Source organism: Helianthus annuus, chromosome 16 (genome assembly GCF_002127325.2).
Source record: "Helianthus annuus cultivar XRQ/B chromosome 16, HanXRQr2.0-SUNRISE, whole genome shotgun sequence".
In the NCBI taxonomy this organism is placed as follows: Eukaryota; Viridiplantae; Streptophyta; class Magnoliopsida; order Asterales; family Asteraceae; genus Helianthus; species Helianthus annuus.
Genome location: NC_035448.2, coordinates 189,479,843 through 189,551,931, shown reverse-complemented (window position 1 = coordinate 189,551,931; position 72,089 = coordinate 189,479,843). Strand labels below are relative to the sequence as shown.

The 72,089-nt window shown below is 39.0% G+C and overlaps 4 protein-coding genes, 3 non-coding genes and 1 pseudogene across 7 annotated transcripts; 3 read left to right on the top strand and 5 right to left on the bottom strand.

The window, feature by feature from the left end:
- Nucleotides 1-43,906: 43,906 nt before the first annotated feature.
- LOC110920236 (uncharacterized mitochondrial protein AtMg00810-like) lies at nt 43,907-44,794 on the bottom strand. The gene has a single exon (XM_022164460.1). The coding sequence runs from the start codon at nt 44,792-44,794 to the stop codon at nt 43,907-43,909; it is 888 nt and encodes a 295-aa protein (XP_022020152.1).
- Nucleotides 44,795-48,805: 4,011 nt separating this feature from the next.
- Nucleotides 48,806-48,878, top strand: TRNAR-ACG. The gene has a single exon. It is a non-coding gene; the product is annotated as a tRNA-Arg (tRNA).
- Nucleotides 48,879-49,905: 1,027 nt separating this feature from the next.
- On the top strand, nt 49,906-51,740 carry LOC110917404 (lignin-forming anionic peroxidase). Its single transcript, XM_022161968.2, has 4 exons — nt 49,906-50,159; nt 50,296-50,478; nt 50,577-50,739; nt 51,222-51,740. The coding sequence occupies exons 1-4, from the start codon at nt 49,935-49,937 to the stop codon at nt 51,614-51,616; spliced, it is 966 nt and encodes a 321-aa protein (XP_022017660.1). The 5' UTR covers nt 49,906-49,934; the 3' UTR covers nt 51,617-51,740.
- A 486-nt stretch (nt 51,741-52,226) lies between these two features.
- TRNAR-ACG lies at nt 52,227-52,299 on the top strand. The gene has a single exon. It is a non-coding gene; the product is annotated as a tRNA-Arg (tRNA).
- Nucleotides 52,300-52,664: 365 nt separating this feature from the next.
- On the bottom strand, nt 52,665-57,192 carry LOC110914933 (protein argonaute 2). The gene is made up of 3 exons (XM_022159538.2): nt 56,800-57,192; nt 54,979-56,182; nt 52,665-54,430 (listed from the first exon to the last, which is right to left on the bottom strand). The coding sequence occupies exons 1-3, from the start codon at nt 57,137-57,139 to the stop codon at nt 53,014-53,016; spliced, it is 2,961 nt and encodes a 986-aa protein (XP_022015230.1). The 5' UTR covers nt 57,140-57,192; the 3' UTR covers nt 52,665-53,013.
- A 1,034-nt stretch (nt 57,193-58,226) lies between these two features.
- Nucleotides 58,227-68,124, bottom strand: LOC110920237 (basic peroxidase-like). Its single transcript, XM_035985692.1, has 4 exons — nt 67,950-68,124; nt 58,815-58,873; nt 58,486-58,668; nt 58,227-58,386 (listed from the first exon to the last, which is right to left on the bottom strand). The coding sequence occupies exons 1-4, from the start codon at nt 68,122-68,124 to the stop codon at nt 58,228-58,230; spliced, it is 576 nt and encodes a 191-aa protein (XP_035841585.1). The 3' UTR covers nt 58,227.
- TRNAR-ACG lies at nt 59,538-59,610 on the bottom strand. The gene has a single exon. It is a non-coding gene; the product is annotated as a tRNA-Arg (tRNA).
- Nucleotides 68,125-70,764: 2,640 nt separating the features above from the next.
- Nucleotides 70,765-72,089, bottom strand: part of LOC110917406 — a 1,806-nt pseudogene continuing 481 nt past the window's right edge.

The following is a 72,089-nucleotide window of genomic DNA, read 5'->3' as shown; positions in this document are numbered from 1 at the left end:
AGCTACCAACGGTGTTGACTGTGACTATGGTTCTGGGAGTGCTGGTCGAAAGTAGTGCACACAATACTCTCTCTCACACACACAGTCATATAAGGAAACATAACACATTTTTTATGTGAATTGGTCTAATCTGACCAATATCTATAGATGCAACTAGCAAATATTTCTATTATCCGGTGCTCCAATGGAATTAGAGAGGCCCTACCCTGTTTATTTATAATCACTAGATTAGGGTTACAAAACTTTGAAAATAAACATTAAATTAGGCAATCATAATTTAGGAATGAATAAATAAGGTAGTTTGTCTAATTCTTCATTTTCTTCTAAAACAAGGAATTGGCTATATGGTAACCAGCCATACATAGCCCACACGATTTAAGCTAGGGCCGATCACCCTAGCTTGGTCAAAAAGCCTCCACATTCCAAACAATCTTCTACTTTGAGGCATTGATAATCTTCAAACTATGCTCGATCTTGTAGTATAACTAGGACTACGGGGCTGTTTGGCAACATCTGAATGGTTAAGTGCTGAACCAGTAAGAGGTCTGAACCATTAAGTGTTGAACCAGTAAGAGGTCTGAACCATTAAGTGCTGAACCAGTAAGAGGTCTGTGTGACAACTCGTATTTCAGAACCTATTTTTGTGCTAAGTGTAACATGTTTGAACACTATATGATTATGTGAACTTTGTGTGATTATCTGATATGTTGGTTTAATGAACGTTTATGAGACATTAGGTTTGCATTATGTGATATGTGCTATGAGATTGTAGTGTGTTAGGTATATGTGTGTAACTTATGGGGATCGCACAAGAGGAATTCGATCGCACAAATACCCCTTGGACCACATAGATTCTTACGCTGATAATCTCGGCCCAAACCCCTCTATTCTTTGGGCTCAGCCCTATCATCCTCGTATAACACCAAGTGTGGTGGTGTATAAATCCCACAATTATCTTAACACTCAAGGTTTAGCAAACCCTATTCTTTCCCTCTCCTCCTCGAAGAACCGGCGGCAGCCCCCTCTTCCGAAGACCTCCTTGTTCGAAACCCTCCTTCCAATCGGTGAGTATAATATTTACGTCTAATGGCACTTTTGTTAATTGTTGTATGTTGATTATGTTTTGCATGATGCCTCGTGTCATAATAATCTGGAACCAATGCATGTTGTATACTCTTGCATGATGATCTAGGGTTCTGGCTAATAAAATAACTGATGATATGAATTCATGGGATTGAATATGATGATAGAATGTGGTGTTTTTATAAATCGGTTCACATGTTACTTTGTTCGATTTACATGAGGGGTTGGTTGATGTTCATGACTAAGGTTGTATGTTAGTATGTGAAATCAATGATTTAGATTATTCGAATTAGTGTATTTAGATGTTAAACGATGAGTTTTGGATTATGGTTCATACAAATAATCTTAGTGGTTGACTTGGTTTGATCTATGTTGGATGTTGTTAATTCCCGTTAATGATTTGATAATTATTAGGGTCCATGCAAAGATGAACTGTTTGATCCGTTTTGAATGAATTACTAGATGTTGATTCCTGTTATGAGTTACCAAGAATAGGATATGGAATGATTGTGGAAGTTACCGATTTTAAAAGATTATTTGCATGATTGGAAACTATTCAATTTTCTTGACCAATGAATGTAAGTTATGAAACTGTTGGAATTGATTTGTAAATTAATGATGTAACTGATTACCATGATTTATGGATGATAAAACTGACCGCACAAACTAGTCTTGATCGCACAAGACTGTGGACCACACAAGATCAGGTCAACGGAACCTGGTCGCACAAGGGCAGTCGCACAAGCCCTGGTCGCACAAGACAGTCACACAAGATTAGTGCAACTGTTTAGGCACAGAGTCCGGTTTAGTTATGCATGATCGCACAACATAATGTGGATCGCACAAGCGGGTGCCGATCGCACAAGATGTTGGGCCACACACGACCTACTTGAACTGTTTCGCTGTTGGGCCTCACAGCCCAATCCCAATCGCACAATTCATCCGGATCGCACAAGTCTTCTGGATTGCACAAGACTCATGTTTGTTGTTTGGGTCGTTTACATGCTGGACTGCTTATATTTTATTGGGCCGGGTATTATTGGGCTTCAACGGGTGAATCGCACGAGATTGTTAGACTTGTGCTAGCCCATTCTTTTGAATCGCACAAGTCGGACATGTTATGTACTTGACTGTTACGTGTTTGACATGATCCATACGTGCTCGAAACCTGTTAGTTATGTGTAAACATACGTGCATTACTTGAACCTAGTCCTGACTTGTATGGTAACCATGCTAGGACGTGGTTGACCACTTATAACTCAAGTACCCTTTTTGTGTATCTGCCGAGCAAACCAAGGTGAGTTCACACTCTTACCAAGGCATGGGATTCCCGGGGTAGGGAATGGGATTGGTTGATTTCTTGTACTTACATGGTTATGGGAATTACGTACTACTGACCTCATTTGGGGAAGGTCACTTATAGATACCGCTAGACTAGTGATACTAATACTGATCTTCGCACACATGCCTGGAATGGCTGCGATACTAATACTGATCTTCGCACACATGCCTGGAATGGCCGCGATACTGATACTAAACTTCGCACACATGCCTGGAGGGTCGCGATACAAACATAACTAGTCTACAATACATGGGAAAATCCCACTAATCTTCGCAAACATGTGTCACACCCCCAAAATCCACATGCGGAACACCACCGCTTGGAGGCGTGACTGACCAGGATCCAGCCACTAATCATACTGAGCATTGATTTAATATTAGAAATATTTACTATCCAAAGTAGTTAGCAACATTGCAGGTTAAGTTCGATGATTAGTTTAACAAAACAGCGGAAGCATAAACCAAATAGTTTTAAATATAGTTCTTAGTTCAAGATAGTTAAACCCAACACACGGGTTTTGACGAACACTACACATCCCCAAGCAGCAGCTCCTCAGTCACGGGTTACCTGCAAAGCATGCAGTAAGGGGGGTCAACAATAATGCTGAGTGAGTTCACTAGTAGTCCAGTTTTAATTCACCAAAAACTTAAGTTGTTTAGATAAAGCATTTATAATCACGTTGTGGGGAGCTACCCCATCTGTAAGCTCACTAAACTGTAGATACCGAAACTGTTGACGGAATAATATCGTGCCCCGAGTCAATGTCTATCGTCATTGACCATGTTGCAAGGTCTACTAGTTCACGCCCGATCCCCCCGGTCACGGTGTGAGGTTGTCAAACCTAATAGCGCTATCAACTAATAACCCGTTCGCCCCCGGCGATTAATCGGTATTGTAAGCAGGGACTTAAAGTGATAGAGTTTCGTTTAGCATGGCTAGTTGTGATTTATAAATAATATCCAAACGTATCTCCCCCGGAGATAGTAATTACCCATTCTGTTTTCCCCCGGAGTAGTGGGTCAAAAGTGTTTTTCCCAAAGTTGGTAGTTTGTTCGTGTCCCTCCGCGGGACGCATGCTTTTAGTGTGTGAACTCACCTTGGGTTGCTCGGCAGATTAGGTTACTTGGTCAAACACGCTGGTCACCACGTCCTAACATGGTTACCGGTATGGGTCAGGTTCGGTGTACAAGCATTCACGTAAAAACTTACACATTACTACCACGTATCATGCATACAAGTAAACAGTGGGTTATTGGGCCGGCCCTAACATTTACACAGTCAAACAGCAACACACAGTCCAGTCAACAGGTAGCCCATGTTACACACATTATGGCCCAATAACCGAAGTGGACAGCCCAGTCGCAACCAGGTGGTCTCGAGTCGCAACCAGGAGGTCTCGGCTTGTCATGCTGTGGTTGCGAGTCGCAACCATCGTAGTCTCGAGTTGTCACGCTGTGATTACGAGTCGCAACCGTCGTAGTCCCGAGTCGCAATCGTGTGGTTTCGAGTTGTCACGCTATGGTTGCGAGTCGCAACCGTGTGATCTCGAGTTATCACGCTGTGGTTGCGAGTCGCAACTGTGTGGTTGCGAGTCGTAATGCTGTCCCTTTCATGTTCACGTGTTGATTCAGGTACATCAGTCCAAGTTGTACTATGTAATCAGGCCCAAATCAGGAAACAACCAATAAGGTTCAACTAACAACTTTTCCTAATCAGTCTATTAGTAAAAATAGATCAAACCTTGCCCTTTTTGAAATCTTTAAACCATATTCAACAAGTTCATCATAAGTTCATAGTTTTCTAGGGTTTTTATACCAAACATAACCATACATTTTTGAACCAAAAATCACATATTTTAACAAGATTATCATGCAAGAACAAAGAAACATACACTTTGTAGCCGAAATCTTATGTTCAACAACATCATTTTGCAAGAAATAATGAAGCATAGTATGGTTAGCCATGAATACTCTTAAACTACCATTATCTAGCCATCTTTAAGCATGTTCGCAAGTATTCATACATAAGGTTTTACACATATAGTCAAACTTCACAAATCACCCAAAAATCATGCATAACACTACTAACCAAGCAATTTCTAGTTCATTCAACACACATAAGTCCTATGCACATAATAATAACACTAACCGGTTGAGAAGAAGGAGCCGAAACAAAAGAAGGGAACCGAGAAAGTAAAGTGTCCGAATGATGATGATCTTGTCCGAGATTCCTTGACCGAGATCCTTGCTTGATCCGAAAGTTGGAAGAGAATGGGATGTTGTTTGGGGTTTTCTAGTCGAGAGAGAATAGAAGGAGTGTGTTTGTGTGTTGTGTAACAAATGAAGGAAAGTGGGGAAATGTTGGGGATTTATATGCAAGGTTTCGAAGTAGGCTAAGGGGTTTCGGCCCAAACCGGTTACGGCCCAAGAGGCCCACTCGAGACCGAGTGGCCCACTCGCAACCGAGTGGTTGCGAGTCATGGTCTCGACTCACATACATATATATATAATACATACATATCACACATATCACGTAAAAAGTCACGTTTCCATTTAATAACATATATATACACAAAGATAATACAAGATGTTTGTTCGGAAAAACCTAGAGTGTCACATTATCCCCAAGTTTTAAGAACTTTCGTCCCGAAAGTTAAGGCAGCCACTGCCAAGCTAGCGTGTTTCAACGGGGTGTCACATCATCCCCCCGTTAGTTTGGAATTTCGTCCCGAAATTCGGTTGTAGCTTCAGTGCTGGGGTTTTCGTTTGGGAACAACTGGGGATACTTGGACTTCATCTGGTCTTCCCGCTCCCAGGTAAACTCTGGGCCACGTCGTGAGTTCCAACGAACTCGCACGAGAGGTATCTGGCTACGTTTGAGGGTTTTGATCTCTCGATCTGTGATCTCAATCGGTTCCTCAGTGAAGTGTAGCTGTTCATCAATAGTGAGTTCCTTGAAGGGAATTATGAGTGTTTCATCTGACAGACACTTCTTCAGATTAGACACGTGAAAGACATTGTGCACTGCACTCAGCTCTGCAGGCAGGTTCAATCTATAAGCAACCTTACCGATTTTCTCGGTAATTTCGAATGGTCCAACATATCGTGGATTCAGCTTGCCTCGTTTACCGAAACGAACCACACCCTTCCAGGTTGAGACTTTAAGTAGAACCCGGTCCCCGACCTGGAATTCTAGCAGTTTCCTACGCTTATCAGCGTAGCTTTTCTGACGGTCACGAGCTGCCGCCATGCGTTGTCTGATCTGGGAAATCTTTTCCGTTGTATCTACCACCAGTTCTGGGCCTGTGAGTTGACTATCACCGACTTCCGCCCAGCAAAGAGGTGATCGGCATTTACGACCGTACAATGCCTCAAAAGGTGCCGCCTGAATACTAGTGTGGTAGCTGTTGTTGTAGGAGAATTCCACCAGTGGTAAATGCTTCTCCCAGTTCTTGCCAAAATCGATCACACATGCCCTAAGCATGTCTTCCAGGGTTTGGATGGTGCGTTCGGACTGTCCATCCGTTTGTGGGTGATAGGCGGTGCTCATGTCCAAACGTGAGCCAAAGGATTTGTGCATAGCTTGCCACAATTCCGAAGTAAAACGAGCGTCTCGGTCGGAAATAATTGAGGTTGGCACCCCGTGCCTCGAAACTACTTCCTTTAAGTAAATCTCCGCCAAGGTAGAAAACTTGTCTGTTTCCTTAATAGCCAGAAAGTGTGCAGACTTTGTCAATCGATCTACTATCACCCAAATAGTGTCATTCCCGCGTTGGGATCTAGGTAGCCCCGTAACAAAATCCATGGAAATTTGTTCCCATTTCCACTTCGGGATTTCGGGTTGCTGGAGTAGGCCTGCTGGTTTCTGATACTCAGTCTTGACTCTTGCGCAGGTCAAACATTTGCTAACGTAAGCTGCTATGTGGGCTTTCATGCCAGGCCACCAGTAAGTGGTCCTTAAGTCGTGGTACATCTTATCTGAACCAGGATGTACTGAATAACGGGACTTATGGGCTTCGTCCATTACAAGCTCTCGTAGATCTCCGTAAAGTGGGACCCAAATGCGCCCTGCCACATAGTAGGCGCCGTCTTCTTTTTGCTCTAGTCGTTGTCTCGATCCTCGCAGGGACTCAGCCCTGATGTTTTCCGGTTTCAGAGCTTCAATCTGAGCATTGCGAATCTGGGTAGGGAGATTAGACTGGATAGTAAGTTGTAACGCTCGCACGCGCTTGGGCGTAGTGTCTTTTCGGCTGAGGGCGTCTGCCACGACATTGGCCTTGCCCGGATGGTATTTGATGGCGCATTCATAATCATTCAGGAGTTTGACCCATCGACGTTGTCGCATGTTTAATTCCTTTTGCTTGAAGATATGCTCGAGACTCCTGTGATCGGTGTAAATGGTGCACTTGGTACCGTACAGGTAATGTCTCCATATCTTAAGCGCAAAGATCACTGCTCCCAGTTCCAAGTCGTGCGTAGTATAGTTCCTTTCGTGCGTCTTAAGTTGTCGAGAGTGTAAGCAATAACTTTGTCGCGTTGCATTAACACACAACCGAGCCCATGGATGGATGCATCACAGTAAACCACAAAGTCGTCCGTTCCTTCAGGTAACGAGAGAATAGGAGCACTACAGAGGTTATCCTTTAGTTTCTGAAACGCGGTTTCCTGAGCTTCACCCCATTTATAAACCATACCCTTCTGAGTAAGAGCCGTGAGAGGCTGAGCGATCTTTGAGAATCCCATGATAAATCTTCGATAGTACCCTGCTAGTCCCAAGAATTGGCGGACTTCGGTCGGGGTCTTAGGGGTAGGCCAATTCTTTATAGAGTCGATCTTTGCAGGGTCGACGTGGATTCCATCCTTGTTAACCACGTGCCCAAGGAAGTGGACTTCTCGAAGCCAGAAGTCGCATTTCGAGAACTTGGCATACAGTTGCTCATTGCGAAGGAGTTCGAGGATAAGGCGTAGGTGCAGTTCATGCTCTTCTTGACTTTTCGAGTAGATCAGGATGTCGTCTATAAACACGATCACAAATTTGTCGAGGTAAGGTTTGCACACTCTGTTCATGAGATCCATGAATACCGCAGGCGCGTTGGTCATTCCAAAGGGCATAACAAGGAATTCATAATGACCATAACGAGTTCTGAATGCAGTTTTGGAGATGTCTTCATTACGGACCCTTAGCTGATGATAGCCTGATCGCAGGTCAATCTTAGAGTAGTAGCTCGATCCTTGCAACTGATCGAATAGGTCGTCGATTCGCGGGAGAGGGTAACGATTCTTGATGGTAACTTTGTTCAGCTCACGATAGTCAATGCACATTCGGAACGTGCCATCCTTCTTCTTAACAAAGAGTACCGGTGCTCCCCAGGGTGATGAACTAGGGCGGATAAACCCTTTATCCAATAGTTCCTGTAGTTGAGTAGAGAGTTCCTTCAATTCTGCGGGGGCTAGTCGATAAGGTGCGCGAGCTATTGGCGCTGCTCCGGGAGCTAGCTCGATTTGGAATTCGACCTGACGGTGGGGAGGGAGTCCAGGTAATTCTTCAGGAAATACCTCGGGGTAGTCACGCACTACTGGAAAATCTTCAATCCTCTTTTCCTTTTCCTGCGTGTTGGTGACAAGTGCTAGGATAGCGGTGTGCCCTTTTCGTAAACACTTCTGGGCTTTCAAGAACGAGATAACGCCGGAGGTTTCTCCACCTTTGCCACCTTGTACAATAAGGGGTTTGCCAGAACGGTGGGGAATACGAACTGCTTTCTCTTGACAGAGGATCTCCGCGCGATGCTTGGATAACCAATCCATGCCGATAACGACGTCGAAGCTTCCAAGTGTAACAGGGAAAAGATCGATACTAAATGTCTGACCAGACAATTCTAGTTTGCAGCCTTTGACAACATGTGAGGCCTCGATGTTTCTACCATTAGCTAACTCGACGATATGAAGAGAACTTAGCAACGAAAGCGGACGCTTAAGCTTCTTACTAATACGTAGGGACACATAACTAGCATCGGCCCCAGAATCAAATAATACAGAAACATAACGATCATCGAGTAGGAACTTACCCGCCACGACATTGGGGTCATTCCTTGCTTCTCCAGCTCCAATCACAAAAGCCCTTCCTCTAGCACCATTCCCAGCATTGTTGTTCTGATCGTTGTTTCCAGCTCCCTGATTGTTGTTGCGGTTCTGGTTCAGTTCAGGGCAATTCTTCTTATAGTGCCCCTCAGCTCCACACTGGAAACAACCCTTAGCGTTTCCGTGATGTTGTTGCTGCTGGTTCTGCCCCATGGGACGTGGGCTCCTACAGTCCTTGGCCTCGTGTCCCATTTTGTTACATCGCTGACACTGACTTTTCCCACAAGGCCCACTGTGATGTCGATTGCACTTGTTGCACTTGGGGTGGTTACCGCGATAGCCACCCTGTTGTTGAGTGCCCTTGTTGTTTTCCGTTTTCCTCTGCTGTGCTGGGGCCTGAGTGGGGTTAACATCCTTGCTTTGATTTCCTTCCCACTTACGCTTGTTGTCACTAGAAGTTCCGACAGTAGCACTGATCCTTTTGGGCAACCTGCCCTCTTCCACGGCCTGATCAGTGAGTTTGTGAGCAAGTCGAACGATCGGCTGAATGGTAGTGAGGTTGGCTGAAGTTACATGGCTTCGAATTTCTGGAGCCAAACCCTTAACGTACAACTCGATTCTTCGATACATAGGTCGAGACATGTTTGGGCAAAGAGCAGCATAGTCATTGGACAGCTTGGTGTAGGTTTCAATCTCTGACCCAACCATCTTAAGCGCATAGTACTCGTTCTCAAGTTTGTGGATGTCATCCCGGTGACAGTACTCCTCCTTAATCATGTCCTTGAAATCCTCCCACGCAGTAGCATTAGCAGTTTCCAATCCAAACATCTGAATTTGCGCCTTCCACCAGGAAAGCGCGTTTCCTTCAAGCGTAGCAGTAGCAAACTTCACCCAATTCGCAGGGGGACACTCGCAGACAGCAAAGACAGCTTCAACTTTCTCAATCCAATGCAGAAGACCTATGGCCCCCTCAGTGCCGTTGAAAGGGAGAGGCTTGCAATCCATGAAAGTTTTGAAAGTACACACGGGTGGTTGCGCAGGTGCATGCTGACCTGTTCGTGAGAAGCGAAGCGTACAGATTTAGGGATAAAAGGCGATGTGTCGGTAGGACCTAAACATCCTAGGATATCGAGTTTACCTCCAGGGTGAGCTGCGAAAGCTGCAGCCACCGTGTTAAGCAGGTTAGTGAATTGAGCCTGAGTCATGTTGATGTTTCCTCTTCCACGTCCACTCATTGTCTTCATAACCAGAAAACACAGTATGAGTGTGATGTTGTAGCGTAGCGAGAATGAGATAGAAGAGAGAGGTGTATCTATCTAATTTCGGCACACTAGTACGTATAGCAAAACAGGAAACATAAGGCAAGCAAACAAGTAAACACTGGTCCGAGCTATGAGGTCAAAAGTGTTGAGCCTTGCACTTGGAGTGTAGTGTCTTCGCGAGTCACAGGTTATAGTCTGGTTTTTCCCAAAAAGATTTTCCCCTTTTTTAAAACCAAATTCACTATAACCAATGGCTCTGATACCAATCTGTCACACCCCCAAAATCCACATGCGGAACACCACCGCTTGGAGGCGTGACTGACCAGGATCCAGCCACTAATCATACTGAGCATTGATTTAATATTAGAAATATTTACTATCCAAAGTAGTTAGCAACATTGCAGGTTAAGTTCGATGATTAGTTTAACAAAACAGCGGAAGCATAAACCAAATAGTTTTAAAGATAGTTCTTAGTTCAAGATAGTTAAACCCAACACACGGGTTTTGACGAACACTACACATCCCCAAGCAGCAGCTCCTCAGTCACGGGTTACCTGCAAAGCATGCAGTAAGGGGGGTCAACAATAATGCTGAGTGAGTTCACTAGTAGTCCAGTTTTAATTCACCAAAAACTTAAGTTGTTTAGATAAAGCATTTATAATCACGTTGTGGGGAGCTACCCCATCTATAAGCTCACTAAACTGTAGATACCGAAACTGTTGACGGAATAATATCGTGCCCCGAGTCAATGTCTATCGTCATTGACCATGTTGCAAGGTCTACTAGTTCACGCCCGATCCCCCCGGTCACGGTGTGAGGTTGTCAAACCTAATAGCGCTATCAACTAATAACCCGTTCGCCCCCGGCGATTAATCGGTATTGTAAGCAAGGACTTAAAGTGATAGAGTTTCGTTTAGCATGGCTAGTTGTGATTTATAAATAATATCCAAACGTATCTCCCCCGGAGATAGTAATTACCCATTCTGTTTTCCCCCGGAGTAGTGGGTCAAAAGTGTTTTTCCCAAAGTTGGTAGTTTGTTCGTGTCCCTCCGCGGGACGCATGCTTTTAGTGTGTGAACTCACCTTGGGTTGCTCGGCAGATTAGGTTACTTGGTCAAACACGCTGGTCACCACGTCCTAACATGGTTACCGGTATGGGTCAGGTTCGGTGTACAAGCATTCACGTAAAAACTTACACATTACTACCACGTATCATGCATACAAGTAAACAGTGGGTTATTGGGCCGGCCCTAACATTTACACAGTCAAACAGCAACACACAGTCCAGTCAACAGGTAGCCCATGTTACACACATTATGGCCCAATAACCGAAGTGGACAGCCCAGTCGCAACCAGGTGGTCTCGAGTCGCAACCAGGAGGTCTCGGCTTGTCATGCTGTGGTTGCGAGTCGCAACCATCGTAGTCTCGAGTTGTCACGCTGTGATTACGAGTCGCAACCATCGTAGTCCCGAGTCGCAATCGTGTGGTTTCGAGTTGTCACGCTATGGTTGCGAGTCGCAACCGTGTGATCTCGAGTTATCACGCTGTGGTTGCGAGTCGCAACTGTGTGGTTGCGAGTCGTAATGCTGTCCCTTTCATGTTCACGTGTTGATTCAGGTACATCAGTCCAAGTTGTACTATGTAATCAGGCCCAAATCAGGAAACAACCAATAAGGTTCAACTAACAACTTTTCCTAATCAGTCTATTAGTAAAAATAGATCAAACCTTGCCCTTTTTGAAATCTTTAAACCATATTCAACAAGTTCATCATAAGTTCATAGTTTTCTAGGGTTTTTATACCAAACATAACCATACATTTTTGAACCAAAAATCACATATTTTAACAAGATTATCATGCAAGAACAAAGAAACATACACTTTGTAGCCGAAATCTTATGTTCAACAACATCATTTTGCAAGAAATAATGAAGCATAGTATGGTTAGCCATGAATACTCTTAAACTACCATTATCTAGCCATCTTTAAGCATGTTCGCAAGTATTCATACATAAGGTTTTACACATATAGTCAAACTTCACAAATCACCCAAAAATCATGCATAACACTACTAACCAAGCATTTTCTAGTTCATTCAACACACATAAGTCCTATGCACATAATAATAACACTAACCGGTTGAGAAGAAGGAGCCGAAACAAAAGAAGGGAACCGAGAAAGTAAAGTGTCCGAATGATGATGATCTTGTCCGAGATTCCTTGACCGAGATCCTTGCTTGATCCGAAAGTTGGAAGAGAATGGGATGTTGTTTGGGGTTTTCTAGTTGAGAGAGAATAGAAGGAGTGTGTTTGTGTGTTGTGTAACAAATGAAGGAAAGTGGGGAAATGTTGGGGATTTATATGCAAGGTTTCGAAGTAGGCTAAGGGGTTCGGCCCAAACCGGTTACGGCCCAAGAGGCCCACTCGAGACCGAGTGGCCCACTCGCAACCGAGTGGTTGCGAGTCATGGTCTCGACTCACATACATATATATATAATACATACATATCACACATATCACGTAAAAAGTCACGTTTCCATTTAATAACATATATATACACAAAGATAATACAAGATGTTTGTTCGGAAAAACCTAGAGTGTCACAACATGCCTGGAGGGCCGCGATGTAATTATAAACGACACATGGGTTACTACACAAACAAACATTTTACGAAATGAACATTATTACTAAACAACCCACTGTGAACTCGCTCAACTAGTTGTTGACTCTTTGTTACATGCCTTGCAGGTCGTTATGTACATAGAGCTTGCACAGGGAGGCGCGGTCGTTGTGGACAAGGATCGTGAATGTTTTGTTAAACATTATGACATTTCATACTTATACTTATGTTGGGTTTACTTTTATGCTTCCGCTAAACATTGATAATATACTTATGTTTTGAACACCTTTCATATTGGTTTGGTTGAATTACTTTTATTATTACTTATTACTTACATGTTCAATATGATTGGTGGCTTGATCCTGGTCATGTCACGCCCCCATGCGGTGGTACTCCGCGTGTGGATTTTGGGGGTGTGACAGATTGGTATCAGAGCCATTGGTTATAGAGAACTTGGTTTTAATAAGGGGAAAACGTTTTTATTAAAACCACATGATAACCTGTACAGTGCTCAACGATCCACAACGACGCCTTGCTCCACGTGCAAGACTCAACATTCTAGGTAATATGGTATATGTTTTATTGCCTACTTGCTAGATTACATAGAACTTTGCTCATGATATGCTTAGATACACATAATGACTATTGCTTGAGAACACTTATGTGCTTACTCTCTTCTATCATCGCATTTTTCGCGAACCTCTCTCACTTATGTTGCCTGTTATCCCTACTGCGTCCCATGTGACACACAATCATTTAACTACTTGACAAGAGGTGGTCAAACCCCTTTCTAAATGCTCGTCACCCTGCTACGACTGTTTATGCATTCTACCTATTTGTACGCTTATCTCGACATGACGTCGCCACTCGACCCTTCGTACATACGGCTTGTACGCCAACAGCCACATAGACCAGGACCGACTCAAATGAACTTGGGATTAGGAGAACTACACCCACGCATCCCTGTTGACGAACCTTATCATCTCCACTGGTTGTCCATACCAGAAACGAAGCAGCCACAATTACACGCCCATGTACCACTACGGGAAAATGCCTCTAGACAGCAGGTTAACTGGTTGAAATTTTCGATTATCGATGGACCCTGTTTACACTCAATTCTTCGTTTGAACCTCAGTAACTCCCTATTTTTTCGATTGGCAACCAATTTAATGAGACGCCAGCAACCATACCACGACTTTCACGAGACTACCTTACCACCCTGTTGGATGGTTCATTTTTTTTTTCTTATTCTGTTTGACTAACTTTATCGTATACCCAACTTAGCGAATGGATGCCATTATTGGTGAAATAGTCTTCAAGACATTTAGGGGCAGAGCTATGGATCAGTCAACCTACCAGCAAGCATGATGAATTATACGTTTGCATGACCCACCTTACACTACAAGAGACGTACCCTATTTTATGATAGTTTTCTTACCTATACAAAATCTCTGCACTAACTCTTGCACCGACTCATGATTATGGATGGCTAGTATGCCCGCTTCCTACCATTGGCTTAGAGCAAGCTATCACACCCGTACCACAGCAACGTTACGTTCTCGCTCCTCCATGACGAGCCACTGAAACGAACCACTCTCTAGCTTAGAGAATTTAGAAAGCTAGACTCCTGATCATTGGTGATCACTCCACGGAACCTTGAGAATAGTGGCGTAATGTTGATACGATGATACTCTCTTGAATGCATCTACACGTCTTTCCTTGGAGCCTCATGAACACGTAGACGTACTTTGGACTCAATTGCACAACTTAAGGAAAACCCCGGACTTGGTTGCTTACTTGATGAAACACACCTAAGTTCATGAATTTACGTAAATGGTCCCTCCTTCGCATGAGGGTGATTCCAACGGCTCCTGGTGGGAGTCACAGTGAAACTTAACACTACACGCTGGTACGACAACCACACTGCTATTCTTGTTCTGATTGATTTAACCCATGACAACTATATATGATCAACGACACACTTTATCTTAACTACACCCAACATGCATACAACCAGCGGTACTTTCGATATCGGGTGAACCCCTGCGGTGGATTTCTAAACGCTTACTCATCGATTGAGACTACTCTTTATTATGTTGCCACACCTATGCATGATATACTTTTGGGATTCAGTGATCCTAACAACAACCCCGCGGACACTTGCATGGACAAGTTACACTCTACGAATACTACTCGATGAGCATTGGGCTATACATGTGATGATACCACAGGTACTGATTTTTTGAACTTGATACAACCGATATGGATTCTCAGACTCGACGTTCGAACCTAGTCTAACCAAATGAATGTGTCACCTGCACTCATCAACCTACTCCAAGAGTCAGGAGGAACACGAGCAGCATTTACGACTCATTTTGGAACTTCTTCGAACAGAACAGCTGTACACCAAGTTTTCGAAATGCGACTTCTGGCTTCGTGAAGTCCACTTTCTAGGCCACGTGGTAAACAAGGATGGGATTCATGTTGATCCATCCAAGGTAGACTCGATTAAGAACTGGCCTGCATTGCGTACACCAACGGAAATTCGCCAATTCTTGGGTTTGGCAGGTTACTATAGAAGGTTCATAAAAGACTTCTCAAAAAAATTGCACAGCCGCTTACGCTACTGACACAGAAGGGTGTCACCTACCGTTGGGGTAGTACACAGGAAACTGCTTTTCAGCACCTAAAAGATAGGCTCTGCAGCGCACCTATTCTTTCATTGCCAGAGGGCACGGACGATTTTGTGGTTTATTGCGACGCATCCATTCAGGGTCTTGGATGTGTGTTAATGCAGCTTGACAAGGTCATTGCTTATGCTTCGCGTCAACTCAAGGTTCACGAACGGAACTATACTATGCACGATTTAGAGCTGGGAGCTGTTGTTTTCGCGCTTAAGATATGGCAACACTACCTGTACGGTACCAAGTGCGCCATCTACACCGATCACAGGAATCTCGAGCATATCTTCAAGCAGAAGGAATTGAACATGCGACAACGACGATGGGTCGAACTTTTGAACGATTACGAATGTGCCATCAAGTACCATCCAGGCAAAGCCAATGTTGTAGCTAACGCCCTAAGTTGAAAAGACACTACGCCTAGACGCGTACGAGCATTGCAACTTACCATCCAGTCTAGTCTTCCTTCACAGATACGAGATGCTCAGGTAGAAGCATTGAAACCAGAAAACGTTAGGGCTGAAGCCCTACGCGGCTCAAGGCAACCGTTAGAACAAAGGGAAGACGGCGCCTACTATGTAACAGGACACATTTGGGTCCCACATTATGGAAACTTATGCGAGCTGGTAATGGATGAAGCACATACGTCTCGCTACTCAGTTCATCCTGGTTCAGATAAGATGTACCACGATCTTAGAACTACATGAAGGCCCACATAGCAACTTACGTTGGCAAGTGTTTGACTTGTGCGAGAGTCAAGATGGAATATTAGAAACCATCAGGCCTACTTCAGCAACCAAGGATACCACAATGGAAATGAGAAGAAATTTCCATGGATTTTGTTACTGGCCTGCCTAGATCCCAGCGTTGAGACGATACTATTTGGGTGATCGTGGATCGACTCACAAAGTCTGCTCACTTCTTGGCTATCAAAGAAACAGACAAGTTCTCTACTTTAGCAGACATTTACCTGAAAGAAGTGGTTTCAAGGCACGGAGTGCCAACCTCCATTATTTCCGATCGTGATGCACGATTCACTTCAGAACTGTGGCAAGCAATGCACAAATCTTTTGGCTCACGATTTGACATGAGCACAGCTTATCACCCTCAGACCGATGGGCAGTCTGAGCGCACTATTCAAACTCTAGAAGACATGCTTCGGGCATGTGTTATCGATTTCGGCAGCAGCGGGGAAAAATATCTCCCTTTGGTGGAGTTTTCATATAACAACAGTAACCACACTAGCATTCAAGCCGCTCCATTTGAGGCATTGTATGGGCGTAAATGCCGATCACCTCTTTGTTGGGCTGAGGTGGGTGATAGTCAGATCACGGGTCCAGAAATGGTAGTAGACGCAACGGAAAGAATTGCTCAGATACGGCAACGAATGGCGGCGGCTCGTGACCGTCAGAAAAGCTACTCAAAGTCTCACCTTGGAAAGGTATAGTTCGTTTTGGAAAACGAGGCAAGCTCAATCCGCGGTATGTCGGACCGTTCGAAATCATAGAAAGAATAAGCAAAGTGGCCTACAAACTGAACCTACCAGCAGAACTCGGTGGGGTTCACAACGTTTTTTTTCACGTGTCGAATCTAAAGAAGTGTCTGTCACTCATAGTTCCTTTGAAGGAGCTCATTATCGATGAACAGTTGCGATTCGTCGAGGAACTTGTTGAAATCACGGACCAGGATGTTAAGGTCCTCAAGCACACCAGAATACCTCTCGTTCGAGTTCATTGGATCTCCCGTCGTGGCCCAGAGTTCACCTGGGAACGCGAAGACCAAATGAAACAAAAGTATCCCCAATTGTTTGCTAACAATACAACTACTACTGAGGCTGAAGCTACTACAGAATTTCGGGACGAAATTCCAAACCAACGGGGGAAGGATGTGACACCCCAGGAAAAATCAGGAAACCATACAACCTAACTAGCATCCTCAGTGAGTACGTGCCAAATTTCGGGACGAAATTTCTTTCAACTTGGGGATAATGTGACAACTCGTATTTCATAACCTATTTTTGTGCTAAGTGTAACATGTTTGAACACTGTATGATTATGTGAACTTTGTGTGATTATCTGATATGTTGGTTTAATGAACGTTTATGAGACATTAGGTTTGCATTATGTGATATGTGTTATGAGATTGTAGTGTGTTAGGTATATGTGTGTAACTTATGGGGATCGCACAAGAGGAATTCGATCGCACAAATACCCCTTGGACCACATAGATTCTTACGCTGATAATCTCGGCCCAAACCCCTCTATTCTTTGGGCTCGGCCCTATCATCCTCGTATAACACCAAGTGTGGTGGTGTATAAATCCCACAATTATTTTAACACTCAAGGTTTAGCAAACCCTATTCTTTCCCTCTCCTCCTCGAAGAACCGGCGGCAGCCCCCTCTTCCGAAGACCTCCTTGTTCGAAACCCTCCTTCCAATCGGTGAGTATAATATTTACGTCTAATGGCACTTTAGTTAATTGTTGTATGTTGATTATGTTTTGCATGATGCCCCGTGTCATAATAATCTGGAACCAATGCATGTTGTATACTCTTGCATGATGAGCTAGGGTTCTGGTTAATATAATAACTGATGATATGAATTCGTGGGATTGAATATGATGATAGAATGTGGTGTTTTTAGAAACCGGTTCACATGTTACTTTGTTCGATTTACATGAGGGGTTGGTTGATGTTCATGACTAAGGTTGTATGTTAGTATGTGAAATCAATGATTTAGATTATTCGACTTAGTGTATTTAGATGTTAAACGATGAGTTTTGGATTATGGTTCATACAAATAATCTTAGTGGTTGACTTGGTTTGATCTATGTTGGATGTTGTTAATTCCCGTTAATGATTTGATAATTATTAGGTTCCATGCAAAGATGAACTGTTTGATCCGTTTTGAATGAATTACTAGATGTTGATTCCTGTTATGAGTTACCAGGAATAGGATATGGAATGATTGTGGAAGTTACCGATTTTAAAAGATTATTTGCATGATTGGAAACTATTCAATTTTCTTGACCAATGAATGTAAGTTATGAAATTGTTGGAATTGATTTGTAAATTAATGATGTAACTGATTACCATGATTTATGGATGATAAAACTGACCGCACAAACTAGTCTTGATCGCACAAGACTGTGGACCGCACAAGATCAGGTCAACGGAACCTGGTCGCACAAGGGCAGTCGCACAAGCCCCGGTCGCACAAGACAGTCACACAAGATTAGTGCAACTGTTTAGGCACAGAGTACGGTTGACCACTTATAACTCAAGTACCCTTTTTGTGTATCTGCCGAGCAAACCAAGGTGAGTTCACACTCTTACCAAGGCATGGGATTCCCGGCGTAGGGAATGGGATTGGTTGATTTCTTGTACTTACATGGTTATGGGAATTACGTACTACTGATCTCATTTGGGGAAGGTCACTTATAGATACCGCTAGACTAGTGATACTAATACTGATCTTCGCACACATGCCTGGAATGGCCGCGATACTAATACTGATCTTCGCACACATGCCTGGAATGGCCGCGATACTGATACTAAACTTCGCACACATGCCTGGAGGGCCGCGATATAAACATAACTAGTCTACAATACATGGGAAAATCCCACTAATCTTCGCAAACATGCCTGGAGGGCCGCGATGTAATTATAAACGACACATGGGTTACTACACAAACAAACAGTTTACGAAATGAACATTATTACTAAACAACCCACTGTGAACTCGCTCAACTAGTTGTTGACTCTCTGTTACATGCCTTGCAGGTCGTTAGGTACATAGAGCTTGCACAGGGAGGCGCGGTCGTTGTGGACAAGGATCGTGAATGTTTGGTTAAACATTATGACATGTCATGCTTATACTTATGTTGGGTTTACGTTTGTGCTTCCGATAAACATTGATAATATACTTATGTTTTGAACACCTTTCATATTGGTTTGGTTGAATTACTTTTATTATTACTTATTACTTACATGTTCAATATGATTGGTGGCTTGATCTTGGTCATGTCACGCCCCCATGCGGTGGTACTCCGCGTGTGGATTTTGGGGGTGTGACAGTCTGAACCATTAAGAGCCAGTATAATGCTTAACCGTTCAGACGCAAATGTCTGACCAATTCAGATTAGAGGTCTTAACCATTCAGACTCTGTATAAATCTTAACCATTCAGAGGCAAATGTCTGAACCATTCAGACATCTGCTCGTGAAACAAACAGTCTGAACCATTAAGTGCTAAACCAGTAAGAGGTCTGAACCATTAAGAGCCTCACTAAGAGGTAAACAAACAACCACTACCTCTATCTTTTTCTCTTAGTCGTTTCATGTAGTCTTCTAAAGATGAGTCGCACTATCACTTCTTGATTTCTTCATCAAGTTATTTGTATTTTTTCTTTTTTGTATCATTATCGATACATAACCTATATCATCTTCCATAAAATTTGATAAACCCTGAGTAATGTTCATAAATAATTATTCAATAAGTTAATACATGTCAGACCAATTCAATATATTAATTTACATTAAACAAACAAATATAAATATAGATATCTTATAATGTTGTGTATTATTTAACATGTCTCATCTAGAGCATTAAAATACAAGTTGAGAGGGTAAACACTTGGTGAAAGTTGATTTTTTGGGTCTTCAAGAAACGTTACTTTCCGATCCTGAGATATTTGATCTGTCTTCGGTTTGGGGTAATGGGGGTTTTGATGCTGATTTAATGGGGTCTAGGGGGAGATCTGGTGGTATGATTAGTATTTGGAACCCGAGAAAATTTAAAAAGTTAAATACTACTTCGGATAATTGTTTTATTACGACTGGGAATTTGGTTGAAGATGGGTCGGTGGTTCATGTGGTGAATGTGTACGCTCCTCAGAAAGTGGGGGAGAAAAGAGTTCTGTAGGAGCGTCTTTTGGGTTTAATGCAGGGTTTGTCGGGGATATGGATTTTTATAGGAGACTTTAATTCTGTTAGATGGGATTGCGAGAGAAAAAATTCTAAGTTTAACAGCAGGGCTGCCCGGGATTTTAATCACTTTATTGAAGAAGCATGTTTACAAGAATTTAAGATGCAGGGTAGTAGATTCACATATCTGACAGGTTTTGGCAAGTCAGCAAAGATGAGCAAGATTGATCGTATGCTGGTTTGTCAAGATTTTTTTAGTAGGTGGCATGGTGCTTGTCTCCGGGCTTTACCGAGGGAATTGTCAGATCACTCTCCTTTACTATTAACGATTAAAGATTCGAATTTTGGTGCTAGACCTTTTAGATGGTTCAACTCGTGGTTAGATAGGGAAGGCTGTGAAGTGGTGGTTCGGGAAGCATTGTCTAGTGTTCCTTTTGTAGGCTCCGCTGAATCAGTGATTATGAAGAAATTCTCGGTTGTTAAGGCAGCTCTTAAGGGTTGGTGGAAGTCGATTTCTAACAAGGAAGAGTCAGAGTTAATCAGCCTTAAAAATGATATAGCACGGTTAGAATCGGTTATGGAAACTCGGGATCTCGAAGAAGAAGAGGTGTGGGTTTGGGTGGAAAGCAAAAAAGAGGTTGATAGAATTTTGTTCTTGAAAAATAAGGATCTTAAACAAAAATCGCGGGTTAACTGGGCCTCGTTGGGGGATGAAAACTCGGCTTATTTTCATCGTTGTATGAATGGTAGGAAAGCGGCCAATGATATTCCGGGGGTTATGGTTAATAGGGAGTGGATTTGTAGACCGTCTCTTGTCAAAAGAGAAGTTCTTCGTTTTTACAGAGAGCTTTTTAGTGAGACTACATCTAGAAGACCGGTTTTTTTGTGCGGCGATTTTAACAAGGTTCCTGCTGATAAGATAGAAGGTTTGATTGCCCCGTTTTCCAAGGAAGAAATCAAGATAGCCGTGTTTGATTGTGGGTCCGACAAGGCGCCTGGTCCAGATGGGTTTAATTTCCATTTTATTAAACATTTCTGGTCTTTGTTGGAAGAGGATTTTATTCGTCTGTTTGAAGACTTTTATGATACGAGTACCATTGGTAAAGATTGTAGCCTTTCTCATATTACCCTTATCGCTAAAAATAAAACTCCTTTGGGCTTGAAGGATTACCGGCCAATCAATCTTGTGGGTGTTATTAATAAAGTGATTTCTAAGGTGATTGCCTCGAGAATCAAGTTGATGATGGGGGATGTTATTTCTGAATCTCAGTCTGCTTTTCTTAAGGAAAGGTATATTCTGGACGGGCCTCTAGTTCTTACTAAATTAATCGGGTGGTTAAAGAAGTGTGATAAAAAGGCGTTTTTGTTGAAGATCGACTTCGAAAAGGCGCACGACAATGTAAATTGGGATTTTCTTATATCTATTATGGAACAGATGGGTTTCCCGGATAAATGGTGTAGTGGATTAGAGGTATTGTCCAATGTGCTAGGTCGGCGGTGTTGGTTAATGGGTCGCCTACGTTTGGGTTCAACTGTCAAAAAGGGCTCAGACAAGGTGACCCGCTATCCCCGTTTCTTTTCTTGATTGTTATGGAGGCCTTGGCTAAGATGATTTCGCGAGCTTGCCTTTTGGGGGATATTGAGGGGATTAAAGTGCCTGGGGAGGGCCCGAGCATTTCACACATGTTGTATGCTGATGACGCCTTGTTGTTGGGTACGTGGTCTTCTAGAAACGTTATTATGACTAATCGGCTTTTGCGCATTTTTCATTGGTTATCGGGCCTGAGAATTAACTTGCAAAAATCCCACATTTTTGGTTTGGTGGTCTCTTCTGTGGAGGTTAATGAGTTGGCAGAGGTGATGGGATGCAAGGTTGGAGAGCTTCCTTTTCAGTATCTTGGTATTAAGATTGGGGCGAACATAAACCGATTGTCTCATTGGGATTCAGTCATAGACACGGTGCAAAACAGATTGTGCCTTTGCTTATGAAGTTTGGGTCAGAATTTGGAATTGGTGTAAATTGGATTTCGCTGGTTTTGTTTCCTTCGAAGATGTGCTGCAATGGCCGAATCAAACGGTTGGTTCTAAGAAGGGTAACAAGATAGTGCGCAGCATTTTCATGATCACGATGTGGGCATTTTCAAGATAGTGTGCTGCAATGGCCAAATCAAACGGTTGGTTCTAAGAACGGTTGGTTCGAAGATGTGCTGCAATGGCCGAATCAAACGGTTGGTTCTAAGAACGAAACAACATGGTTTTTCAAAATAAGGATCCGAAGGTTGTGGAAGTGGTGGCGTTGGTTAAGTCTATGGCTTTTACTTCGCTCAAATATAGATCAAATTGTAATAGGATTGATTGGAACGATTGGGGCAAATACCCTATGTATATGTTGTAATTGGTGTTTGTGAGGGGTCATTTTATTTTTTTTGAGGTTCCTCTCGTTTTTTTATTGAAGTTTATTTTCAAAAAAAAAAAACACTTGGTGAAAGTGTGAGTAGTGATCTCGTGTAGTCCGCTAACATCTTTTTCTCTAACCAAATATAAAGTAATCTCAACATGTTTCGTATGATCGTGTTATAGTGATTGGGTGTTCCTTAATTGATTAGTAGGGGCCAATCCTGACCCGGGAGCTTTAGAATGAGTCATTTTAGACCTTCTATAAACTTTTATGGGTGGTTTTGGGTGAAGTGATACAAGTCCAAGGGTCAGACTGGGTTAGTTTAAAAATAGTGGGAATTAACTACAGGTCAAGTTGGGTTGATAATATAAAAAGAACGGGTTGGAATGGGTCGTCTAGGTTTTCTAAGAACAGGTCAATCTGCTCTTTCTTCATCAAGATTGATGTAGAAATTGACCGACTTTACTTCCCTTCTTTGCTATTCTCACCCGAGACGAGCCGAGATCTAGAGTTTAACCATCTTCTTCACGTTGTACAACTGGCATGACTCCCCTTCTCGTTCATAGGTCATAAAAATTCCAACCAGTTTTATTAAACAATCAGCAACTGTTGAATTATTGTCCAATCTCCATCAACCCCTTTGAATCCGAGTTTGATTTTTTGAACAATCTCTACTTAACGTTAAGCCGAACCAATGCAAATTAAAAGCATTGTTTTTGTTCTTTTTTATCACCAAGTGTTTGGATAAAAGTTCTTAATGAAAGCAATCTCAATTTCATCTCTAGTAGTAAGTTATGGAGCTCTTGTCAAATTTTAGTTATGAAACTATGGGATAATTGCGACTTATCTTCTTTACAATGTATTAGTTATATAAAATATCATATCTGCTAAAGTGCAAGAAGTATTTGCCATAAACTTGACAAATTTTGTAAAAATCCTAGATTGAAGTTTCTATAACTAGTGTTAACATTTTAATGCTAATGGTTTGCGTTTTAAGGCATTTTTATAATACACTAGGTGATACATAAGTGTTAATCCAATATAGGTCTTCTAATAATCTTAAACAAGTTTCAACCTTAAAGAAGCTTGGAGGTTTTTCTCACTCTTTCATTTGTTTTTTTCTTAGAATAGATCTTTATAGGGTTATTGGATTTTAATAATTCTGAGTTTCACTTGTTGGCTGATAATAATCCTAACTTTAAAAATTCCCTCCAATAATCCCAACTTGTAAAAGTTTGGCCGCCATTGATCCTTCTCAAACATATAAAAATTTGGTCTCCTCAATAGATTCAATTACACCTAGAGACTCCTTAATTGATTTAAGTGCACCTATGTTAGAAAGGGGTCAATGGCGGCCAAACTTTTACAAGTTGATTGGAAGGAATTTTTAAAGTTGGGATTCTTATCGGCCAACAAGTAAAACTTAGGACCATTAAAATCCAATATCCCATCTTTATACTTTAAGTTTCTTTGAAAGTCAATTAATCTATTCTAAATGTTTTATAATTTAGTAAGAATTTTAAGTTTGAAAAGTTTTTTATTACTATTTTAAAGTTTGAAATCATTATTTTGTTCTTCTGAATTTAATATATGTTTGAAATGTAAGTTTCCCATTTTTAGGGTAAGGGGATTGGGAATTGGAAGTAGAACAATTTCAATTTAAAGTTTTTGAAGTCATGATTTTGACCTCAAAAGTCAAAATCTTGATTTGCTTTTCAATTGAAGCTTATGTATGAAATGTATTGGTTTCATAATTGAAACAAGACTTGTTAATATGTGAGAAATTTAAAACTATAATGCCAAAGTTCATAAGTTTTTTTTTTTTTAAAGGAAAAAAAATGGAAATTGTTAATTTTGACCTTTAAAAGTCAAAGTATGCGAAATTGAGTTGATATGCAGTATAACTGATTTGTCCTTCTGAATTGGGATATTAGATCTTAATAATCCTAAGTTTCACCTGTTGGTCGATGATAATCCCAACTTTAAAAATTCCATTCAATAATCCCAACTTGTAAAAGTTTGGCCGCCATTGATCCTTTTCTAACATAGGTGCACTTAAATCAATTAATGAGTCTCTAGGTGTAATTGAATCTATTGAGGAGATCAAATTCTTATATGTCTGAAAAAGATCAATGGCGGCCAAACTTTTACAAGTTGGGATTATTGAAGGGAATTTTTTAAATTGGGATTATTATCGGCCAACAGGTAAAACTTAGGATTATTAAAATCCAATAACCCTTATAAATTTAATATATGTAAGTTTCCCCTTTTAGCTGCATTTAACTTGACATACAACAACTTATTTTGGCTAATGTGTTTTTTTGGATCAATGTGATATGTTTCTTTTTCAATGAAAAAACATTTTATTTTTAAACCGACCTGACCCGAAACCCATTCATACCCGAAACCTGTTCTGACACGGACCTGTTTTGACCCGAACCCGTCCTAACCCGAACCCATTCAGACCCGAATCTATTCTGACCTGAACCAAAACAACCTTTTTTAATTGAGCCATCTTGACCCGAACCTGTTTTGACCCACCACCCGACCCGGCCCAACCCGCATGTTTTGCCAGGTGTGATTAGTTAGTGGTAAGAAGGATGTCGAACCACAAATAATTTGTGCCTGGTGATTAGACTTGGTTGATTACGATTAATTATGAAGTAAAAGTAATTATGAAGCTTGCAATTTTATCTTTAAAGGTTGAATTGTTTGGAATCAAAAGATGATCCCGTTTTGAGTTATAAGAACACGAACAAAGACTTTGATGTGATTAGTAATTTGAACACTTGGTTAAATGGTTTAGCAACAATAATGAGAAAACATATCAAACCCGGCTTTTAGATATGCAAACAATTAGGATTAATCATAACCAATGGATTTGAATTTTTATTTGAAAACACAATGATTTCTAGGATTTGTTGATGTAAAAACTAGTTGTAGACATCAACAATCATCTATCGCATGTAAATGGTGCAAGAATAACCTTGGCTACACAAATAACTGATAATTGTATTTTTGTAAACCAAGAACAATGAACAAGCCCTAGTTTGAATTGAAACTTAGAAACCATTGTTATCTCATAACGTCAATGGTGTAAAGAAAACTTAACAATCATAAGATTACTACAATACTCAGAATCAAATACACATTCTTAATCAAAAAGTAAACTAGAACAATATTTCAAACCCAATTGTGTTAAAATAAACCCTAACACTTATAATCCTACACCTAGGAATGATCTTGATGGAATTAGCCACTGATAACTATGGAATTCATCTTCCAATCTTCAATTTTCAGGTTTCAATCTTCAGTCTTGCTGAAAGAATTGCTTCAAGACTCTCTCTAAAGCTCCCAAAAAGTCCCCAAAACTGAATATTTTCAAAATAGGTTGAAACCACCTTCTTTGTTTGTGTTAAATTCAAGTTTAACACAATAACGAGAAACCACTTATTGGTGTTTCGAGACCACAATACAAGATTATCAAGAGAAGTTCACAAAATGTGGGTGGGTTGGGGGGGGGGGGATCTAACGTGACATGCATTACTTATGCAACTAGTAGATCAACACATGAAGTAAAAAATTTGGCGATGTTAACAAAAAGCTAGTTACCGACGGATTACCGATGGCCAATCCAATAGGTTTCAAACTTTTGCCGGAGAAAGGCCCATCAGTAATTGGTCGATAATGAGTCAAACTTTGGCTGATGAAGTTAAAAATTGGTCGGAGGATGGGCGTCAATAATGCGTCAGTAAATTCTCTATCGGGAACCCGTCAGTAAAATTTGTCGGAGAAAGATTATCGCCCATGATCATTATACTATTGAAGCATCACCAACATATTCTCGTCGGTAATGACTATGACCAACGGATGTGTCCGTCGGTGCATAATGTTGGAAGTTTGGTGTGAATGGAAAGTCTCAAGTGGTAAAACCACCTTGTCCCACATTGGTGTGGGAACAAAAGAAAAGGCAATTTATAAGGCAAAAGCTTCTCCAAGCAATTGTAGTCTTATGACATGTTTTACCACAAGTCCTACCCGCGCGTGCGCAGGGGGGGTGCAAAAATTTGAGTTTCGGAGCTGGAATTTGGTTGAACTCGTGCGTGCCCGCACGTCCTGCGGACACGAATGCAGCTCCGAAAACCCGGGCCCGCGTGAGGCCAGTTTTTGCACAGACTCGTAACTGTTATTCTCGTTTTTAATTATGATCATTCTTTTCAGTTTCTAGACTGTTATGATTTCTTTTTAATGATCATTATGTTTCAGTTTTAAAACTGATACAATAATTGCAATAATGACCATTAGTCTGGTCTTTTAATATGCTGCAATGATGTTGAGAACACAGTTACAATTTTATGGCTATAAAACCGAACCTTTTCGTTCAGTTTAGACACACCGAAATCAACAGTCTCTTCTCTTTCTCTCTACAGCATTCTCCAGTTTTCTTTCAGGCAAGTGTTCAAGTCTGGCAGCGCTCGGTGCTGTTTCGAACCGGCGTACCCTGGGAACAGACGGCGAATCTGTTTAAGGGAATTGTGTCAAACACAAGCCCGGTTAAATCGTTTACTGTTTCTTTTATACTTCTAATTTTGCAACCTTTCTAACCACTGTTCTGATCAGTGGTTCTGTTTCATCTTGCCACTGCTTCAACCGACAGTGGTTGATCAGCGGTTAGACTGATCAGTACTTAAACTGATCAGTAGTTAAGTTCATCATTAGTTAGACAAACTGATCAGTAGTTTATCAAACTGATCAGTGGTTTCCAATCAGTGGTTTTCAAGCAGTGGTTATTTTCTAACAAACTTAAACAGATTTTATTTACTGATTACCAGTTTTCTTTCAGAATGGAATCTCAGCCGATGACTACTGCTGTTTCTGCTGTCATAACCAGTGTTGTTTCTGCGGTCATGACTTCCGCTGTTTCTGTCACTACCGGTCTGGTTGCACCACTGCCTAATGCAGTTTCGCATGCTGAAAAACCAGAGAAATTCAATGGTGTGAATTTCAAACAGTGGCAGCAAAAGATGTTCTTTTATCTGACCACGCTGAATCTGGCAAGGTTCTTGACTGAACCGAAACCCCATGTTGAGGAAGGGGAGATGGATGCTCAAACTGTGAGCGCGATGCATGCTTGGAATCATTCGGATTTCCTGTGCCTCAACTTTATCTTGAATGGTTTGGTGGACACATTGTATAATGTGTATTGCAAAGCCAAAACTGCCAAAGAATTGTGGGAGTCTTTGGATCGCAAATACAAAACAGAAGATGCGGGCACTAAGAAATTCGTGGTGTCAAAGTTCTTGGACTTTAAAATGATAGACTCAAAAACTGTCATGAGCCAAGTCCAAGAATTGCAGGTTATCCTTCATGATATTCATGCGGAAGGAATGATGCTCAGCGAGACATTCCAAGTTGCTGCAATGATCGAAAAACTGCCACCAAGTTGGGTTGATTTCAAGAACTATCTCAAGCATAAGCGAAAGGAGATGACCATTGAAGATCTTGTTGTTCGTCTTCGGATTGAAGAAGATAACAAAGTGGCCCTAAAAAAGGTTGATGGTCCTGAAACTGTGAAGGCCAATCTTGTTGAACATGGGCAATCTTCAAAGGGAAAAAACAGTGGAAAGGGCGGAAAGAAAAGTCATGGGAAACGCTCCAACCTTGGTCCTAAGGGGGGAGTTGGGAAAAAGAAGTTCCTTGGAACTTGTTACAATTGTCAAAAGCAAGGCCACAAGGCTAGCGAATGCAAGCTTCCCAAGAAGAAGGAAAATGCTCAACAAGTGAACATGGTAGATGAAGTCGATAAGCTTGTTGCCATGGTCACGGACCTCTCGATTTTGGTCACGGAAGTGAACATGGTTGGGCAAAATAACAAGGATTGGTGGGTCGATACGGGGGCTACTCGACATGTGTGCTTTGACAAAAACCTTTTCAACACCTTCAAGGAGGTGACTAATGGAGAAAAGGTTTTCATGGGAAATTCTGCCACGGCAGAAATAAAAGGCGAGGGTAACGTGGTTTTGAAGATGACTTCGGGAAAGGAACTCACTTTGTCCAATGTGTTGTATGTTCCCGAAATTCGTAAGAACCTTGTGTCGGGATGGCAGTTGAACAAGTTTGGTTTCAAAATGGTAATTGAGTCGGATAAGGTCGTGTTGACCAAAAATGGTGTTTATGTTGGTAAGGGCTATGCCCTCAATGGAATGTTTAAACTGAATGTAATTGTCGTGAATGCAATGAAAGAAAACACTACTAGTTCTACTTATTTGATTGAGTCTTCGAATTTATGGCATGGTAGACTAGGTCACGTAAATTATAATTCCATTCGTCGTTTAATCAAACTTGATTGCATACCAACATTCGATATCGACTCAATTAATAAATGTGAAACTTGCGTAGAAGCAAAACAAACGAAATCGTCATTCAAAAGGTGGAACGATTCACCGAACCCCTCGAGATGATCCACACTGATGTGTGTGATCTAAAAGCAATTCCTACTCGTGGTGGGAACAAGTACTTCATCACGTTCATTGATGATAGTACAAGGTATTGCTATGTGTACTTACTTAAGAGTAAGGACGAGGCTATTGACAAGTTTATCTTGTTTAAAGCCGAAGTTGAGAATCAACTAAATCGGAAAATCAAAATTGTAAGGAGCGACCGAGGAGGTGAATATGTTTCACCTTTTATTGACGTATGTGCAAAAAGTGGAATCATCCACGAACTCACAGCTCCTTACTCCCCTCAATCAAATGGCATAGCGGAACGAAAAAATCGTACCTTGAAAGAAATGATGAATGCCATGATGATAAGCTCCGGTGTAAACCAAAACATGTGGGGGGAAGCAATCTTATCGGCAAATTATGTGTTGAACATGATACCCAATAAGAAAAAGGATGTAACGCCATACGAATTATGGACGGGAAAGAAAGCACCATATAAATCCTTGAAAGTGTGGGGGTGTCTAGCTAAGGTGGTGGTCACACCACCTAAGCGGCTACTAATAGGTCCCAAAACGGTGGATTGTGTATTTATAGGATACACCCGTCCTTATGGTCCTTATCGTTTTCTTGTGCATGATTCTAAAAATCCTGGAATATGCAAAGGCACCATAATTGAATCTAAGGATGCATCATGGTTTGAACATGTGTTCCCATGCTTAGATAAAAGTGAACCGAGTTCTTCTAGACCGGTTGAGGAAATTGTTCCCGAGGGAGAAGTTGAAAACGATGAACCTCGAGAACAATCTAAGACCGAGGAAGTTGAAATCAGGAAAAGTAAACGACAAAGGACTGAAAAATCCTTTGGACCTGAGTTTCTTACCTATATGATAGAAGATGAACCTCAAACGTACCAACAAGCGGTACATTCCTCAGAAGGACCTCAGTGGAGGGAGGCAATCAAAAGTGAGATAGACTCTATCTTACAGAACCATACCTGGGAACTAGTGGACCTTCCTCAAGGATGTAAACCACTAGGATATCGATGGATCTTCAAGAAGAAGATGAAACCAGATGGAACCATCGATAAGCACAAAGCAAGGTTGGTGATCAAAGGATATAAACAACGAGAAGGTTTAGATTACTTTGATACATATTCGCCAGTTACGCGAATAACATCCATCAGGTTGGTGCTTGCCATTGCCGCCATTAGAAATTTGGAAGTTCACCAAATGGATGTGAAAACAGCTTTCTTGAATGGGATTCTCGAGGAAGAAATCTACATGGAGCAACCCGAAGGCTTCACAGCTATTGGGCAAGAAAAGAAAGTGTGTAAACTTGTGAAATCCTTGTATGGATTGAAACAAGCTCCAAAACAATGGCATCAAAAGTTTGATCATGTCATGCTTGATGTTGGGTTCAAAATCAATGAATGTGACAAGTGTGTGTATGTGAAGGACACATCTGATGGATATGTCATTTTGTGTCTATATGTAGATGATATGCTCATTGCTGGAAGCGGTGACAAAATCATAAAATCTACAAAGAACATGCTAAAAGCAAGATTTGACATGAAAGACATGGGTCTGGCGGATGTGATTTTGGGGGTCAAAATCACGCGAAACCAAAATGGACTCGTTTTAAGTCAATCCCACTATGTGGACAAAATTCTTGAGAAGTTCAATGCGAATGACTCTAATGAAGCTAGAACTCCACTTGACACAAGTCAACATCTAGCCAAGAATAGAGGTGAACCAGTTGGAATACTCAAGAATTATTGGTAGCTTGATGTATCTTATGAGTTGTACTCGACCAGACATAGCATTTGCTGTGAGCAAGCTAAGTAGATACACAAGCAACCCAAGTTCAATGCATTGGAACTGTATCACTCGGTTGTTTCATTACTTAAGATACACTCGAGAATACGGGTTGCATTATAACAGATATCCAGCAGTTATAGAAGGACACTGTGATGCAAATTGGATATCTGACACGAATGATTCCAGAGCAACAAGTGGGTATGTATTCACACTTGGAGGTGCAGTGATATCGTGGAAATCATCAAAACAAATGGTTATTGCTAGATCCACGATGGAATCTGAGTTCATCGCTTTAGATAAAGCAGGTGAAGAGGCAGAATGGCTACGTCAATTTGTTGAGGATATACCAAGATGGCCTAAGCCGGCAACGGCCATTTGTATACATTGTGATAGCCAATCGGCACTTGGCAGAGCTCGTAGCACAATGTATAATGGTAGGAACAGACATATCAGACGTAGACATAATACGATACGACAACTAATCTCTACAGGAATTATCACTGTTGACTACGTGAGGTCAAAGGATAATATTGCGGATCCGCTAACAAAAGGCCTAAGTAGAGAGTTAGTACAGAAGTCGTCCATGGGAATGGGACTGAAGCCCTTGAAAATAAGTTCATATGATGGAAACCTAACTCAGTAGACTGGAGATCCCAAGAGCTGAGTTCAATAGGAAAACCTAATTGTATGAATTAATAAGGTCACTGTGGGAGATAACCCTACGTATATATATAAGGGAGTTTATTGCAAGGCTTAGTAAACTTCCTAGTCCATTCCAAAAAGTGACAAGTGTGAGGCTAAGCCTATGGCTTTTAATGATTCGACTAAGATAACCATACATGGTGAATCACCTATGTGAGAGAGAAGTGGGGTCGCTTCGAAGGGTGTTGTTGGGGCACAATACCTAATGGCTCTCGCAGAACCAGGCTCATGTTCATGACCATAACGAACATAACTATGAGGACTTGACTTTGTCAGGGAGAGTCTTGTGTGAAGTGCATTGTCGTCTACACAAACGGCAGACGAGTTCAAAGACATCGAGTTCTACTCAGAGCTAGTGGGCTAAGTGCATTTCATGAGCGAAGGTTCAAAGGGTAACACCTACCTATCGTATACAAAACTCAACTGCTGAAATCAAATTGGAATAATGTTGTTTCTGAGATCGACCTCCATTCATGTGGGGGATTGTTGGAAGTTTGGTGTGAATGGAAAGTCTCAAGTGGTAAAACCACCTTGTCCCACATTGGTGTGGGAACAAAAGAAAAGGCAATTTATAAGGCAAAAGCTTCTCCAAGCAATTGTAGTCTTATGACATGTTTTACCACAAGTCCTACCCGCGCGTGCGCAGGGGGGGGTGCAAAAATTTGAGTTTCGGAGCTGGAATTTGGTTGAACTCGTGCGTGCCCGCACGTCCTGCGGACACGAATGCAGCTCCGAAAACCCGGGCCCGCGTGAGGCCAGTTTTTGCACAGACTCGTAACTGTTATTCTCATTTTTAATTATGATCATTCTTTTCAGTTTCTAGACTGTTATGATTTCTTTTTAATGATCATTATGTTTCAGTTTTAAAACTGATACAATAATTGCAATAATGACCATTAGTCTGGTCTTTTAATATGCTGCAATGATGTTGAGAACACAGTTACAATTTTATGGCTATAAAACCGAACCTTTTCGTTCAGTTTAGACACACCGAAATCAACAGTCTCTTCTCTTTCTCTCTACAGCATTCTCCAGTTTTCTTTCAGGCAAGTGTTCAAGTCCGGCAGCGCTCGGTGCTGTTTCGAACCGGCGTACCCTGGGAACAGACGGCGAATCTGTTTAAGGGAATTGTGTCAAACACAAGCCCGGTTAAATCGTTTACTGTTTCTTTTATACTTCTAATTTTGCAACCTTTCTAACCACTGTTCTGATCAGTGGTTCTGTTTCATCTTGCCACTGCTTCAACCGACAGTGGTTGATCAGCGGTTAGACTGATCAGTGCTTAAACTGATCAGTAGTTAAGTTCATCAGTAGTTAGACAAACTGATCAGTAGTTTATCAAACTGATCAGTGGTTTCCAATCAGTGGTTTTCAAGCAGTGGTTATTTTCTAACACATAATTATATAAGCTTGATACATTTTAATTATATTATTGTGTAATTGTATACGTATCTAATTAAATACATACATTAGGTAATTATATGCATATGTTAATTATATATATATATGATGTATAGCTATGCATGTGGACCATCGATGGACCAGTCCAACCAATAGACGGGTAAAAAGAATAGTTCGACGTCCAGTTCGGTTCTGAAAACATTGCTCTTTCACAATGACGATTCTTTCCCTTTGTACCTAAGTGTGTATAATCCTATGCAAGCTCTATCCACCTTTGATATCCACATATCAAAGGTTTGCCTAAGGACAAAATTGGCTACTTTTATTTGTGAGATCATCAAACACTAAAACTAGGTTGTTTTATTATATTTGACTTTTTTTCTACCTTTAAATCATTTATTATTTCATAATAGTAATTCACCCCAATACATATCAAGTAAGAATTTCTCTTTTATTAAATGATGAAAAATATTTTCAAGATTATTATAAAATACGAGAGTTACAAGGTTTTCAAGATTATTATAAAAATACGAGTGTTACAAGGTTGGCAACCGTTGAACTCAATTATTAAATCTATCACGTGGAGGTTAATCTAAAAAAAAACCCACCATCGTATCTAGGGTAACATCATCTCATTATGCAAAGCTTCAACTTCTTTGTTGTCATCACCTTAGTGAATGTTGAAAGAATTATTATAAAGATTGTTTTCTCAATGCCAAGCATACCATTGATAAAGTGATTAATCATCTTAATAACTTCCAAACTATTATGAAACACCATATTCTTGGTGAGAAAAACTTGTCACATTATAGAACATTGTCTTTTAAGCATATAAGCTCCTTGTTAGCTTACCTGATTGATGGCACATTGATTCTATGCTTGAAAAGGCAACATTGTTGTGTACCCTAGACATCCATGTAACAATTTCCCCCAATAGAGCCATTGCGCATTCGGACTCCCATATCGTGGTGGTGATCAAATCAGACTCGACAACTCAACACTAACTTCAAGAACCGACGAATTGAACTCTTTTATCGTTGGTAAGCAATTAATGACGGAAATAGGCATTAGCCGGTTTTATGAGCAAGTGATGGAGCTAGAGAGGGGTTGTTAATACTTATGCTTAACCAACATGCTTGAAAGTTTAGACCATGGGGTATGGGGGTCGTCCTCTCTTCGTCCCGGTTCGTCCCCCACGTCGCACCGCCGTCTTCTCCAAGCCGTTGGAGACGAGGCAAACAAGTGCCCCCCCCCCCCCTCTGATTTCTCTCTCTCTCTCCCCTTTATTATATATTATATTATATTGGTTTTTTATAATAGGTTGGGTAGTCTTTCACACCCTTAGGTAGTCCCCAAGGGGATGGTCCTCCACCCTTGGTGAGGCGGCGCCTACATGGCGGGTAGTCTCTTTAGGGACTAACTAAACCACACCGGGTATTCTTATAATAAAGTTTCTCACCCTGAAAATAAAAGTTATAGTCAATCTGTCACATATTTCAGTTGTTTACAAATCCAAAGTCATCACCTCAAACAGTCACAACTTAAGAATCAGTGAAAGAAAACTAAAGTTAAAACCCTTTTGTCTTTACATTAGTTTTCTTTTGGTTATAAAAAAAAAAATATGTTTTATAGAAATATATTGTAAACCATTTCAAAGGTGCAAATCCAATTCAGTTGTAAACTCGAGCTTTTCTGTTTGTTTGTTTTTTACCCGCAGGTTGCACCCTTAATTAAACTTTATAACAATATTTTCAAAAAAAAAAAAAAAAAAAAAAAAATCTTACTGCACAAAAAAGAAGCCATGAGGTAATACATATGACACAAAACAGTCGGCCCAGCCAACGTGTAATTGTCTTTTCTACTTATAATAATAATAATAATAATAATAATAATAATAATAATGCATATAGATACACATCTAGTGCATGTATAATCAATCCATGTTCATAAAGGTTATGTACTCCAATAATGTATACAAAGTTGGTGAGACCATCGAGAAACATTGGTGTCTTTTATTAATTTTTGTTTATTAATTATTGGTAATAAGATAAGAATCTCAAATTCCATTAGGCCATGTGTAGTCATAAAGCCCTTTGTGGGGCGTTATACGACACGTGTCGTGCCACGTCAGCAAGGGGCTTTATAGGGCGTTATGCAATTTGAGGCCGTAGTCATAAAGCCCCTACTCATCATTACCTATTTAATAATTTTAAGTTTTATTAAGTAATATAAAAAACTCTTCTATTTTTTGATTGGCCAAATGATTAACCAAACAAAAAATAACGCCGCGAAAAATCTGACGCCCTCCCCCAATTTTTGAAACATAGCGCCCAGGGGGGTGGTGTGCCCGGCGCCATAGCGGCGCTATAGTGGGCTATACCGCCCCACTACGTTCAACCTTAGTGTTAGTGGCCGCCAATGTCTTTTTATTGTTTTGGTCTTGTTTAATTATTCTTTATGACACGTGTAGAAAAGGACAGCGCTAGTGTTATATGTTGAAATCATACTAAAGGAGACTAGGAGAGTAAGATATTGTTTGACGTATTTTTGTTTGACATATATATTGAATTCAACTAAATTTCTTATTTACCACATATATTAAAACCGACAACAAACATATGAATGTATCACATATATTAATACCGACAACAAACATATGAATCTATAGTAGAATTGTATCAGTGCCGGCTATGGGCCTGTGCGGGAAGTGCCACCGCACAAGGCCCATAGTATCATAGGGCCCAAAATTATTTAAAAAATATTTATGTTATATATAACTATATTGTAGAAATCAGATATACAGATGCAGTCTTTGGTCTAATGGATGCGCCTCTTGTCTATGGCTTCAGCGTCTCAGTGTTCGAATCCCCGAAGTTTTGTTTTATCCTTTTTACTTATATTTGGGCTCCTCCATATTTTATTTTGTTTATGGGCTTACAGGGGAAGGCCGCAACTCCCGAATTTCAAGTCAGTGTTTTAGTCATTATTTTTTATTTTTCTTATATAAATTTAAAGGTCCATGAATTTGTAAGTCGTTTGTTTCTCATTTAATTTAATCCTTTACATAAAAATATATGCATCTTTTCTTGTTTAAACTCATAGTTTCTTTTATTTCTCATTTAATCATTTAAATCATTTATATAAAAAAAAAAACTTTACATCTTTTCTTGTTTAAACTTGTAGTTTCTTTTGTTTCTCATTTAATCATTTAAAATATAAACCTAATTGAACTCAATTTCTAGTTCTATTTATTTTATTTGTATGAAAATGTTCCTATTGCCAAACCAATTTGTGTTGTCAAACAAATTTGATACGTTTACATGTATTATAGTTGTTTTTGGTTAAAGAATTTAAGTGTTGGTTCTTTTTGTTTGTCCGAAGGGCGTTTAAACTAAAGTTAGGTGTATTAGTTTATTTGTAAAATAAAAAAGGAAATCGCATGTTATAAACCCAATTCGCATGTTGATAATGCATCGCGTACACAATATACGTTAACCAGCCTCTACTTATACGTGTGTGTTTTATGTTTAGGGGCCAGTTTTTTTTACTCGCACAGGGCCCAAGAATTCTTAAGGATTCTCGGGGACGGCCCTGAATTGTATATAACGACATATACGTAAATATTCAATACCTACAAATTCAGGGAAACAGTGGTTTTCATGAATTGGCTGATATGAGCGACAGGAGAATAGTGCCAGGCCCACTCTTCCATTGGCCTAACAAATTTACGATTTTATCCCGCTTTAAAATTACGATTTTACCATCAGTTTAAAATTATGTTTTTACTCCCACTTAAAAATAAATTTACGTTTTTGCTCCCAGCTAAATATTTCAATTTTGCCCCCGGTTCAAAATTACGATTTTGCCCCCGGTTCAAAATTACGATTTTGCCCCGTTTCAATTTACAGTTTTGCCATTAGTTTTTTTCCCCTAAAATTACGATTTTGCCATCAGTTCAAAATTATGTTTTTAGCCCCACTTAAAAATAAATTCGTTTTTGCTCCCAGCTAAAAATTTCAATTTTGCCCTCGGTTCAAAATTACGATCTTGCCCTGTATAAATTTATAGCTTTGTCATTAGTTTTTTTTTTCCTCACAGCCAAGTTACGACTTTGCCCTCAACTTAAATTTACATTTTGTCCATCGTTTTTGTTTGTTTTCCTGGTGAAATTACAATTTTGCCCGCAGTGTATAATTATAGTCATGCCGACAGCTTCCTCAACTCCCACATTGATCCAATTAATTTTACGATTTTATCCTTGAATTAAAATCATGATTTCGCCCTCAGTTAAAAATTACGTTTTCCTAATCGGTTTAGTTTTTTAGCAAAACTATAAAGGTTTTTTGTTTTAATTGGTTTACTCGATTTAATTTTTCTTTCGTGTCAAGGAGCTGCCTAACACTCGCTCATTAGTCCTGAAAAATTACATTTTTGCCCTGAGCTCAAAATTACGGTCTTATCATCGTTTTTGTTTTTTTTCCTACCAAAATTATAGTAGTCTTTTTTAATTGATTGAGAATTATTCAGCCATTGTCCGGTAATGCGGGCGGATCATCAACTAGTTACATATATAAATGTAAGCATCTAGTGTACGGTTAATAGTTTATCTACAACTTCTTTGTTGTGATCATAAATTCTCATTGACAAAGATGCCTTACACCGAAGATCTTAGATAATTTCATATAGTAGTTTTGTTGAAGAATGTTGAATTTATCGTAGTAAACATTTCAAAGTTTTGTTTTTTTAATTGTTTATCTACTAAAGAGAAATGTATATAGAGGTCGGTTATTGTACAAATTGCCTTAACATACGTTGCGTACGAGATGCAGTATCAACATGTAATTTTTTTTAACATGCAATTTTGGTTTTTTTCAGCAACATGCGAAATTATTATTTTTTAACATACGAATTTTTTTTTTTTAACATGCAATCTTTGGTTTTTTTTTTTCAACATGCGAGATTTCCTTTCTGGGTTATAACATGCGAACTTGTCCTAGCGTACGCTTCGTAAGTTAAGACATTTTGTACGATACACTTTCTCTCTCTCTCTCTATATATATAATATATATATAAATAAAATATGTGTTCTAGACCCTCAAAACTTTGGAGCTTTTTATTATGCATTGTATATGGTTTTGTGCTTAAGCTTGCATGCTTGACCATTTAAGGCCCTATTTTTTTTTCTTGTATATAATATCTAGGATATCATTTCTTTCCAGTTAAATTGCACCATCATCCCATTGTCCATATAGTATCCTAATCCCCACAACCTCACATATAAATTTTACATAAACATTTGCCTAAAACGTATCCTTTTATTCTTCCACCTTGCATGGTACCTAACGGTGTGTAATCACGTCATGTGTCACATGGTATTAGAGGTCATTAGTATCCTAGAGAGATAATGTGATAAAATAAATCAACCTAATTATTCTTATGGTGAATGTCATGGGGTTACTAATTTGTATTGTGCATTTGAGGGTTTTCTGCTTGGGCTAGGTCGCACAAGCAAAAATCGTAGTGATGAAAATGTCCACAACATCATTTAAGACTATAGTCAATGTATTAGATTGAACTTAGATCATTATAATCGCCTATAAATAAAGGCTAGCTTGTTTCTGATGTTTGAAACAACTTTTGATATATGATAATAAACTTTGTTCTATATGCTACGTAAAAGTTTATTAGAACGTACCCAACCTTTTTTCGCTTCCATTTTACGTTGTATGTATGCGGCATATTGCAATCTTGTACATCCCCAAGCTTTCAAAAATATACAATTGTCATAATATAAGAAAAACGCATAATGCATTAGAAAAATAAAAGAAAACTATTAGAGGGGGGTGGGGCACGATTTAATGAGTTTGTTTTGTCATCACTAGTGTCCTAACACAAAGCTAAAAACGACCCAAACCAGTAACCACATAAACATTAACACATAAGACATAGGTCAAATATTTATTAACTTCCTTTTGATGATACAATGAAACACTAATGCAAAAAACGTATTTGATAAAAGAATGGTTGTAGTGTAGGACATGTGTAACACAAGTCAAATAGAAGATTTTAAATTAAAAAATGGAGGTTTTTTGGTAAATAACGGTTTTTAATTAAATATTAATTAAACAACAAAGTGTTGGCTTTATGGTTATTAATTTGTTTAACATTTCTTTTTGAAGCACTAGTTATTATAAAGAAATAACATTGAAATTATACATGGTGTAGAATTGTCGACAATTGTTATTGTGTGATGGTCTAATTCCACTACAATTTGTGGGCACAAGAAGGTGAAAGTTATTCCAAATATCAAACAAGGTCGTCTTACACATGATGTAGTTAGACCAATATTTTCTCACTTTCAAATCGAGGTATAAGTGAGTAGAAATGTTAGTAAACTATCTGAGGTGAGCTCATTAAACGGTCCTATCAAGTCAGGCTTAACCGCTTAAACGAACTCAAACCTAGGCTTAAGGGTGTTAAGAGTGGTAGCGGCAAAGTGGTCGGCAAACGGTTTTGCCGAGCGGCAAACACCGCCGCCAACCCTTTGCCGAGTCGGTGAAGGGTGTGGTGCGGGGAGGGGATGACGACGCGGGGAAGAGGAAATTTGACATTGAGGGGCGAGATTCAACGGTAATATTACCATTTAAATTAAAAAAAATATATTTTTTCTTTTAAAAATTAACTATAAATAACATACCAAACTATCTTCAAATTTATATCCAACCAAACCAAAAATACCACCAATCCTTCCCAAACATCTACAAAACAAAATGGCGGCTGAACTCCCGTTATGGTTCCCACCCATGAGTAGCGACGATTCATCCGATAGTAGCATTTTTTTTTTCAAAATCTTATCGAAGAAGCCGAACTTCAAGACACGGGCACGTCTAACCGAAGGAGATATATTGAACGTCAACGTGAGGAGGGGCATGAGACACTCATGGCGGATTATTTTGTCGACGACCCGAAGTACAATGAAGATATCTTTCGACATAGGTTTCGTATGTCGAAACGTTTGTTTCTAAAAATTGTGGCCGACGTGGTAGAGAACGACCTGTGGTTTGAAGAGGCCCCCGATGCGCGAGGTAGGAAGGGGTTTACACCGTTGCAAAAAGTGACATCGGCTATTAAACAACCCGCAACTAGTAACACTCCAGACGAAAACGACGAGTACTTGCATATGGCTGATAGAACTTCCCGCGAGTGCCTAGAATATTTTTGCGACACGGTTTGCAAAATATACGGTCCCGAGTTCTTATGTAGACCGACAAGCCATGACATGGCACTTTTATACCAAGCTCATGAGGAAAAACATCACCTTCCAGGTATGTTCGGTAGCCTTGATTGCACCCATTTCGTTTGGCGATATTATCCGACAGAGTATTGAGGCCAATTTATGCGAGGAGATCACCGATACCCGACTGTTATGCTCAAAGCGATTGCTTCTCAAGACTTATGGTTTTGGCATGCTTTTGCCGGTCCACCGGGTTCTCAAAAAGATATCAATGTGCTACAACAATCTCCTTTATTTTTAACGGAACGAAATGGAACCGTGCCAAAATGTCCATTTTATGTTAACAACCATTTATACAAACGTGGTTATTTGCTCGTGGATGGAATCTACCCTTCGTGGTCCGTGTTTGTGAAGTCGATCCCTTACCCTCACGAAGTAGACCAAAAGAAATTCAAGAGGCAACATGAGGCGGCAAGAAAAGACGTCGAACGGATTTTTGGTGTTTTGAAGGCGAAATGGAGTGTATTGAGTCGACCGATGCGAGCAAGATCCGTTAAAAAAATTAGGAGTGTGTGTACACGTGTATTATTTTACACAACATGATTTTGAAAGATGAAGGAAAGGCGATAGCACTAGTGCACATTCGGGATCCTCCGGTCGAGCCCGCTCTAGACGATACGGTGTTGGGCGAGTTGATGGATGAAGACACGCATTGTAGACTAAAACACGATCTCATAAATCATCTCGCAAGTCAAGATTTACCCCACTTTTTGGTCGATTTCGACGAAGAGTAGTTTAATTTATTTCAAGTTAATGTAATTTTTTTTTTAATTTAGTGTAATTTTGATGTTTTTAATTTGATTTATGAAAGTTTATTGTTTTTTAATTTAATGTATTTATTTTACATTTATTAATATTAAATAAAATAGTGCATAAAAAAATAATAAAAAAAGTTTACCACTTCAGCAAGTGTTTAAACCATTGCCAACACTTTTCAGCAAAGTTTAAACACTTTTGACTGATTGACATGGCGCGCTCTGATTGGTCTTTTTTTAGTTTGCCACTCTAATGTGTTTAACCACTCCTAACACCCTAAACTAAAGCTTCTTTAACATACGGGTCCAAGCTTCTTGTACCAAGCTTGATTAGGATAAACAAATCAGCCTATAATATATATTATAAGTTTAATTTTTTAATAAATAATAAAGAAAGTTATATTACATAGATATAAATAACTAATTAATATATATTGTGTCATATGTACAATTATAATTATAACTATAAATATATGTGAACTTAGACCATGTGTAGTGGTAAGATGTTATAATGCCTCTACCATGGGGCATTATCCGACACGTGTCATCCCAATCAGCATGGAGCATTATAGCATAAAGTGGTGTAGTGGGGCATTATTCCAATAACCCCCATATTATTTTTAATGAAAAAAAAAAGCACACATGGGGCATTCACCATGTGGTATCAGACCATGTGGATGTGATTGATTGGGTGTGTATCATTTGTTCCAAAGTAATTGGGCGTTTTCATTATAACGCGAACAACATTTTTTTCAAAAAATAACGCCTAATAACGCCCCGTGTAATGGGGGTGGGGGCGTTTTAGGGCGTTTTTTTTTTCAATTTTTTTTAAAAATCACGCCCCACTACGGACGGTCTTACTTATAAATATAGCAAAACTCAAGTTTTAAAACTTTTCTATGAATCAAACTCAAGCTTTAGATGTAAAGCTCCACACAACCCAAACTCAAGCTGTTAACTCATTTACCTTCCTACCTTAGAAATAGAAATTTGTTTTCTCAATATTGTACCTTTAATTGTATTTTTATTCTTTATAACATTTTTTTTAATTTTAATATAAATAAAATGAAATAAAGACATGATGGTTTCACCTGATATGTTATTAAAATGAAATAAAGTTAAAGAAAAAAACTGAGATTGTTAGATTTCAACTCATGATTAGGATGGCAATCACCTCACAAGTGACATCAAAATGATCAAATTTGAATTACTTTTCAACAGAATTAACCAAGAAAAGTCAATGGTAAAAAGTAAAAGGGCAAAGAATGTTACATGTATAGGATCAGAGCGTTAATTTTTATATATCTGAGTCAGCAATGGTGGCAAAATAGTAGGTCGGGTCAAAGGTCAAACAAGCTTGGGACTTGGGTCGAAAGAGTTCTACGCTGTCTAGGACTCCAGGTTGGTTCGGAACGGATCAACCCAAAACACTTTTTGTCCTAAACCTTAATTTTTATATATCATTGTCACATGTGATTAAAAAACTAAAATTAACTTTTTATATATAATGTAACTTTCCGAATAAAGGTTATAGAAGATTTTAGCGTAATAAATACACTTTGGTGGTTATCTATTTTATCCGTTAGACCGTTAGAGATCAAACATAACCCACATCAACAGACTTTTTATCGTTTCAGATTCTAAGTAAACTAATTTGTAACTCTGTATTGGACCAAAAAAGAAAAAAAAATCAGAAGCTTTCTATCAGGATGCAACAAATCCATGCTTAAAAGTCAGAAAAAATAAAAAGGTTTATCAACAAAAATAAAGACTAAATATTTCATGTAGTGTAAAATGTGATTTTCGTCCCTGATGTTTGGTCAGTTTTGCTACTTTCGTCCATGTAACAATAGTTAACCCACCAATAAAAATAAATTTATAAATCAAGTAAACAAAGTACCTCCAACAAGCTTTCGGGTTGAATCATACCGCGCCATAAGCGCATTTTTTATACTGATACCATATATCGATACCATATATTATTAAACACAATTGTATCATTTATACTATTATTAAAAGGTCTTACAAAAGCAAGTGTAGCGTTGCTAAATGATACAAAAATTGGGCTTTTTCTAGTCCAGTCCAAGTGATATAGGTGTCCATGATTTTAGTATATGAGTCCAAATTTCTTTTTGCATTGGCCTTTTTAAAATAATAATAATTTTAAAATTCCCGGTTTTACAATAATTCCTTCAATATATTGCCATTCAGCTCCAATAAAGCCCAAATTTCTTTTTGCATATAATGTTCTTTTACGTTCTCATTACAATAATTTCTTTAACAAATTGCCATTAAACTCCAATAAATACTTTGTAACTACAAGAGTAAGAAAACATAACCTGCCAAAAGATGAAATTGGAAGTAATTGTTTGAGCAACAGCTTCATTAGCCGACGTGTATCGATTAAGCTACATACAAAATATTGAAATACAATAAATCATCATAGCATTCAAATCCAACTGCACAGATGAAACTATGTTACATAGTATGATAGTGTGTGTAGTAGATATACATACCATGTGTGAGCTTCTTTTGCCTGCCATTGTGATAAATAATATAGAGTAAAATGACATTTTCGTCCCTAAGGTTTGGCCAGTTTTGCGATTTTCGTCCAAAGGTTTGTTTTTTCGCATCTGGATCCAAAAGGTTTGAAATCTTGTCATTTCCATCCGGCTCGTTAACTCCATCCATTTTTCTCTGTTAAGTCACGGGTATTTTCATCTTTTTACCGATATTATTATTTTTTTATTTGGCGAGTGTATTTTGAATACTCGTACATTATGCTAAATGCTTATACATAAAATGAAAAAGGCCGAATCGCCCAATAAGTTAACATAAAAGACAGAAAATACCCGTAAATCAAACTAGCTCAGCTTGAGTGAGTTTAGAAGAACTCTGCTTCTCGTAAATCAAATGAGCTCAGCTTGAGTTTAGAAGAACTCGAACTAGAGTCGACTTGTTTATAAAAGTAGTAATTAATCACCGTGAACTGTTATTGATCCATCTCAAAGAATATATAGATTTACATAGTTGACCTATTCTATATTTGTCAATAATATACAAAATAATGACACAATATTACAAATAATTCGGATGATCTTGATTGATTCTAATACACCCCCGCAGTCGAAGCGGGAGGAGGACGAACGGTGAGACTGGATCGAAAATCGTCAAAGAGAATCTTGGGCAAGCCTTTTGTAAAAATGTCCGCAATTTGGTATCGAGACGGAACATGAAGTACCCGAACCAAACCTTTAGCGACCTTCTTGCGGACAGAGTGAATGTCCATCTCAATGTGCTTTGTGCGTTGATGTTGAACGGGGTTCCCGGTGAGATAAATTGCACTAACATTGTCGCAATAGACGATAGTTGCACGAGAAGGAGGAGTATGTAGCTCGAGTAGTAAATTTCGTATCCAACACACTTCAGAGACAACGTTAGCCACACCTCGATATTTGGCTTCGGCACTAGAACGCGATAAGGTCGGTTGGCGTTTAGACGACCAAGACAGCAGATTATCGCCCATGTATACACAGTATCCAGATGTAGATCGTCTTGTGTCCGGACATCCGCCCCAATCCGCGTCAGTATAGGAGACGAGAGACGTGGTTGGAGACGGAGAAATATACAAGCCGAAGGAGATGGTTCCTTTTATGTATCGTAAAATCCGTTTAAGAGCATTCATATGGATCGATGTTGGAGCATGCATATGGATACACACCTGTTGGACTGCATACGTAATGTCCGGGCGTGTGAATGTGAGGTATTGAAGCGCGCCGGCAAGACGCCGATATTTGGTGGCATCGGGAAGAGGTGTGCCGGTTTTTGAGCTTAATTTTTGTTGGGTCTCAACCGGTGTAGCCGCAACACTGCAGTCAGCGAGACCTGCACGTTCGAGAACTTCCATCGCATACTTTTCTTGAGTGAGAAATAAAGACTTGTTGGTGTGAGTCACAGCAACACCAAGGAAGTAACTTATAGGGCCTAAGTCTTTCATAGCAAATTCTTTGGAGAGTAAAGCCAGGAGTTTGTCTCAAAGTGTGTCTGTTGAGGTAATGAGCAAGATATCATCAACATATAATAGGATAAAAGCCATGAGGGAACCCTCTTTGAAGATAAATAGTGAATGATCACATTGGTTGTGCCTAAATCCCAAACTAAGAGACATAATCCGCGAACCGTGTATACCAAGCTCGTGGAGCTTGTTTGAGCCCATAAAGGGACTTCTTCAACAAACAAACATGATTAGGATAAGTTGGATCCCGAAACCCCATTGGTTGATGCATGTAAACCATTTCATGAAGATTACTGTGAAGAAACGTGTTCTTGACGTCGAGTTGATGAACGGGCCAAGACCGAGTGACTGCAAGACTAAGCACGGTGCGACTTGTTGCCGGTTTTACCACCGGGCTAAATGTTTCCCCACAATCGACCCCGATTTGCTGAGATCGACCGTCGCACACAAGGCGGGCTTTGTATCTCTCAAGTGACCCATCAGCATGCTTTTTATGTCGAAAGACCCACATACTTCGGACTATATTCATCCCATCAGTCCAAGGCACAAGATCCCAAGTTTTATTTGAAATAAGGGCACGAAACTCATCGGTCATGGCGTTTTTCCAGTCCGGGTTGGATAAGGCCTCGTTAGGTGTTTTCGGTAATGGTGAGATGGGAGTCGAAGCATGAAGATTAAGTGGGGCTTTTGGTTTGTAAATACCCGACATAGAGCGAGTAGTCATAAGAGTAGGAGGAACATGTGAAGTTGGGGACGGGTGGGAATGTGCGGTCGGTGTGGGAGGTGGGTTCGAGTGGGTGGGAGAGGTTGGTGGGGAATATGGCATCGATTGGGAGGGTAATGTTGGTGGGGAATATGGCATCGATTGGGAGGGTGATGGGGGGGGGAACAGTAGGATGTGAAGAAAGGGTGGAGGGAGAGTTAGTGGCAGGAGAGTTGGAGGGAATATTAGGAGAGGAAGAATGGTCAAAGGAAGAAAGGGTCCGAAGGTCCTTCACATTAAAACCAAACGGATCAAATGCAATAGAAACATTATTATCAGTTGTGAAACGACGAACAGAAATTAAATTTTTAACTAGATTAGGCGCAAAGAGGGTGTTGTTGATTTTAAAAGGTAGAAATGGTGGTGATAGAGTACGATGGCCAATTGCATGGACAGGAATTTTATCGCCATTTCCGACGATTATGTTTCGTGAAAACCCCTTATTCAAATAAGCATTGAGATTTGAGGAGTCATTTGTCATATTACCTGTGGCTCTATTGTCCATATACCATGGATAATCCGGTGGGTGAAGCGACATGGTGTTGAAGGCTTGATCAAGTTCAGTAGGTGTGTAGCCCGATTCAGAAGTTACGTGGGCTTGCTGTGGACGAGGGCCCAGAATACCATTTTGGCTGTTGGTTGCGGGCCTATTGGGAACCGGTGTTGTTGAATATGGGCATGGAGGAGCAGCCCAATTATAAGCGGGAGGCCAGGTGGGTCGAGGAGCCCACTGTTGGTGCTGCCCAAAGCCCATATGATGTCCGTAACTGTGGGCCGGCCCAAAAGACGAAGTAGCCCACTGTTGATAAGTGCCACCATGTTGACCTCTGCCACGGCCACGGCCCCTGCCGCGCTCGCGTCCTCGGCCACCCCGATATGTCGGATGTGCGCCTGAACCAGTTGGGCCGGAACTATTGGATCCAGAAGAAGCTGTTGGGCCTGAACTAGTTGGGTCAGAAGGAGCCTGGTGCGGAACATGGGATGTGTGAAGAGCGGAATCGGTGGTGACGCGATTTGCCTTGGTTGTTTCCTCGAGACATAAGGCGGATCTTGCTTCGTAAAATGCAGGGAGGGGTTTCTGATTCTGAAGAATAGTGGTAATGCTTCCGTAAGCTTCATTGAGACCAGTTAGCAATTGAATGACAAGTTGCTCTTTGGTGATCGGCGATCCCACATTCGCCAGTTGGTCGGAGAGAGTCTTCACTTCTTGACAGTAAGCGGACATGCTAGAGAAGGAGTCAAGTTTCACGTTTGCAAACTTACGTTGTAGTAGGACGGCTCGGGTAAGTTGGTTGTCATGAAAGATACTCTTGAGGCCCGCCCAAGCATAGGCTGCAGTAGAATCGGGTCGCATGATAGTACTGAGGAGATCCGGCGAAATTGTAGCATAAATCCATTGGAGGACGATAGCGTCCAAACGATTCCACGCGTCTTCACCCGCATCTTTTTCTGCTGTGTCTTTGTCTTTATCAGATTTGGCAGTGGAGGAAGAAGGAGATTCTTTGCTTTAGGGGATAGGTGATCGATAACTTGATAAGCCCGGCAGTGAAGTTTGAATAATTCTGCCCATGAGCCATATTGGCTGGATTCCATTTCGAGTGTGATGGAGATGAAGTTTTTGATATTGGTGACGGTAACGGCGGGATGGATCTTTGGGTCCATATCTGCTGGAGAATGGTGGCTGAGAAAGAAAACGGTGGCTGAGAATGGTGGAGATCGATCAGAGGCGGCTGGAAAAAGGGAGGAGGGTTAGTTGTGGTAGATCAGAGAATTCGCTCTGATACCATAAAAGTAGTAATTAATCACCGTGAACTGTTATTGATCCATCCCAAAGAATATATAGATTTATATAGCTGACCTATTCTATATTTGTCAATAATATACAAAATAATGACACAATATTACAAATAATTCGGATGATCTTGATTGATTCTAATAGTTTACACCCTTGTTATTAGTTTATTCGACTAATATTGTATCTTAATATGACAACTGAAACCCAAACGAAGATTAGTGATGAAGACAGATTTGTTATGGTTGACAACCAAAACGAAATTAAAAACACAAGGTATGTGGAAACCATAATGAGCTTAGTTAAAATTGAAATATGTAACCGGGAGTCCAGGAAGGTAATGAAATTACAATTACTTTGTTTAGGTTCTTCTTTCTCATCCAAAGGATGTAAATTCGCTAGATATTTTATTTGGAAAAAGAAAAATCCGATCGAGCTAAGTTCAAGCTCAAATTTCAGTTTCGTTATTTTGATTCGAGTTGAGCCGAGTTGGCTTGTTAGCCAAGGGCGGACCCAAGCTTTGGCTTGGGTGGGCGGGCGCCCCCCTTGAAAAAAAAAATTAGTGTATTTTCGAGGTAAAAATCCCGACTGCACCCCTTGAAAATTTGGTTGAACTCTTCGTTCGCACCCCCTGAAAATAATTCATGGGTCCGCCATTGTAATGTTAGCTATCGAGATTGAGCCAAGCTAGTGGTCACTTGACTCGTGAACAACCTAACAGGAACTACTTCTACGATAAAGTAAGTAATATAGAGGTATCATGATGCAGGTGATGTGTCATGCATAAGTGTAAAGGATATAGACATAATAGAGAAAGAGTTGGGGTAAAGTATACGCTAGAGAGGAAAGTAACTCTACTTCTGAGGTTATCCTGCCTTGATTCGGCAAGGGATAAGATAAATAAATTTTAGATTTTAAAGGTATTAATCCGTAAGACAGTTTTTTGCTCGAGTCCGATTCTTCCCGGTACAGAAAAAAAAAAATCTTTAAATCAAGGTGATATATATATATAAGAGTTAATTACTGTTTTCGTCCCTGTGGTTTGTCAAAAATCATTATTTCAGTCCATTAGTTTAAAAATTGCGATTTCAGTCCCTGTGGTTTCACTTTCGTAACCATTTCAGTCCACCTCGTAACCATTTCAGTCCCTGTACTAACAGAATAAATGGATTGAAATGGTTACGAAAGCGAAACCACAGGGACTAAAATGGTTACGAAAGTGAAACCACAGGGACTGAAATCGCAATTTTTAAACTAATGGACTGAAACAGTGATTTTTGACAAACCACAGGGACGAAAACAGTAATTAACTCTATATATAAATACCAAAACCTCATAACAAACAGTTCTAGACCCTAGTCCATAAGATTAATGGATTCGTAGACAAACATGTAAATGAGTCGTATATAAACTAAGTTTTTATCTGATCGACATAATTGACTCTGTGGCCCAATGGATAAGGCGCTGGTCTACGAAACCAGAGATTCTGGGTTCGATCCCCAGCAGAGTCGTAATTCTTTTTGTTTTTAGCTGTTGACGTGGATTTTAGTTTCTAGAGTGGGCCTAAATCAGTTCGGGTTGGAACCGGTTCTCAACATAAAAATCCCGAACTAAGCGGTTTTTAGCCGATCTGAAGCGATTTGTGTGGGTTGGATTTTCAACCCTAGAATCGGTTTACAACCCAAACCAGTTTGGGCCCAAACCGGGTTTTGCACACCTTGAGTAGCAAGCACATTTCATAGGGGCAGCGTATAAATATCGGCTGTTGCTCATAAAACGGTTACATATAAAGAAATTGTGGGTCAGTTGATCCTGGACTCATGTCCATCTGGCGTCGGATGCAATGAAGTCATTTGTGGGCTCATGGTCCGCGGACAAGGCATGGGAGAAGCTCTCCCACTATACTAAACTATAAGCTAAATTGCTTTGAAACATAACATCGACTCCCCACCCTTTTGGGTATTATCCGTCATGTGGCGGTCGAGTCAGCAATGGAGCATTATGGAACGTTTTTCTAAAATGGGTGTGGTGTGGATGTGGGCATTTATGTTAAAAGGGTGCAAAGAATTAAATAAAAAAACTATCAGAAAAAAGGTATTGCCCAAACAAAAATAAGGATACCTGTGATTGGCCAACAAAATCTTCATCCGCCGGTAATTTTAGCACACCTCAACCCAGTTTTTGAAGAAAAAAGCCCCCGGGGGCGGTGCGCGGACGTTTTCGGGCATTTTTAAGGCAAATCACGCCCAAATACTGCTCCACTACGGGTGTTCTTATCATCACCGATAAGCTCAATCTAAATACATTAAATGCCTTATAAGTTGGTCAATGCATATTTGAATTATAGTGTCAAGAAAGGTGAACTATTTCATAAATATCATGGCTCCACACATCCATCCAGGCTTGGTCTAAGTGGCCAATTCAACAACAAAGTAATAAATGAGATTTGATTATTATTCATTCCACCAATTGAACCACTTGACACAACCCCTTTAATATATATATATACCTCAAGCCCATGACACTTATCTCACACAAAATTACAAACCAAGTTTTCATTTAACCACATGGATCCTCATCAATCTCTCCGAACCATTTTTGTTTTTGTCACCATTTTAATTCTTTCATTAAACAATATGGAGATCAAAGCTCAGTTGTCTCCTACTTTTTATGATACCACATGCCCCAATGCACTCACCACCATTAGAACTTCTATTAGAACCGCAGTCTCTCGTCAACGTCGCATGGCTGCCCTTCTTATTCGCCTTCATTTTCACGATTGTTTCGTTCAGGTTCGTTCAATATTTTCCCCTTTGATGCTTGACCATCGGGCCCCACTACAACATGTGTGTCAAATGTGTGTCACACTTATAAACGTCTAAAATATGTTAAACTTGTTGCACTTATGTAAAAACATATAATTTGCAGGGTTGTGATGCATCCATTTTACTAAACGATCCCGCCACAACTGAGAGGACAGCATTGTCCAATACCGGGGTTGGAGGATATGACGTTATAGATTCAGCAAAATCTGCTGTTGAAAACATTTGTCCGGGGATAGTTTCATGTGCGGATATACTTGCTGTCGCAGCGCGTGATGCTTCTGTTGCGGTAACATATGTTCTAACTATATATATTTTTTTAATATTGAGTTAAAATCTTGTGTATCTTTGTATTGATCAGTTGTGAATAATTTGAAAAATATTCAGGTGGGTGGTCCTTCATGGTCAGTAAGACTTGGCAGAAGAGACTCTACTAGAGCGAACCGAGCGCTAGCTGATGGTCTTCCACGAGCTGACCAGGATCTACCATCACTAATTAGAGATTTTGATGCAAAGGGTCTGAATGAAAGAGACATGGTTGCTTTATCTGGTTAGAATTTATACACTTATACCTTATTTGTTGCCAAATGTGTAAGCTAAATGTTTGTTATGTAGGGAATTTTTATAAAAAAAAAAAAAAAAACAAACTTTAGTCCAGTTTGTATTTTAAGGTGGCATGCTACAATTTTTTTTATTGAGCATGCGCAATGAACACTTGTGGGGACTCCACAAACAGTCGTGTGGCCTCACGGACGGACAACCCACAAACACCCACATTGCGTGGGTTCGTCCATCGCGTTTTGGATGGCGTGGACGGACCCACAGACGGGCAAGGCCAGCCCCCAATATTTTAATTTCTTTTTCATTTTTTATATTGAGTTATGTATACTAAACTTTAATGGTTTTTGCGCCTAAGAAAACTCGTTACTTAAAACATAAAATATGTAATGAAATATAGTTTGGCTACTTGTTTATGTAGTTAATCATTTTCTATATCTCTTTTGTGACACAAGCTATGTTTTGAATAATCAGGGTCTCATACTATTGGCCAATCGCGGTGTGTTGCATTTCGAGCCAGGATATATAGTAACGCGTCGGACATAGATGCCAATTTCGCTAGCACGCGTAGGCGCAACTGCCCCGCAAATAGAGGAAATGGAGATGGAAACTTGTCACCACTTGATTTGGTGACACCAAATTCATTTGATAACAATTACTTCAGGAATCTTGTTCAGAGGAGAGGCCTTCTTCAGTCAGACCAGGTACTGTTTAATGGTGGCTCAACCGATAGCATTGTGTTAGAGTATAGCAACAATCCAAGAAGATTTGCATCCGATTTCGCTGCAGCCATGGTTAAAATGGGAGAAATTGAGCTTCTTACTGGTGCTAATGGAGTCATAAGAACTTCTTGCAGTGCTGCCAATTAAAAAACAGAAGTTTATGTTTATTCACATATTAATTGTATTTTCTGAACCAAGTTAAATTCTTGGATCACCAATTTCATAAGTTGTCATATGATTTTTCCATAGTTGTAAATTATGATTCAAAGCTTTTGCATCTTTTAAATTGCTAGTGTTATATTGTCATTTTCAATACCATATATATGATTGATTTTAAGTTTGTAAGAACACATATAGAACCAAGACACTAAACATGATGTAAAATTTAAGGTAATAAATAATAATTTGTTAAATTACATAATAATAATGATAATAATAATAATAATAATAATAATAATAATAATAATAATAATTTTTAATCTCTGGAGACTCCATTTTATATAACTCACATGCACGGGTGTGTGTGTGTTTTTCACTTCTCATGTTTAACGATCATAATAAGATAATAAGTTTTTCACTTCTGATGTTTAACGATCATAATTAGATAATAATTCACTACTGAATAATGGAATAATAAAAGTTGAAGATAATTGTGTAACATACAATCAACTCTAAACAAATAACTGAATTACCATAACTAACATAAAGTTCAAGGTAAGAACTTGATAAATCTAGACTATAGTTGGTCTACATAATTGACTCTGTGGCCCAATGGATAAGGCGCTGGTCTACGAAACCAGAGATTCTGGGTTCGATCCCCAGCAGAGTCGAATTTTTTTGTTTTTTAGTGGTTGTCATGGATTTTAGTTTCGGGCTATAAATACATATATACATATCTGGGAACCACTCTTTCGATGCAAATCAGTTCGGGTTGGAACCGGTTCTCAACACAAAAACCCACCTAACCGGTTTTAACGCTCCTAACTGGTTTTGAGACGATCCAAATCGGTTTACAAAAGTTTACCATATTGCATGCCTATTCTTTGGAACGGCAAATGTCACTTCTAAAACTCTACTTTACACCAATAATCCCGAACTCTACTTTACTCCAATAATCCCCTTTCTTATATTATATTTTGTTTTTTCATAAAACAAAGTTTAAAGGAAGCAAAAATCCAGATCCAACACCAGTAAGTAACAACTGAACACACAATACAATAACTGAGCATAATTATCACACAATACAATACAAAATAGTACTAACATCAACCGTTTCAAACATCTGAAAACATAAACTACCCTTCAACCTCCAAGGAAATTAAAAGGTAAAACACATAACAAACCAAACCAAACCGACCTTGACTACAGGCGACACCTGTAGCTTTTACTCAAGGTTTTATTCAAACACACAAACTAAAAAGAACACTGAAAAAGAACGAAATGCATTAGATTCACGCACAAACCCCTTCGCTAATCCAGTTTAGAAAGGATGTTGATATGCATATAGGCACTTCGAGTCTTCGACCCATCTCAAGGCAGTGGATTTAAATGAAGAACATGGAGTCCTTGAGGTGTTGATCAAGATTGTAGAAGGCCTGATCAAACGAACTTGAAGGTGGAGCAGAACCCGAGGCTTCCATTTGCATCACCTCCTCTTGAAACATCCGACCTCTGTACGCCAAAAGATCCGCATAGTACACAGGTGTCACCAACGATACTGGTTTTGTGCAACGTGCAAAAACGAAGCACAAGTCGTAGGTCAACCTCTGAATCTCATTAGCTGAAAACCCAATCTCATCCCAAATCACCGAGTAGTGTGTGGCCTTACTCGTTCCCATGCCTCCGAAATGGCTACAAAGGTAGAAATCAAAATTAGACGTATGGACGATGTTCGTGTCGACAACTGTTCCCGGAGGCACGTTCCCGATGTCATTCTCGTTGTTAAGAAACAAGCGAGTCGTGTGACGCTTTTGCGCCACGACAAATGTGACAAACGGACGGTAGTGTTCAGTGTAAATGGCTTTCTTCATATCAACCATTTCTTTATTCAGAACCATCTCGAATTGGTCATCACTAACACCATCACGGAACACCACAATTTTGTTCGGTTTCACTCCGTTGAATTTAGCGTATGTGTTGACCAGGTCCAAACACACGCTCCCAAAATTAACAATCTCCTCTTTGCGGTGCTCTTGCGGGAACACACGAGGGACATAACGCGTTGCAGCAGGGTCCACAGAGCCAACAATGGCTGCAACAGATGGGGACTCGGTGTTCGATGCAGCTGGGTGATTCACATCGGCTCCAATAAACATATAGCGATCATCACTGCTGAAACGAGGAAACCGCTCAACAAGTTGCACATTGCAACCATCTAACTTAGCGTTGATCTTCAAACCTAAGTTGGCAAGAAACTGATCACTTCCTTTGTTAGCATTTTCAGATAAACAACATTGAGTCATCACACCAAGTTCAATCTCCGACACCAATTTGAGAGACTTGTACCCATCATGTCTCTCAGGCATCACACAAACGATCAATTGCAAACGTCCGTTATCAATCTTTCGACACTCCTCCACAAGCCATTTAAGAAGTTCACGAACTGTATTAACGTTATTCAACTCCTGCATGTTGGTCTGATATACACGAAGAGGTTCTTTCATCCGTACCCCAAGATTTCCGCATCTCTTCATCAACTTTGGAATGAAGGAGTCGATATCCAGCCAAAGCTCATCATGCATACTACTGAAATCTATCAATGCCCACCTCTCAACTGATTTTCCGGTGACTAAAGTTCTACCTTGAAGAAGATTATAGTGACATTTCTGTTTGTCAACTGTTATGATGTTGGGTTTACCGTTTGAGCTACCGAGCTTCAGCTTAGGTGGCTCCATCACGCGTCCGTCAACCTCTGTCATGTTCATACTAACCCCGATTCCGAAATTTTGTATCACCTCCGCACTGCAAATGTCAAACAACAATATTAGAATTGAAAACTAGAAGTAGCCCATTTACTTTTGAATAAATAGATTGGAGTTATGTCTTATCACATATCAAAAATCAACAAAAACGTGTTTGTAATGCATATATAACAAACTACACAATGCCTACATAAAGTCCGAATGATGTATAAAAGATGCACCCATAGTTGTTAATGGCGAATAGCGACAAATAGCGATAAGGTACCTATAGCGAATAGCGAAAAATAGCGAGCGGCTATTTTATAAATAGCGATACACTAGAAAAAAAAAATTAAAAATTTTATATGTATATTATATCAAAATACCCTACAAATATATTTAACAAAAACCTAAAACCCAGCTATTATATAGCTATATTTAATTGCTATTTTATTAAAAACAAAAAAAAAATTGTCGCTGTTATCGCTACAACCCTAATACCTATACGCTATGTAGCGCGCTATAGCGATCGCTACGCTCGCTATTGACAACTATGGATGCACCAGCTGAAGAATTTAACATTAAAAATTTGAAAGAATAGCGACATACCCGGGCTTGCCTATTGCATACTCTTCACGAACAATACCGCATGTCTCGTTCATCCTCTTATCTGGTGCAAGAAGAGACAGATCTTTCAGCCTCCTGGCAACTTCCTTACTCAGCTGCTCCTTTGGGAACCTTCTATCTTCAGCCAACACACAAAATTCCATAGGAACATAGTTCGGCCTTTTTACGGTCCCCAATTGCAAACACGGAATACCCTTATGCACTATTTCTTTATCCCACTTTTCTCTAAAGTAATCTGTCAGCATGACAACTTGTGGCGCTTTCTTCCCTTCAAGATCTTCTTGTACAAAGGAAATGTCCTTTGTAGGTTTCTCCGACAACCCAAACACAGTGTACTTTTGCTTTGTACGACGATGAGTCACCGTCACCTTCAACCCTGTCAATGCCGCCACAACTTTGACCCAATACCTTGCGCTTGGGATGTCATGGACGTTGACACGAAGATGTTCTTTTAGGAAATCAAGAACGGGAATCCGTTTACGAAACGGCATAACAGAATAATCTGTACACATTATCAACCCGTTGGAAGTGACCTTTAGGCTCTGTTGAGACCCTCTATATGCAGCAACACCGCAACGAAGGTCGTCTTCCCTTCGGTGCACTCGAGGGTACATACCCCGCCCAACCGAAACCTTTTCCCTGAAAAGATTCGCCTTCATTACTACATCCAGAGCCTGCAGGACATCACGAGGGACGTGCACAGCATTCCTGTTCAAGAAATCTTGTAGCTTTGAAAGGTTTAGCTCATTTCCAAACTTGATGGTGCACACGTAAGACCGACCATCTAACTGAACACTGTAAGTTCCCGCTTGCAATGAGACTGCACTGAAAATATTCTTTTCACCGTCGTAAGCAGTCTGGAGTAACGGAAACCGGTCCGGATATTCGGAACATAGCTTCTCCTGGATCTGTCGTAACGGAATCCTTTTTTTCTTTTTCAAAACACGAGTAGATGACGACCCTTCTTGCTCAACCGCTTGTTGTATGTCTACATCGTAGCGCAGTATGGTGTTTGATGGATCAAACTTGATAGAAAAATGGTTGACAAGAAGCTTCACCGATCTCATTGCAAGCGTACCGTGGTCCGGACGCTTAATTGGTACAAGAGCATTCGCTACACCATCTTTTGAGTGTTCTGTGACACTAAGAGTTGATAGTTTTGCATTAATTTCTTGAACCTGACGATCTGAAAACAGAGAACAACACAACTTCAATGTTGATTGAACAAACTAAATTAACAGAATTTCAAAATGGATTGAAAAAACTAAATTAACATAATTTCAAAGAGAATTGAAAATACTAAAGTAATACAATTTCAAAATGGATTGAAAAAACTAAATAAATTAAACACAATTTCTAAATTGATGAGAAAAAAAATATTTAATCAACACAAATTTAAATTGATTGAAAAAAAAACTAAATCAACACAAACTTAAAATTGATTGAAAAAACTAAATTAGCACAATTTCATAATTGATTGAAAAAACTAAATTAACACAATTTCAACAAAAACCAAAAAAATAACTATATTAAGACAACTTCAATATGGATCAAAAAATCCAAATTAACACAATTTCAAAATTGATTGGAAAAAAAAAAAGCAAAATTAACACAATTTCAGAAATGATCTAGAAAACTAAATTGATTGCAAGACAGCATAACATAACGAAAATTACCTAACTTAACATAATGAATTAACCTAACTCAAAACTAACAAACCAAACAAAAATATCCGATTATTAAAACGCAATCAAGCAACAATACAGAAACAAACTGTAAGGTTATGAGTGACGTCAGTCATACCATTCCGGTTCGGAGCTAGGGTTTGTCTTTGCGCCACAACCGGTTGACCAGACGCAACACGACTCCATGCGTCGACTTCGGGCACTCGATCGGCATGCTGCCTAGAGTTAGCCGGAGTCCGTTGACTCTGCTGACCACGGCCACCGGAATCTCTATCCCTACCTCTGCCTCTACCTCCACCGCCTCCATAATACTCCTGCTGTTGATTACCGTATTGTTGCGAATAATTTCCGTTTCGTCCACCGTGATGATAACCACCACCACCACCGCGGCCACCACCTCCTCTGCCACCGTTGCTCCGGCCACCACCGACGCGATTGTAGTTGTTGTTTCGCTCCATTAAAAGTGTGAATTTGTGAGTGTGAATGTTTGTGAGTGAAGCGTCCGGTTATGAGTTAGTTATAAGGGGGAAGTGGTCACTACGGTTAACTGGGATAAATGACTATATTGCCCTTTTGCTTGGTCACCAAGCAAAGGTAGGACATATTTGGAGTCTAGAATGTTCGGTGAAAACTGAAAATAAGCCGTGCATGTGAGTTGCAATTGGGGCGGTTTTTGGCATTATTTAAAAAAAAAAAAAACGCCCTTCCCCCATTACATAGGGCGTATTGGGTGGTTATTTTTGAAAAAAAAAATTGTATTGGCGTGATTAAGAAAACGCCTAAAATGGATTGTAGAAGGGTTGACTGGGTTTGGCTGGCCAATGAGAAACTAGTTTGTTTTTTTTTTTTTTAATGATTGGAAGAGGCATTATTCCCACTACGCCACTTTTGCAATAACGCCCCATTCTGACTGAACTGCCACATGTCGAATAATGCCCCATGGTGGGGGCATTATTTGACTAAACCACTACACATGGTCTTATAAAATGTAGTCTCCAAAGATTGTAAATTATTATTATTATGTAATTTAACAATTTATTATTCATTACCTTAAATTTTACACCATGTTTATTGTCTTGGTTCTGTATACGTTCTTACAAACTTAAAATCAATCATATATATGGTATTGACAATAACATTTCATTACATATTTCATGATTAACTACATAACACCAGTAGTCAAATTACATTTCATTACATATACTATGTTTTAAGTAACGAGTTTTTTAGGCGCAAAAACCATCAAAGTTTAGTAGACATAACTCAATATAGAAAATGAATAAAAAATAATATTGGGGGTTGGCCTTGCCCGTCTGAGGGTCTGTCCACGCTCATCCAAAGCATGATGGACGAACGTACCCATGCAATGTGGGTGTTTGTGGGTTGTCCATCCGTGAGGCCACACGACCGTTGTCCCTACAAGCGTTCATTGCGCATTTGCGCATGCTCTAATAAAAAAAATTGTAGCATGCCACCTTAATATCAGAGTTTCTGAAGGTTTGGCAACAAATAAGGTATAACTATAAGTGTATAAATTCTAACCAGATTAAGCAACCATGTCTCTTTCATTCAGACCCTTTGCATCAAAATCTCTAACTAGTGATGGTAGATCAAGATCGGCTCGTGGAAGACCATCAGCTAGCGCTCGGTTCGCTCTAGTAGAGTCTCTTCTGCCAAGTCTTACTGACCATGAAGGACCACCCACCTGAATATTTTTCAAATTATTCATAACTGGTCAATACAAAGATATGCATGACTCTAATTTCATATTAAAAAAAAATCATATAGTTAGAACATATGTTACCGCAACAGAAGTATCACGCGCTGCGACAGCAGGTATATCCGCACATGAAACTATCCCCGGACAAATGTTTTCAACAGCAGATTTTGCTGCATCTATAACTTCATAGCCTCCAACCCCGGTATTGGACAATGCTGTCCTCTCAGTTGTGGCGGGATCGCTTAGTAAAATGGATGCATCACAACCCTGCAAATTTTATGTTTTTACATAAGTGCAACTAGTTTAATATATTTAAGATGTTTATATATAAGTGTGAAACACATTTGACACGTATGTCGTAGTGGGGCCCGATGGTCAAGCATCGAAAGGGAACATATTGAACGAACCTGAACGAAATAATCATGAAAATGAAGGCGGATAATAAGGGCAGCCATGCGACGTTGACGAGACACTCAGGGGCCCCTGAACTTTTCGACGCGTAGTGTTATGAACAGTACCTTCGTATAGAAAATTTTAGGTATATACGTTTTCGCACACCCCCCCCCCCCCCCGGAATTGGGAAAAATCGACCCCCAAGCTTCGCCAATGGAGACACTGCAGTTCTAATAGAAGTTATAATGGTTTGGGTAAGAAGTTCGCTTAGAGTTTAGAATACCGGGAGCTTCTCCAGTGGCTACTTGTCCACGGACCGTGAGCCTATGAATAACTCACATACATGGTACCCGATGGACATGCGTCCGGGATCAACCGACCCACAATCTTTTTATATTGTAATGTAATATTGCCGTTTTTTGAGCGACAACCGATATTTATACTCCACCCCTACGAAATGCGCTTGCTACTCAAGGTGTACAAAACCCGGTTTGGGCCCAAACTGGTTCGGGTTGTAAACCGGTTCTAGGGTTGAAAACCCAACCAACTCAAATCAATTCAGATCGGCTCAAAACCGGTTAGGAGCGTTAAAACCGGTTAGTTTGGGGTTTTTTGTGTTGAGAACCGGTTCCAACCCGAACTTATTTGCGTTGAAATAGTGGTTCCCAGATGTATGTATTATATTTGATGTATTTATCAACAGAAACTAAAATCCACGTCAACTAAAAACAAACAAAAAAATTCGACTCTGCTGGGGATCGAACCCAGAATCTCTGGTTTCGTAGACCAGCGCCTTATCCATTGGGCCACAGAGTCAATTACGTTGACTTAGTACAGTCAAGACTTATCAAGTTCGTACGTTGAACAGATAAAAAATGGTTTATTTACGGCTCATTTACTTGTTTGTCTACGAACCATTAATCTTATGGATTAGGGTCTAGAATTTTTTTTATGAGGCTTTGGTGTATTAATATATATCACCTTGATTTAAAGATTTTCATCAGGGTCCGGTCGAATCTGACTCGAATAAAAAACTTTCTAACGGATCAATATCTTTAAAATCTAGAATTTATATATCTTAGACCATCACCAATGCATAGCATTTATAATGCATTTGATGAGTGTGAGATGAGGTGGATGATGATTTAGAAGAGAGAGAGAGGAGAGAGAGAGCAAAATGTTTGTGGCTAAGTGCTAGCACTTAAGACGAGTGGGTGTGGGGCGTTGCTTTTTGGCGTTTTGGCCCTTTAACGCCGGCTGCTCCAGCCCGGGTTGGCGTTGGGCATAGTATTGCCCCTTTGGCGTGGGAATTGAGCCTGGTGTGGGGCGGGGGTCTGGGTGACACGGCTGCTTTGGTTGACTAGGTGAAATTTTAAATAGTTTAAACAAGAAAAGTAAAAAATCCACATGGCTGGCCACGCCAAGCTAAGCCACGCCACACCGCACCCCTAGTTTTTGAGTATTACCTTGTGGATCTCACGCTCGCCATGTGTCAAGCAATGTCCCCAACCCAAGCCTCTCCACACCCCATAGTCTAAGGAGACAGAAAGGAATTGTGAGTTAGTACGTAATTAATGAAGAAAGAGAAAATAAAAATAACATCTATTTATATGGTGATATGTCAAAATTCTTCTAAGAATATGCATGTAACATTGGGTTTGGTCTTATCCCTTTGCAATTGGGTCGAATCAAGGGAGGATAACCTCAGAACTAGGGGTACTTTCCTCTCTAACGTATACTTTACACCAACTCCTTATGAAATAAAAAATCTAACGAAAACACCCTTTGAATGAGAAAGAACCTAAAGAAAGTAGTTTTCACACTACAACTCATCACCCTTTAAATGAGAAAGAACCTAAAGAAAGTAGTTTTCACACTACAACTCATTATGGTTTCCACATACCTTGTCTTTTTTAGTTTCGTTTTGATTGTCAACCATAACAAATATGTCTTCATCACTAAGCTTCATATGGTTTTCAGTTGTCATATTAAGATACAATTTTGGTCGAATACACTAATAATAAGGGTGTAAACGAGTCGACTCGAGTTCGAGTTCTTCTAAGCTCAAGCTAAGCTCGTTTGATTTACGAGAAGCAGAGTTTAAGCTCAATTTGTTGAACTTAAAAGAGTTGTATATCGGCTTGTCTGGCTTTCATCTCTATGTTTAAAGCACAAACTCTCTAAGTTATATTACTTAGTTATTTTTATCATAATTTATATGCTGCAAGTTTTTTATGTAATTATGTATTTGTTACATAAAATAAAAATTAATATATTAAAACCTATATAAAGAAGCAACAAGTTTGTGCATATGTTGATTGTACATATGGCTTTGGGAGTCGTTCAAAAAAAAAAGGAAATTTTCATTTTTAACCCTAAAGTTTTAATGTTTGACAATTTAAGTATAAACTTCTAATCTTTGTTTCATTTTTAACCCTAAAGTTTAAATATTTGACAATTTACCGTAAAGTTTTATTCTTTGACAATTTAAGTTTAAAATTTTTAATCTTTGTTTCCTTTTTAACCCTAAAGTTTTAATCTTTGACAATTTAAGTTTAGAGTTTTAATATTTGGTAATTTAACCCCTTTGATTAATTTGATTTTCTACTTCTAATTCAAAAGTTTTCATCTTTTGCGATTTAACCACTTTGATTTTTTTTACTTATGTGTTGTAATCTTGGCTTTGGGGGGTTTTTCAAAAAAAATGGTTATGCATATGGTTGCTGTAACCTTAGCTTTAAGGGTTTTTCAAAAAAAAAAAATTTTTTGATTTTTTTACTTTTCACCCAAAAGTGTTTCATAAATTACTTTTAATCCAAAACTATTTGTTTTTTTTACTTTTAACACAAAACTTTTTATCTTTTGCAATCTATCTTCACAACTTTTTTTACTTTCAACTTTGGTCCTTTATAGTTTTCATTTTCCGTAAATTTTTCGCTTTATGCTTCGTTCAAAATTTTGTGACTTAACACATCGCAACGTGCGTCTTTGGTTTAGCGTTTTTACGTTTCATTCTAAATTTTGCGAGTTAACACGACGCAACGTGCGTGTGTGGGTGAACGTTTTTACATCGTCTATTTTTTTCCCCTTTGACAGGTTCAACATAACGTGCGCGTCCTAAATCGATTTAGTTATAACTAAAGAATCCCCGCCGCATTGCGGCGGGTCGTAATTCTAGTTTATATAAATAACATGCTCATTTAGGTTCATGAGCATTCTTATATGGAAACAGGCCCGGTTTTAGGGCTGGGCAGCGCGGGCAGACGCCAAGGCCCAAAAGGTTTATAGGGCCCAGCAAAAATTTAAGGTCTAGATTTTAAAGTGAGCACTGTTATCTTAAATGTTTAATAAATGACATCAACAACAAAAAAAAAATGAAGCTAGTTCAATGGTTAAGATACTTAAATTTGAAAATTGAGGTCATGAGTTCTAATCTTGTCCTTTACATTTTTATTTCCTAAACAATTTTTAGTTAGTCCCTTGCATTTTTTATTTCCTAAACTGTTTTGAACTATCAATTCACTTAATTAATTGACTATTCAATCTTGTTAACAAGATGATTGTATGATTCATTGGTTAATGTTTTGGGTTATAATCTTGAGGTCATGAGTTCAAACCCCATGAATAACTTTTATTTTTAGTTAATGATTTTATAACGATTTATTTTCTAAAAACAATATCAACGTTTTATAAAGTGAGATTACACGACATCTTATGCCTAAAAATATATTTGAATCACATATTTACATGTATATGTGTGTATAAACATATTTTTATCAAACTACTACTTTTGTTTTGTTTATTTTATAACAATTATCATCGTATTGTGGTTTCTTGATACATATTTGATGAGTTTATATTATAATAAGTGGGCCCAATTTTTTTTTTTGTTTCTCCCGGGGCCCAAATTTTTTTTATTATTCTCTGAGACGGCCCTGTATGGAAAGCTCGTACTCGTACACGTTTGAATGAGCTCCAATTTAATTCAGGCTCCTTTAATCTAGTCTTGTTAAACGGTTTTAGCAAATGTATCTCCAAATCTGATAAGAGTGACTAATGAGAACAGACTCATTGTCATATACATTAAAATATGTCAATTCCCTAACAAAAATCCGAAATAACCCAAATCACAAAAGGATAGCCTCACTTTTAAACATATGATAGATGTATAACTGAAAAGGAGAGGAAAAAAAAGAAATTATACACATAGCATTTAGTGAGCATATGATAGATGTATAACTAAAAAGGAGAGGAAAAAAAAGAAATTATACACATAGCATTTAGTGCGCAAATCAATAATCTTTAGTGGTTTATCACTGATTCAAATTTGTCGTTAAAAAGAGTGTTTTGCTTTGTAACATTAAGAGTTTGAGTCTTGTTTGAACAATTTTTAGAATTTAAGGAGCAGGAAATCTTTACATTTTCAAAATTATTTTTATATCTAAAATGTAAAAAGTGTTTTTAAATCTAATAATATTTGATAAATTATCGTGATAGTATATAAGATAATTAAGTGAGAAGAAAAAAAAGAATGTTGAAGACTTGAAAGGAAAAAGGTCCAAAAGTGAAATCAATGCTTAATTTTAGTTGCTCCTTCCTGGTTCCTTCCCTTAAAATTGTTTTCTTATTTTATACTCCATTCTGTTATGGGTCACAATCATCATACTATTCATATTTAATAAAAGTAATACTATAGTATGAGTATATTTTTATTAATTATAGTTTAATTTAATGCTAATTTTTATTTTATTCTTTTAGCTTAGGTTCATCCTTCATCCGAGCAAGTACTACTTGTTTGTTACTTGACGCGTTGATGTGACAACTTTTAACATGTGTAAATGGTTATCTTAAATTTAGTGTGCAAACAATTTGATCTTTGGAGACTCCATCTTGTAAGTTATTTGGAAGAATGTGTTTTTGTTTCACGATGATAACAAGATGTTTCACCACAAAATTATTAAAGTTGAAGATAATTATATAACATTATATTTACTTTAAACAAATGATTAAATTATCATACCTAAGGTTTTTCTTATAATTTTTGTTGGTCGATAATTGTTATGCCCATATAATCTCCTGATTCACACTTTTAGTTTCTCAAGCTTGCCCACGTAGTACAACCGCTTATTGATGCTTCTAATTCCCCCTACATCATTATCATCATCATCATACTCAGTAATTCCCCCTACATCACTTTATCACAAATCCTCCTTCATGCTTCCATTTCTTCTTTTAAAAACTCAAACCTCACATGATCTTGAATTGACCCGCTTCTGATGCCTATTTGTCAAACGCTGTCAAATCCATTCTTTGTGTTTGACTAGAAAACCCTAAATCGATCTCCTGAAATTAATGAACCCTAAGTTTTAATGCAGATGTATGCAGATGTATCTTGTGTTAAGATCTTATGATTGTAATGTTTATATCTCGTTAGTTGGTTAGTATTAATCTATCTTTGTTAATCAACACATAAAGATCTTTTAAACTAACATTATAAACAAAAATATTCAAGAATGATATATAGTGCCACAAGATAAAAGGAGTTAATCAATTATAATTTTATTTACTGAAAAAGAGTTATTAGTTATCATATAAGAATACCTATGACCTAATTGTCTATTGTACCCACAAAAGCGATGTAGGTACAAATCATTGCACATGCAATGTTTTTTTTTTTTTTTTTTTTTTTTTGAGAGGAATTGCACATGCAATGTTAAATGGTTTTATTTATATATAAGAAAGCGATGTAAATTTTTATCTATAGTTTAGTGTGCAAACAATTTGATCTTTGGAGACTCCATCTTGTAAGTCATGTAGGGCGAGTGTGTTTTTGTTTCAATAATGATGTTTCACGATGATAACTAAATAGTTTGTCATTATAAATAATAAAGTTATTAAAGTTAGATCATTTCACACACCATTTAACTGGAAAAAGAGACGAACCTCTATGATTGGGGCCACCATAGTTATAAAATTCATATTACCAGTTGTATCTGTTAATTTCGAAAAACTAAGGACATAAATGCAATATGTGCAAACCATATGGATCATCCGAGTAATTAACACTAATCTTCAAAATGGTTAGAATGACTCACTCATGAAGGGATGGTATCGGTACTACCGTACTACGTAGTCAAGAAACCCAAATTTTGTAAATATTAACACCAAATACCGTATCCTATAGTTACATTCGGGATTGATACGATACCGTTATCCCAGTGTTATCCAGATTAGTACGGCATCCGTATTTTACCTAAAAACAATCAACAAATTATTCAACAAAACAATGAACACATGGGATTATAGTACAATGTACTATTAAAAGATCCAATTGTAGTAGTACATATCCAATTAAACGGTCCAGTTAACCCTTTGACAACTTCATAAAAGAATCTCACATGTAAATTGGTAAATTCTGAAACGAAATCCAGATATCGTTTAATGTTAAAACACTCTCATAAGATTTATTTCCAAATTGCCTACCAACTTGGATTTAAAAGCATTCACCATGTGATTTTTTTTTGAATGGCAACTTTCTTTTTTAGTGATCCAATGTTACACCGTCTAAACGGCGGCCATAGCTGATATATATCAGGTTCGGTTACTGAAATGGGTTAACTGGATCACATTTTTACCCGCATCCGAACCCGAAGACCCGCCATGATCTGACCCATCTGCAGCAAATTAGAGGCTTGTTTTTATTTCCAATTTATGCAACTTAATTCCCATGTTTCCTTCTTTTATTTTCATGCATTTTAGTTCAAAGTGTGTGGTAGTGGTCAAAGTCAGATTGCATGTTTTTAGGTAGTGGGTCAGTTTCTTTTTTTTTTTCTATATGTACGAGCAAATGGCAAAAGATTTTGTTTTGTGAAAATATCTATGTTAATTTTACTCATTGGATTATGAGTGTGAGTTAATATTATTCCTTGCTAGTTTAAATTTGGATGTTTGAATGGTGTTTTTGGAGCCTAGATTAGAGTCAAGTGGTGTATCTGTATGACTGTATCTTGATTCTCATTTAGTTTTGCACTAATTGTTTCCTTGTGTGGTGATTCTGTATCACAAGAGACCGTTAGATCTATCCGTTTTATTTAGAGTTTTAATGATAGCAAACGGTTCGGTAACGGCTAGGAAATTAAAACTCTAAATAAAACGGATAGATCTAACGGTCAGAATCACCACACAAGGAAACAATTAGGGCAAAACTAAATGAGGATCAAGATACAGATACACCACTTGACTCTAATCTAGGCTCCAAGAACACCATTCAAACATGCTAAGTTTAAACTAGCAAGGAATAATATTAACTCACACTCATAATCCAATGAGTAAAATTAACATAGATATTTCACAAAACAAAAACCACCCCCTCTACATCTTTTGCCATTTGCTCGTGCATATAGAAAAAAAAAGAAACTGACCCACTACCTAAAAATATGCAAACTGACTTTGACCACTACCACAAACTTTGAACTAAAATGCATGAAAATAAAAAGAAGGAAACATGTGAATTAAGTTGCATAAATTGGAAATAAAAACAAGGCTCTAATTTGCTGCAGATGGGTCAGATCATGGCGGGTCTTCGGGTTCGGATGCGGGTAAAAATGTGACCCAGTTAACCCATTTCAGTAACCGAACCTGATGTATATCAATAGCCAAGATCTGCCCAAACTACGTTGTCTTAACTGCGCCCGTGCTGGGTTTGTCAGACTTGGTTAAGGCGTTTCCCCGGCAACCATACTGCCTCCACACGAGATGCCTCGCTGAAGTAACAGCCGGATGAAAACCGGGGTGCGGCTCAGGATCGAAATAAGCATATTCCGTTGGTGATTCAAAATCTTATCAGACTCTTTAATCTCTATAACGTATTCAAACGGCACTTTTACTATAGTATTGCTACCAATACCGGATACTATCGAAACCGATTTTTGGCCTAAAATCAAAAGCGGTACCACTACCGATGGTACTTGATTGGAACTGTACGGTATTAGGATAGTACCGGTACAATACTGGTATTTGATCGCATTTACTCATCCCTACACTCGTGTAACTTCTTGGACGTCCTTCCTCTTGGTTGGTATGTTATTATAAATATTATTACTTTGTTATTTTCTATCTGTTGAGAGGCATTATAAAGGTTAATGACTAACATATAAAATATAATTATAGTGGCATATCCTTCTATTTCATCATTTTAACAAGAGATTATGTTAAACTAAAAAAAGGTACGACATAAATTTTTGGGAAAAATAAAATGTCTCTTAAAAAGTTAGTAATTTTTAAAATATTGAAATGTCAAACACAATATTGCTTAATAACAAAAAGAGTTAATTACTGTTTTCGTCCCTGTGGTTTGTCAAAAATCACTATTTCAGTCCATTAGTTTAAAAATTGCGATTTCAGTCCTTGTAGTTTCACTTTCGTAACTATTTCAGTCCACCTCGTAACCATTTCAGTCCCTGTACTTAACAGAATAATGGATTGAAATGGTTACGAACGTGAAACCACAGGGACTGAAATGGTTACGAAAGTAAAACCACAGGGACTGAAATCGTAATTTTTAAACTAATGGACTGAAATAGTGATTTTTGACAAACCACAGGGACGAAAACACTAATTAACTCTAACAAAAATTTTGGATACAAATATGTGAATAATAATTTTTCTCCTCTCAATTGATTGGTATAATCTAATCTTTTTTTATTAAAAATATCCCTATTTATCAGGAATAATATATAATACAAAAATTCAGTCATACTTGCCAAGTTACATCAAAACAGAAGTTAGACGAGCAACAAGTTGTGCCGCCACCCCTTTCTGAATTGCAAACATTTCTGAATTGCAAACCTAATCTATAAAGACAAAACCCTGCCCCTGGGGCTAAACAATTGTTGTTGCAGTATATATAATTTCAGATATATCGTCTTTTGTTGGCCGTTAAAAAATTAATATTTTATTTTATGATTTTATGATATATAAAAATTGGAAATCATTTAGGGGGTGTTTGTTTTTTGTGAAAAGTTCGTTTTGACCTCTTATGTCTGCAACGTGCAGACGTTTGAGTCTACAGTGTGTTTGTTTTCTCAAAGTGATTTCATTAAAAAAAAGGCTGAGCGTCCTCTTTTTGGTCCAGATGTGAGTCTAGGTCTTCTAACCTCTTCTCCGTTCTTTCTTTTTCCCGGATACCACAAACACAAAGACCCCCCAAAAAACCCTAGCTCCTTCTCCATCTCCTCCCTTCTCCCCTCCACAAAACCGCCGCTCCCCCTCCTCCTCCCCTCCACGCCGTCGTCGTCGCTCCCCCTCCTCCATCCACACCGCAACCGTCATCATTCAAAATGAAGTCGCCATCTTTCAAAATATGGAAGCCTCCTTTCTTCACAACTACCACACCAAACCTCTGCTCCCTAAACATGATCCTGCAATGCTCCACCACCACCATGTCGCCGCCGTTGACCTCATAGAACCTCCACCAGCTCCTTCGTTGACCAGACCACCTGATTTGGATGAAACTGATTACTCCACTTCATTCGCCGACACCGCCTCCTCAAACCACAAAAATTCTGCTACCGTTAGCGAATGGTGCTAAACGGGTCGGGTTCGCGGGTTGGTGGGTTCAACCCGACCCGAACCCGAAAATTTTACACAAACCCGAACCCGACCCGAACCCGAAAATCGTATCATACATAAGAACCCGAACACGACCCGAAGTTTCATAGGTTGACCCGAACACGACCCGTTCAACCCGAATTTTTTTTTATTTTTTTCTTAAATTAATATATTAAATTAAAATTTACTTAAAAAACACAAATGTATATAATAATATCATATTTAAATTATAAAATCTATGTTAATTTCTCTTTTTAAGTTGTAATCGTTGCATAAAATACACACCCCATTTAATTTATGACATAAAATATATTGGAAAAAAATAATATAGTATAAATGTGTTAAACGGGTCAACCCGCCAACCCGACCAGGTTGACCCAAACCCGACCCGTTAACCTAAACGGGTTCGCGGGTTCAACCTGAAACTGACCCGAACCCGTTTAGACTAAACCTAAACCCGCGAATTTCGTGTTAGGTTCGTGTCGGGTTTTCGGGTCGTGTCAGAAATTCACGCCCCTATTAGCGATGTTGAAGTCGATTTGCAGTTTTCTAATGACGGAAACAGGTTCTTTGCTTCGTCGTTTGATGATTTCGGCACTGTTCTTCGTGTCAGGTCTGTTATTGAAGAATTTAAGTTGTTTTTGAGTATGATCGTTGAATTAATGATCGTGCAGGTGTCAATTGATTACTATTGTATGTTATCATCGTGTTGTTTGATGTAACTGTTACGTTTTTAGCGTTTTTGTGGTTGGAATTACGTTCAATTTGATATGTAGCTCAACATTTATGTCTTCGAGTGAGGTTTGTTGTTGAGGAATTTAGGTTGTATATAAGTGTGATCGTCAGGTGTTAACTATTTACAGAAGTTAAAAAACAAACAGTCTTCTTCTTGCAGACTACAAAGGTTTGGTACACCTCTTCTGCTACAGATGTCTGCAGATGTGGTCCGCATACTGTAGGCATTTTACCTCTGAAAAACAAACAACACCTTAGTGATTATTTCGTTTTCATCATTGTGCATGTTGAAGTATATATACATGTGAATAATGAGAAATCATTTCTCTGCTGTGATTATTTACTTCCACACAAACATATAGTGTTTTATTATTTTACAGTTCATGGTTTCGTCTAGACAAATGTTTAGAACTAGTGTTATGGCTTGCCCGCGTTACGGGGTGTAATACCGAATTTTTATTAGTTTCATAATATGTACGCATGTATTTCGGTTACTTGTACATACTACTTATAGCACGATCTCAATAAAAAATACATTGAGTCAACAAATTAAACAAAACACTACCATAGTTTTGCTAAAAAAATGAAGGCAAACCTGTAACTTTGAGATTGGGGTAAAATAGTAATTTGTCAGGACCAATAAGCGAGTGCTAGACAGTTGCTTGACACAAATAAAAGTTACATTAAGTAAACCAAGTAAAATAAAATACTGCTATAGTTTTCAAAAAAAATGATGGCAAAATCACAATTTTTAGTTGGGAGCAAAATTGTAATATTTGAAATAGGGGGCAAAATCATAAGTTAGAACTGAGGGCAAAATCATATTTTTAAGCAGGGGCAAAAATCATAATATTATTTTGAAATGATGGCAAAATCGTAATTTTGAGCTTATAGGCAAAAACATAATTTTATTACAACTTGGAACAAAAAGGCAATTCTAAATTGGGACAAAATCATAATTAAAAAGTAAGGTAAAATCGTAATTTATTCCAATCAATGTAGATATATAAAATGAAATATTATCAACTAGAAAAAGTAAAAAAAATCAGTACATGTTCGCCCAAACCTACCAATAAATGTGGAGCACTATTACCCACTAGTGGGAAACCCGCGTGTTGCGGTGGAGTCGACAAGACGGAGCGAGAACATAAATTTTATATAATAAGTTGTATATATAGATAAAAAGCTTGCGCGCAGATTTGACCGACCCACTTATAAGCTTGCGCGCAGGTTTGACCGAAAAGCACTTTGACGAGTCTGCCCCCCAGTGCCAGAGATCAGCGCCAGATTCAAAAGTCGAACCAAAAGCAGACCGAGGCACCCCATCAGCTCCGAAACCTCCTCGCTCGAAGCCAGCTCCCGATTCCAGTCCCACTGCATGAAGGGACAACACGATGTCATGATATCTATAGTTCGATACTAAAAATATGAAGAATAATATCATAATCTAAGTATGTAAACCGACTTATGGCGTTTATGAAATGCCCGCGAGTTGCGGCGGGTGTCCCAACTCATATTAGATTCAATTGTAATGTTCAAATCACATCTAATGTGTACTATGATCAGCTGCTATATGCTAGAATAGACTGCTCCTTCGTCCAATGAGAAACCCGTTGAATAAAATCTCTAATTAGAAGCCTCTTCTAAAATCTCAAACCTCAACATGGTGAATATAGGTGCTACATAAGCCTAATATTTAACATAAACTCAACTTTGTACCATAATATTTTAGAAAATTGGAATGAGATTTCAAATAGTAATCGTGTGTAAAATATCAAGTTTCAAACAAGGATTTTAATTAGAAATTAATTTGTGTTTTATATTTAACCAAACCTTAATTTTTTTTGACAACAAATTGATGTTATTCACCACCAAAAGTTCATACACAGAAGTGACCCAACAAACCGCTGAACTCAAAGTTTGGCCAGCAAGCCCTATTACATCAGTTCACCCAAACAAGTAAATAACAAACTATTAAACCTACCCATTCCACCAGGCTCTCATCACCAAGGGGTTGAGATGCATCGACAGGCTTACGGCCAGTGATGAGCTCTAAGACCACTTCTGTCAACTTCCCGCTTGAAGCATACTCAGGAGCCATATATCTAAGCAAATCACAAAAAAATGTCTTTGTGTCAAATGTATAAAGAGATTAAATAGAACAAAAAGAGTTATGTTCATGTTATAGGAAAATCTAGGTTTTTAGGAGAGAGATTATGTTTAACCAACTGGAAACAGTTACTTACACAAAGGTGCCCATGACACGAGTTGTGACATGTGTATTTGAATCCATTGCTAACTTTCCAAGCCCAAAATCTGCCACCTGCCAATTACTCGTATTGTAGAACAAAAAGACAGGTCTAAGGATGCCAAACACAACTGTTAAATCATGTTGAAAAGTGTAAGATACCTGGGCATCAAAGTTGTCATCCAATAGAATGTTTGATGATTTAATGTCCCTGTGAATGATCCGTGGATGACCTAATGCACAATACGAACATCACAGTTACGGAATTAAAAAATAAATAAAAAAAATTCCCGAGATTCTGAAGTCAGAACTTACAATCTTCATGCAAGTAAGCCAAACCACGAGCTGCAACTCTAATTCGGGTCGCCTAGTCCATAACCGGCCTGCCTTCACCTACAAAGGGATAAAAATCATTATAAAATATTGCGAAACATTATCCCACATGAACTAAAAGTTCCAAAAGTCACAATGAAGATGGCAATGAAGCGTATTATTCGGGACATATTGATAAACAAGCAACCTTTGATGCTCAGAGATACAATAACCAACAAGAGAAACTAAATGCCGATGATGAACTCGACTAATAATCTCAACTTCAGCTCTGAACTCACGTTCACCTTGACTGCCAGCAATTTTCAGTTGTTTAACCGCAACTTCTCTCCCATCTGCTAACAACCCCTTGTAAACACACCCGAACCCACCT

Bases quoted from the DNA above. Each gene is read 5' to 3' on its own strand.
- LOC110920237 (XM_035985692.1), bottom strand. From the start codon at position 68,124: ATGACGGTTGCGGTGTGGATGGAGGAGGGGGAGCGACGACGACGGCGT. The intron at 58,874-67,949 runs GTTAGAAGACCT...GGGGCCCCTGAG, and splicing joins AAAGAAAGAACGGAGAAGAG to TGTCTCGTCAACGTCGCATG. The intron at 58,387-58,485 runs GTAACATATGTT...AAAAATATTCAG, and splicing joins CGCGTGATACTTCTGTTGCG to GTGGGTGGTCCTTCATGGTC.
- LOC110914933 (XM_022159538.2), bottom strand. From the start codon at position 57,139: ATGGAGCGAAACAACAACTACAATCGCGTCGGTGGTGGCCGGAGCAAC. The intron at 56,183-56,799 runs GTATGACTGACG...CTCTGTTTTCAG, and splicing joins CCTAGCTCCGAACCGGAATG to ATCGTCAGGTTCAAGAAATT. The intron at 54,431-54,978 runs GTATGTCGCTAT...TGACATTTGCAG, and splicing joins TATGCAATAGGCAAGCCCGG to TGCGGAGGTGATACAAAATT.
- LOC110917404 (XM_022161968.2), top strand. From the start codon at position 49,935: ATGGATCCTCATCAATCTCTCCGAACCATTTTTGTTTTTGTCACCATT. The intron at 50,160-50,295 runs GTTCGTTCAATA...TATAATTTGCAG, and splicing joins TTCACGATTGTTTCGTTCAG to GGTTGTGATGCATCCATTTT. The intron at 50,479-50,576 runs GTAACATATGTT...AAAAATATTCAG, and splicing joins CGCGTGATGCTTCTGTTGCG to GTGGGTGGTCCTTCATGGTC.
- LOC110920236 (XM_022164460.1), bottom strand. From the start codon at position 44,794: ATGAAAGACTTAGGCCCTATAAGTTACTTCCTTGGTGTTGCTGTGACT.